The sequence below is a fragment of the Delphinus delphis genome, chromosome 18, assembly GCF_949987515.2.
Source record: "Delphinus delphis chromosome 18, mDelDel1.2, whole genome shotgun sequence".
NCBI classification, from domain to species: domain Eukaryota; kingdom Metazoa; phylum Chordata; class Mammalia; order Artiodactyla; family Delphinidae; genus Delphinus; species Delphinus delphis.
In genome coordinates this window covers 67845529-67916305 of record NC_082700.1, presented here as the reverse complement: position 1 = coordinate 67916305, position 70777 = coordinate 67845529, and the positions used below count along the sequence as shown (strand labels likewise).

General features: G+C 49.2%; 2 protein-coding genes and 1 long non-coding RNA gene across 3 annotated transcripts; 1 reads left to right on the top strand and 2 right to left on the bottom strand.

Annotated features, from left to right (window-relative positions):
- Positions 1-16834: 16834 nt before the first annotated feature.
- On the bottom strand, positions 16835-21575 carry ZIC2 (Zic family member 2). Its single transcript, XM_059995479.1, has 3 exons — positions 20373-21575; positions 18437-18600; positions 16835-18264 (listed from the first exon to the last, which is right to left on the bottom strand). Exons 1-3 carry the CDS (start codon positions 21445-21447, stop codon positions 17902-17904), a joined length of 1602 nt encoding a protein of 533 aa, XP_059851462.1. The 5' UTR covers positions 21448-21575; the 3' UTR covers positions 16835-17901.
- Positions 21576-31887: 10312 nt separating this feature from the next.
- ZIC5 (Zic family member 5) lies at positions 31888-38461 on the top strand. The gene is made up of 2 exons (XM_059995478.1): positions 31888-33349; positions 38019-38461. The coding sequence occupies exons 1-2, from the start codon at positions 31903-31905 to the stop codon at positions 38459-38461; spliced, it is 1890 nt and encodes a 629-aa protein (XP_059851461.1). The 5' UTR covers positions 31888-31902.
- Positions 38462-65010: 26549 nt separating this feature from the next.
- Positions 65011-67651, bottom strand: LOC132413485 (uncharacterized). Its single transcript, XR_009516745.1, has 3 exons — positions 67612-67651; positions 66222-66352; positions 65011-65441 (listed from the first exon to the last, which is right to left on the bottom strand). It is a non-coding gene; the product is annotated as an uncharacterized lncRNA (long non-coding RNA).
- Positions 67652-70777: the final 3126 nt, after the last annotated feature.

The following is a 70777-nucleotide window of genomic DNA, read 5'->3' as shown; positions in this document are numbered from 1 at the left end:
CCTTACCTGTGCCCTCTTTACCTCCACAGAGATAACCACTATCTTTTTTTTTTTTTTTGGAGTATAGTTGATTTAAGATGTTGTGCTAGTTTCTGCTGTACCGCAAAGAGAATCAGTTATACATATACATATATCCACTCTTTTTAAAATTCTTTCCCCATATAGGTCATTTCAGAATATTGAGAAGAGTCCCCTGTGCTATACAGTAGGTCCTTATTAGTTACATATTTTATATATAATAGTGTATACATGTCAATCCCAATCCCCCCGGTAACCATAAGTTTGATAACCACTATCTTAAGGTTAGTGTGTATTCTTCTCATGCTTGTTTTTTGCTTTTACATGTTCACTACTGTTTTATGTTTTAGAAATTTATATAAAAAATACACTGCATGTATCATTCTGAAACCTACTTTTTTCATATATATGTCTGAGATCCATGTAGATCATATAGATGCAGTTCATTCATTTTAAATGCTGTATAGTGGCCCACTGTATGAATAAACCACAATTTATATCCTCATTTTCCTGTTGAGTGACAGATTATTTCCTGTATTTGCTATTATTGATATAAATAGTGATGCACTGAAATCCTTGAATATGTCTCCTTGCATAGATATGTAAAAATTTCTTTAGAGCAGACATTTTTGTACCAGAACTTAGCTAGAACTTAGTCACATGGCCACACCTACCTGCAAGAGAGGATGAGAAATGCAGTCCATGGACCCAACTAAAAATTAGGGTTTCTATTTCTAAGAAGAAGGGAAAAACAGATAATGGCATTGTGGTAAGCAACTAGCAACCAGCAGCTGCTGCTATTTTAAGTATTTCCAAATGTCTTTGAAAACTTCAGAGGTTATTCCAATTCATATTCCCATCAACGATGAGTAAGAGGTCCAATTTCCCCATATGTTCTCCAATAACTTGCTATCAAATATATTAATTTACCAATTATATCTCTTCATGATGAACATGAAATATTAGTATCTCCCTGTTGTTTTAATTTGCATTTCCCTGATTACTACCAAGCATAAACATCATTAACCATTCTAGTTTCCTATTCTTTTCCTGTTCTTTCCTATTCTTTTCCTGCACCACCAGGGAAGTCCCTGAGAAATTGCTAATTTTAATGTAGCTATTGCAGAGATTGCTAGCTGTCTACCAGATTCCATTCTCTCTCTCCCACAATAATGGTGGGACCTAGATATGTCTACTCAGCTAAGCTATATTTCCCAGCCTCCCTTGCAGCTTGGTGATTAAGTTGCCAACACTGGAATGTACGTGTAAGTAATGTGTGCTGCTTCTGGGTATAAGCCTTAAAATAATGGACGTGTGTTTGATCACTGTCTCTTCACCTTCCTTCACACTGTCATGTTAAAGTTAAAATCCAGAGCAACTTCAGAATCCGCCTGCCAATGCAGGGGACACGGGTTCAAACCCTGGTTCTGGAAGATCCCACATGCTGCGGAGCAACTAAGCCCGTGCACCACAACTACTGAGCCTGCGCTCTGGAGCCCGCGAGCCACAACTACTGAAGCCCGTGCGCCTAGAGCCCATGCTCCGCAACAAGAGAAGGCACCGCGATGAGAAGCCCGTGCACCACAACGAAGAGTAGCCCCACTTGCCCCAACTAGAGAAAGCCCGCACGCAGCGGCGAAGACCCAACGCAGCCATAAATTTATTTATTTATTTATTTATTTTAAAAATCCAGAGCAACCTTGCAAGCTATATGTTGAGGATGACAAAGCTACCCAACTAGTCTGGGTCTCTGTGAGGGTTTCATGGAGCAAAGCCTATCTACGTACTCTGAACTATTACATCAAAGAGAAATTAATTTCTGTCTTATTAGCTGCTGCATTGGGGTATTTTTTTTTTTTACAGACACTTGGCCAAATATGCCAAATATGTTTAAGAAGGATTTCTTAGATGACAAACAAACAGTAATTATTTTAGGCTGATTTTTCTTTGTGTCTAGTATAAAAAGTCCCTCTTAAGATCATAAAAATTTTTGGAAAAAAATACAGGAGAATATTTTTAAGTTTTGCTTTTCAAATACAGGCTTTAATACTGAAATGTGGTTTGTGTATAGGTGAGATAAAGATTTATATTTTTATATGAGGCTCAGCGGCCATGGCTGACGGGCCCAGCTGCTCTGCGGCATGTGGGATCCTCCCGGACCGGGGCACAAACTCGTGTACCCTGCATCGGCAGGCGGACTCCCAACCACTGCGCCACCAGGGAAGCCCCATCATTATTTTACGTATACAATACTTGTTTCAATATTCCCACATATTGATGATCCTCTTCTCTAGGTACCGTTTCTTCTTGCTGTCTACTCTTCTAGGTTTAACAGACTTCTTTCTCCTGTACCTCCTATAACTTTTATTATGATCATCAAAGATGAGTGGTAAATTCCCACACTTTTTTGTCTGAAAATGTTTTTATTTAGTCCTCACTTTTAAATAATAGCTTAGCTGGGTATGCCATTCTGAGTTATAGTTATTTTCTCTCAGCCCTTTCAAAATATTATTCCTTTATCTTCAGATATCTCTTGTTAATGTTGAGAAGTATGCTACTAGCTTAAATGTTGTTTCCTTGTATATAATCTTTTACAGTTTCTGATGTTACCTCGTTCATCTTTGAACACCCTAAAACAATTTATTGGCATTTCTTCTAAGGTACATGCTATACTTTATATTATTTAGTCAATCGCATACTTTAGTATTACTTACCTCATATTATTTAGTCATTTTATATAATTGCCTTAACTTCCCCATTATAGAACAAGCTACCTGATGCTGTAAAAAATGCTATACGTCTCTTCCTATAAAGAAGCACCATGGGACTTCCCTGGTGGTACAGTGGTTAAGAATCCACCTGCCAATGCAGGGGACACAGGTTTGAGCCCTGGTCCGGGAAGATCCCGCATGCCGCAGAGCAACTAAGCCCACGTGCCACAACTACTGAGCCTGCACTCTAAAACCCACGAGCCACAACTACTGAAGCCCACAAGCCACAACTACTGAAGCCCGCGCGCCTAGAGCCCGTGCTCTGCAACAAGAGACGCCACCACAGTGAGAAGCCCGCACACCACAACGAAGAGTAGCCCCGCTCACCGCAACTAGGGAAAGCCCGTGGACAGCAACCAAGACCCAACGCAGCCAAAAATAAATAAATTAATTAATTTAAAAATATATATTAAAAAAAAAGAAGCACCATGCTCTCTTATGGAATGGGGAGTGGCACATTAAAAAAAAAAAAGATCAAAATGCCCTATCTGAGTTTAGCAACAAAGGCTTGTCAACAAAGATATCAATCTGTTGACAATTGGCTGATGTTTAAGTACAAACAGCAAATGAGTAAATTACCTATGCACTGACTATTCTGTGCACAATTTATTGTTTGGCTTTCAACAGATGGTTAGCATTCTTATTAAAAATTGTTTAAACATCAAAAATGTATTCATTAAGCTCAGCAAAGATTCCGTCTGCCAATATAGTAATTTATAGTGTGTACATAGATCTGACTCTGAGTGAATTTATTGTGAAGGGCAATAGTCCCAACTATTTCTAAATATACAAGCTAAGCTGTTTCCATCACTGGGGTTCAAACATATCTGAGCAATTTTGAAAACACAGGAAAACAACCACCTGAAATCTATTTACATGAAAGACTGCGAAGCCTCCTGGGACTAAACTTATTACCTTAAGCAAAGAGAAGATTAGGTAGCTTGATCTTGAAACAAAGTCTTGGTGCCTAGAGGAGACATTAATTGTGAACGTACCATAGTTCCTGAGATTAGGCATTATCCCTAGTTCAGACCACTGTGGGTTCAAATCTAGGTTCTAAGGAAGCAGAGGGCTATAAATAAAAATGAAAATACCTTTTTCTATTAAAACCACTGACAGAATACATTGTAGACCATTTTGGAACTCTCTTACAGAGTATATCACAGATAATCAACAATTGCAGAGCTTTGGCATCTCCATATTACCAGTACATTCATCACCAGATGTATCCAAAAGAAGCAGCTACAATGCACACAGAAGGGATGCCTGACAAGACGGACAACACCCAGCAAAACTAGCAACCAAAAGGCATGAAAAAACCCACAGAAGAAGGTAAATCTTTGGAGAATGGATTAAAAACATAAAATACTATTAAGTACTACATCTGGCAGCTTACCAGACTTGTTACTGAAAATACCTACAATATCTCTTGAGCACCCTAGAAAAATTTGGATGGAATTTTACCAGATGCATACAGCGCAAGGAGCAGGGTTATTTTAACAATACAGTCAAGGTATGAGAGAGAGGCATGCAGCCTCAAATTGAGAATGTCGGGGGACTACTATTTGGGAAGGTAAATTTGTAACCTATTCCTCAAATCTGCAATGCAGTTGATTTTTGTTAATCACACTCCCTATGATATGATATTTTAAAATTAAGATACTTCTGACTTTATGAAAACATTTGAGTATTTTAATAACTGAAAATTCTTACTTTTTCCTATAGTTTACACATTTTTTTTTTTTTTTTTTTTGGTTGTGCCGCACAGCATGCATTGTCTTAGTTCCCCCACCAGGGATGGAACCCGTGCCCCCTGCAGTGGAAGCAGGGAGTCTTAACCACTGGACCACCAGGGAAGTTCCAGTTTACACTTGCTCACAGCTAGAAATAGAATGTTCACAGAAATCTTTCACAGAACGACAACCAAGATGAAAAATGTCACCCAAGGAACTAAAGTATGGGGGTGGGGGGGGTAACTCTAAAGTGTAATCCAAAAAAATAAATAAATAGAGGGTAATCCAATTTCAAAACAATATATGTCATTTTACTATCAAATAGTCTTTGGACTCACCTTCCTCAGAGGTTCTCAGATCGTGTTAGGGCAACATCTTTTCCCAGCTTTTCTAGGTAAGAGAATGAATACAAAAACTTAAATGATTTACTAGCCCAGATCCCACGTTAAAGCCCAGACCTCATCTCTCCTACTGTCTTTTTTGCCAGAAGCAGTACTAACCCTCTTTCCAACAAAGAGGGTGGAAGATGTCATACCAATGTCACAGCAGCAGCAGAAACTTTGAATATGAGGAGGCTGAGAAGAAACGACAGAAAGGTGACTCCCAAATACTGAGTTGAGTATTAACCCTGTATTATACACACTCTGTAGACCAGCTGAACTTCTTTCGTGGGCTGGACAAAGGCATTTCTAGACAGGGCTAAGTGCAGACTCAAAGTGAGTAAGCTAAGAAAGGGAAAGGGCTCCAGGAGGTGCCCAATAATCTCAGAGCAGTTTCCTTTCTACAACTCCGCGGCCAAAAATAACCCAACAGTGAAAGGGAGCTACACCAAGTACTTCAAGTATCAGTTAAATTTCCTCCTCTTCTTTATGAATTTGTATTACTTATTAGACACTTGACACATGTTTAAACACTTACATAGCTCCTCCGTTTCAGGAAATATGGCTTGTTCAGCTGAGGGGGAAAAAGAAGCATATAATGAGGGAGTTAACAAGGGCTGCTATTTTTTTACAACATTCTTTAAAAACTGAAAAACCTCTTTAAACACCAGGAGCACCTTAAATAATTCACTCTAGGCCTGCGGCGCCCATGATGTGGAGGCTTCCCTCTCGGTTCCCTGTCCGGCCACGTGCTCCCCGGATTTCGGCCCAGACGGTGGGCCTGACAGGCGGCCCGTGCAACCACGGGGGGCCCCGAGGCCTCCTCGCCACCGTCCACAGTGTTAGGGGCCCACGTTGGGTCGGAGCGCCCCGGGGAGGTCGGACCCCGGAAGGAGGGCCAGCGCCCTTTGACCTCGGACGCGCAGGACGCCGGGAGCAGGCAGAAGTGGGCCCCAAGCCCGTCGTGGCCCTTCGCAGCCTGGAGGCAGCGTCTCTGAGGCTGCCGGGCGGGCCTGGTGGGCGGCTGGGGGAGTCAAACGGTGCCCGAGGTGTTCTGTCGCCGGCCCTACCCCGGGGACTTGTCCGACAGCTGTGGAGGATCCGGGAGGCCACAGCCTCGGGCCCCCAGACCCTTCTCCCTTGGCGGGCGGGAAACGGCGCCCTACGAAGAAAGGGTCCACGCGGAGGCCCTGGGGGCTCCCGTCGGCCGGCTCGGCTGACCTCTGGCCTTCGTGGCCGCTGTGGTGCGAGGGGAAGGTGAACGCGAGCTGCGTTCTCTCAAGTCCCGCGCACTCTCGTGGGCGGGGGAGGAGCGGGGCGGCAATTGGGTAGCGGGGACTGAGGGCCCAGCCGGGAGCAAGGAGTGCGAAACACGGCCACCGAGTGCGGCCGGGACTGCGCCGGCTGCGGGGCTGCGGGGGCGAAGGGACGCACCTGCCTCCGCCCACCTGGGCCCCGAGGCCGCCGCCGCTGCAGAGCCATCCTCGCGGAGGTCGCCGGGGGCCGGTACCCGGAACCTCGCGGCCCTCGAGTGCTCCCCTCCCTGGGGGCGACCCGAGTACCCTTGATCGAGCCCCGCTCCCCAGGGCTGAGAGAGTTCGACGCTCCCAAGGAAGGAGTCTCAATGCAGGAATTCCTCCTGCTTTGCTTCCAGAATTGAAAGGCCGGAGGCCGTCGGTTCTGCAAAGAGGAGCAGTCGGGCGCGCAAGCAGCTGATGAAAATAATTGTCCTCGCACACAACCCTGCGGCCAGGGGCGCGTGCGCGCGCGGGGGCGCGCGCGCGCGCGCACACACACACACACACACGCACACACACGCACACACATATACACAACTTGCCTCATCTAGCTGCCCAACCTTAGTATTCCGGGCATGCGGTTTTCAACAACTTGCTTGACACAATAACAAAGACATTTAAATACCAGGACGCAGACTTCACTTTTTAACGTGCTGAGAGGAGCTACTTTCAAAGCTTCCCCACCGCGAATAAACTGACAAAAAATATGGGGTGCACTTATAAATTAAACACCTTACTCTGAAAGCAACGTGCTTTAATCAGGTTTCTAAGGCAATAGCCATCTCTGTCTTTTCTTATTCACCCAAATAATGCCCCAAGAAGGAGCCCCTTTACCCAAGAGAGAGCTGGGGAAAAAAAAAAAAAGAATTATACCCACTGCTAGTAAAAATCATCTTAAATCAATAGAGCACCACTTGAACTTGAGTTTCCATTGTTTCACTGAATCATCAATGTTTTTAATTAAACAGCTACCCTTTCTGTTAAAACATTACATAAAAGGGTTAGGTTTCTACTTTTGTTGAGGCAGCTGGCGTTTGTTGGCTGTTGTGTTTGAGCAACAGACTGTTCAATAGAAGCGAGAAATAGCTCAACGCGCTCTTAATAGACCTGTTTCAACAATGTACCTTGAAAAGGAATACATTGTGTTATTGTGTTAGTTTGCTACAAACCTATTAAAAGAAAAATAGCATCCATCAGGTCTAACAAAACGCATTTGTATTATATGCACTTATCTGCTTCAAATACACTTCTTGGCACAATATCTAGAATTCAACTAGATCACCAAGAGCTGGATGGAAGAACACATACCAGTTAGGTAATGATACACGGGCTAAAAATAATAATAAAGGAAGGTCTAAACAGACGGTAATTGCCACTTTTTGTTTGTTTATCATGAGAAATGCAGGCACCCCTACTTCAATTGAAAATATCTTGCAAAAGCATGGACTCCTATGACAAAAACAATTTAAAAAACATTTCCAGCGTGGGAATATTGATTCAGATCCCATATTTGGAACGAATCTGATACACTTTCGATAGTAATTTGTTTCAGAGAAGGATTCAGGGCAGAAGCGATGCATTTTAAAAGCAGAATTAAATAGCGCAAAGAGCTGGGTTCTTTAGGGAAATGCGTGAAACAAACAAATCGAAAGCAAGGGTTTCAGCCAAGAGGTTGGGGAGCAACGCTGTCTGGCAGTAAGAAAGGAGGTGCTTCTCGAAAGTGCTCTCTTTAAAATGATTTTTAACTTATTTTATTGTGTTTTAAACACAGAACGAAACTTGAAGCAAAGAAACAGGCAGCTTTGCCACTGTGAGACAGAAACTAACTATGGTATGTTTCAGGGAGGGCTGACACTTGGACCACAAATCTTCGGAAACAGAGCCGCAAATGATGAAGCTAATTTAGCTCTGACATCCGCTTAGAGGAAAATACACCCAAAGTAGCATCTGTCAGAGGGAGACGTCTTTTGCTCCCACAAAAGACAATCGATTTAGTTTCCAACCTCAGAGTGCCCAACATTCACTTTCAAGGGCAAAAATGTTGGGGGCACGAGAGAATAGTATACTGTCTACAATTGAACTCAATTGTCCATAAAAGAGAACTTACATAGATTACAATAGCACGCTTTGAGAGATGTCTATGTTAACAAGTAGATGAAGCAATATTCTGCCCAATGAAGTCAATTGTTTTACATTTCTGAATTAGTTAATTATCAGGTGAAGATTTAGAAAAATGTCACGCTGGAACTTTAGATGACAGTTTTGCCATATTGTGAAATAGCTATATTAGACTTTTCTAGAAGGCATTTGAAGTCAAATAACTGATATGACTGCTCTCTCCACAGTTAAGATAATTTTTTCCTCAAGAAGGGTGTGTGTATGCATGTGCTGGGAGGTAGCTGAGATGTGTTTGATTTATACTTTACGACTTTTCACTGATAATGTATCCTCTCTAGACCAAATCAATTTTTGAATTAATTCCCTTGAATTTAAAAAATGGAAATGAAGTCATAAACCCCAAATTGCATGTTATGAAATTAGTTTCTCATAAGATTGACAGAAGAGTTGACACATTCAAGGTGAGATTTTTTGATGTATCAAATAATCTACCAAAGATGAAAGAAGTTCACAATAAATTGGTTTGGCCATGATATGATATATTGTTACTAAGTCTTTCTAAAAAGTCTTTAATTTTTCATTTATAACTTTTAGAAATGTTTGTGTGACAGAAGTTAAGCTATCTAGGGGAAATATTCAATGATTTTAATTTGAAGAGATTGTTCAAACAAACAAAGAATCACCAAAGAGATCACTTGAAAACCCAGCAGAGGAAGAAATGTATTTTAGAGGAAGACTGTAATTTGATTCCTTGTTTTATTGTTGGTCTTGAAAATCCTTGATTTTCCACTCTTGCAAAGAATTTTCAGTAATATATGAATGCTAAATATTTTATTTCTTTAAGTAAAAAAAAATCCAAATAGTATGTACTATAATTTGCCTCCCCTTGAAGAATAGGAAGACCATATGTAGATTATTTTTTATATGCCCCCCCCAAAATCTCCCTCGAAAGAGACCTTTAGACTATTAATTTATTGTCACTCATATCTAGAAAAGTTTTAACCAGTCAAATCTTTTTTAAAAATCTTTACTGCCATTCATCCTAAGCAGCATCTAATTTGAAAGATTCTGTAAAGTATAAGTTTCAAAGGATCTTCTCTTTTCAGTTTCTCGGTCTGCCTTAGGTAGGTAAATGAATATCATTTCAGATTTCCTTTTAGTTTCTCTTGCCCTTTAGCTCAGAAGTGTGGGAAGTAAGAGAGGTTAATATTTTTAAAACATTTCTGCCACACGGAATTATTTCAATGCCATTCTCTGGTGTTGTGTCTGAAAAACGGGTGGCCGAGCCCGCTGCCTGCAGCGCCAGACATTCAGCCGGATCCACCCCTGGGCACAGTCGTCAGAGGGAAAAGATTCAGCTTCCAAACTTGATTAAAAACAGCCTAACAGTCTCTGCCCCGCTAAAGAACTGTGAGGCTTGAGAAGCTGAGTAAACTGCCTAGGAGCAGAGGTGGCTGAGGTCTAGATCCCTTTCAGATGGTTATTGAGAGAAGCTCAAAAAAAAAAAAAAAAGCAGTAGATAGTGGGCTGCAGAAGGACAACTTGTCCTCCCAGATCCGAAGTTGAAATCGACTTTACACAATTTAGGTGCTGACAAAGAGTGATTCTACCTTGTAATGTTTCACCTTAATTTGAAGGGAGAAAGGAAACACATGCACATACCAAAGACCTACTGAGATGCTGGGGAAATGCTAACCTGTTTCTGAGCTTTTTTTTTTTTTTTTGGCTTCCTTTTGGCAAATACTTCAAAATATTCTTCTCCCCCTGAAGATATATTCTGGGAGATACAATTAAAAGAAAAATAACAAGATGGAAAACTGAAAGAGAAATGAGGAGTGCATAGGTTGGTGAATAAAATAGATGTCTGTCAGCATCTTCTTAAGAATATGTTGTCCTCATTGTTTTTGCATGTGACATTTTTACAGTGAAAAACTAAAGACATCCAAACAGGAGTCCAAATATCAAGAGAAGTGGGAGGTTTCCTTATGTGTTTCAATAGTAAAATGAAAATTGTGTCTGTGTGTGCCTACGTGTTCTCCTTCAATTTGAAATTTTATTCCAGAACGTGGTGCAATTTGTTACTTTTGTGTGTGTGTGTGTGTGTGTGTGGGCACAGGAGGAGGAAAATATGATACATTTGGGGATTTTTCAGTAGTGCTGTGTTTAGTTTTAATTTTCCTGTATTTTAAAATAAACACTTTGACCAAAGCATGTTTGATCTCTGCAAGAAGGAAATATACATTGTGAAGGAATGTGCAGCGGTTGGGTATGAAAATGGGGTTGTGACTCACAGCTGCAGGCAGAAAAAAAAGGCGTCATGGTGTCAGCCAGAGGTGTTCAGTCTAATAATTCAAGCTGTAAACTGTATCCCCTAAAATTACCTACATAATAAATCATTGTGTGAAGAAAAAAAAGTTTGGACTGAAAAGTGTAAGTGAAACAGAATCCTCAGGAGACTTCAATGCTGGGACCTACTGGCAATGATGTGAAATATGGGTTTATTTTGTCCAAAACTTTAAGAATCAGAACAATACTGGAAATTATTCTAGTAGAGCTGATTTTTTTTCTTTTTGCCTTGGGTTTCAACACATTTTTACATAGTCTGTTACAGAAATGGGTTGCACTTTTTCTCCTCTCCTGATCACGCAGCCGAAGCTGCTTTATGGGATTTCCAGTCAATTTATACAGCTTCAAGGGTAAACTCAATTCAAGAATGGCTTTATTTTCAGAAAAATAGTATTACTAAGTTATCAAATACATATCAAGAATGGAGGCAGAAATCTTTCTGGAAATTACCTTAGGTTCCTGTCTCAGATTTCACTGTTGCTTATAGGTAGCAAAGAAAATATCACTTTTATGTAATCTGGTCAATTCACTTGCCTAGGAATTCACTGCAAATTGAAACATTTAGGCACTGTGGTTGGGAAAGCCAGTGTCAAATTCTGGAGACTTGAGAAATGGGAAACTTTGGGATGGAATGCACCCGTTTGGAGTAAAAAGGAGCTCAGTGCCTGGAGAAAAGATGCAATTGTCAAGAGGAAGTTTAAAGGCCAAGGACAGACGAAGTCTTTAAAACAATGAGGGTGAGGAAGTCAAGAAGCAGACTCACCAAAACCACATTGAAACTATTTTATAGTCTCCCCTACATTTCCAGAATTAGTGAGCAGAGAAGCGCCGCACTGGGAACGTGAGCTGTGAGCTCTAGCGTGCACACCGGCCCTGCGACAGGGAGAAAGTCAAGCTGACACGGGTCTCTTTCGCCTGGGCATTTCAAATGAAAATATAAGGAGGAGGGCGGAGAGAGAAGGAAACAAAACGAAGCTCGAAAATACTGACTCCGAAGTCTGCAATAAAGATTAACTGGAAAAAAGGAAGTCCATAGCAATTAAAACTCCTACCCCGGCTCATTAGTATTCATGACCTTATGTCCAGCTTTTCTGTTTATCTTTCTCCCAGGATCAATATCGAAGCAGCGTGGGCCTGGGAGGAGCCCAAGCCGAGCCCCGCGTGCGCCCGACCTTTCGCGCCCTCCCTACAGGTCAGAGCATCTTCAGAACCGCCCGGCCAACGCCCGCGCCCATGCTCATTAAAGCCGCCATTCATCTGCCAGCGGGGAGAGGGAGGGGGAACAGGCCCGGCGCGGTGGAGGGGTGGGGGGAATGGGCAAACAGACCCGACTGACTCCAAAGAGTTTCGAGAAACTCGCACGCGGCCGCACCAACCACCGTGGGCCCAGTGGGCCAGGAGTAAGAAAAGAAAAAGGATGAGCCGCGTCTGCAGCAAGAGTCCCAGCGCGGCTTCTGGCCAGGCCCTTGCTGGCTCGGCCTGGTTCCAGACCCCAGATTTTGTTAGGGGGAGGCAACATATAAGAGCCACCTTCATGCCCCCCCAAAGAGAACCCCATGCCCTTCCCAGCCCAACGTGGTCTGGAGCCTCCCCAGGCTTCCGCAGACGTCTGAGAAGCCACCCAGTGTCAGAGCCTTAACTACAACTGCTATCTTTGAAATTATTATTATTTCTAACCCCCACCTTCTCTAGGGGCGCTGCGCTCCGTTCCGTTCCGCAGGACCACCGGCTTGGCCTCAGGGACAGAAAATAAAACTGGCTTCGGAGGTTAGGCAAGGAAGAGGCTGAGGCAGGGGTTGGAGAGGTGCGGTGTGTGCGTGTCGGGGGACAGTCAGCTCCTCCTGGTTTAACTGAGAGATGCGGCGCGACCTCCACCCACCCACACCCGGGGGTCAGAAGGTGCGCGGGCAGGCCGGATGGTCTGGCCCATCACGTTCCCAGGGAAGTGGGCCTGAGGGACCCCCGACTGTGGGTAGCTCCCACCCAACTTCGTTTCACGCTGGTGGCCACCTGCCCCAAATCTGTGCGGCTCAGGTCCACCCCACCCACGGGAGCCCGTGGCTGGGGGATGCCGGAGGAGGTGAGCATGTGTGAGTGCATGTGTGTGTGACTCGGTCTGTGTGTGTGCACGCACGCGAGGGAAGAGGCGCCCCCAGCTCCCGCCTGGCGGCTGCGCTGAACCTCATCCTGAATAAGGGGCAGGAGAGATGCCAGATGCGGGGCGAGGGCGGGACGCAGGGCTGGAGACGAAGCGAAGTGTCACCTCTTCAAAAGCTCGTCGGCCCCTGGGAACAAAAGGGAAACTTGGGAGGGCGAAGAGGGAGCCCCAGCACGGACCTTTCCCCGACAGAGCCCGGGGGTGGGGGTGGGGGTGGGGCGGGAGTGGGAGGACCCGAGCCCCACGTACCCCGCCCGAGATCTGGGTTGTGGCCGCGCAGGGGCGGGGCGGGGCGTGGACGCTGCGGCCCCAGTCGCCCCACAGCCTTGACCGTGAACTCGAATCCTTGGGCTGCCCTGGTTATGGTTTACAGGAGCTCTCATTGGTAACACCCCGTTCAGATTGCCAGCGCTGCCTTTTCGTTCTCAGGCGCCCAGCTGGTCGGGCCTGAGGGTTTATGCTAGATCACCCGATTCGGTCTGGAAGGATCTAGATTCTTCCCTAAAATAAAAACCTAGCAGCAATCTGTTGGAGGCCCGCGGTGGGGTTGGGGGTAGAGAAGAGGGCGACATTTCTCAGGCCCTGTTCTGAGCTGCCAGTTAAAAATAGAACCCATTCATTGCATTCTACTGGGGGTAGCAGTGGACCGAGGCGCTGCAAGTTTCTGTGGAACAAGAGCGATATCAGACTGTAATCAATCAACCCACAAGTCTTTCTTTATTGAACGCCTACTTTGGATCCCGAGGGTCGCTTTCCGTGTCCGTTTAAGTGAAAACGCATCCAGTGGTTCAGCCCAGTCTTGGTGGGATGTTATTGAGGCTTTTATTTCTTAGCTCTTGGTCGCAGGCCTAGCGCTCCCTCTGGGTTATTTCGGTGACATGATGTGGGGGAAGGTAGGACCCGAGTCCCTAGTGAGTACTCGGTGGGTCCCCTCGAGTCCCGCCATGCCACCGGTGCGCTCACCAGGGACCTACCAGAATCCCCTGCCCACCCCACTCCTGCCGACCTGGGTGGGCAACAGGTCACCTGGAAAGCCCAGGCCTTCCTAGCCAACCCCAGGTTGCAAAAGATCAGTGGGGAGCACAGGGAAATCCGAACCTCCGGTCCAGCCTATGATCTGCCCTTGATCTCAGAGTTTTGTGCGGAAAATACACCACTCGAGACTGAAAACATCCGTCTGAAAAAGAGACAAAGGGACCAGGGGGTGGGGAGGAGGAGGAAGAGAGAAGGTGCCAGCAGAAAGGAAAGGGGCTGGACAGCGTGGGACGGGGAGTGCTGGGCCTGTGACCTGTTTCCTTTCTGCGCGTCCCGACGGGCCTCTGCCCTAGCAGCCTCCCTTGCTCGCGCCCAGAGCAGAACCGAGCCTCTGCTCCCGGAGTGACCTTCTCCCCCGCCCGCCCGGGGCTTCAGGGGACATCACTGAACCGGGAGATACTGATACCGATGCCAGTTATCATTGTGGTCATTAATAATGCAGTGAGGATCACGATAATTAATAATAATAATAATGATGGGCCTCCCGAGGGGGCTCCAGCTGCCTCCAGATAAAGCGATTCTCGCGTTCAGGGAGTTACTCGGTGGTGGATAGAGCGGAGCGGAAAAGAGGCGAGCTTGCGAGTTCTGAAGTTCAAGTTGACAGCGTTGACCTGCAGGAACAGTGCCCCGGCCCGGCAGTCGGCCTCCCTGCGGGCAGCGAACCACAGCGCAGCTCTGGATCCCCTGAGGGAGGCGGAAACTGGCCTCAGTTTGGTGGTTCTGGAGGCAAGGCAGGGGCAGGTTAGATTCGGGTCCCTATAGGCGGGGGAGGGGAGACGCCTGCACCGCCCACTCCCAGGCCCAGGTACCTCGAGGCCGCGCGGGACCTTGGGCCGCCTGCTCCCCGCGCGCGCGTCTAAGTTGAGGCGTCCTGACATCTCTGATGCTCTCACACCTTCGCCATCTCCCTCTCCCCCATCCTGTCTCCGGGAACGCGTAGGGCCGAAGTGAAAGGGGGAGACCGGGCCACACCGTCAGGTCTGTGACTTGTTTGGACAAAGCGGCGGGACGCAAGGGCTGCAGAACGGAGAGAGATTTCGCTGCAAAGCTGCTCCCACCCGCCCCCTCACACCCTAGGGTGGACTTAAGAGGCCGCTCCCGGGCTGTCGTCCTCCTCACGCCAGGCCCCTTCCCAGTTTTATTTCCTGCTCACAACCAGGATCAGCGCCCCCGGACCTAAAAGGCCCCCGGCAGCTCTCCGACGTTCAGATCTGGAAAGCGATCCCGCCGACGCAAGGCTGTGACAGTGTCCTCTTCTTGCAGCCTTCCTTCTTCCCCCAAATGAGAAGAAAAGCCCCCAGGCCTTGAGTTGATACTAAAATCACCCCCCCTCCCTTTCTGATCTTCTCCTTGGGCTCGGGAGGTTGTCTCAAAGCCAATAATTTCCACCAAAAAAAAAAAAAAAAAGTTTAAAACATTTAGAATAGACCATCTCATTCTTGCACAGGTTATGACAAACATTTAATCAGATTCCTGCGCCCTCTCCCCAGGGGGCGGGGGACGTTGGAAAACTGTACACGTTTTCCTCACAGCTTATAATGTGTTCAATGAAATCTCCCAAGGATCAAGTAACATATGCCACTTATTTGAATAATTTTCCTTAATATTATTAGGGGTTATAAATTTGATTTTAATAAGGGATTGATTGCTTCAGGAGCTGGCGCTTAGGCATTTCGCTGGACCGTTGGGGAGGGCTGGCCCTGAGGCGACTGTCACCCTCTGGGACACACACACAGCCCCCAAGCTACAGTCTTTCCCTCCCCATTGAATGGGTAGCGTGGCCTCCGGAAGGTCAGGGTTGCCCTTCTCCCCAAGCAGCCCTCCAGCCTACCCTGCTGGTCCCTGCGGCTCAGTCCAGGACCAGAGGGGAAGGAGAGAAGCGCCGGCCGCTGCTGCCAGCCGCGCCATCAGCCTCCGCCAGGAGAGCCCTGAGCGCCGCTAGGCAGTCCTATGGGGGTGTCGCCACTGATGTCCAAACCTTTTCACCGCTGGGGGGTGACTCCGGGACTGCCAGGGCCTCTCTGAGCAACACTGGTACTCAGGAAGTTCTAGAAATGTCTTGATGGCTCAGGGCTTTAAAAACAAATACCCTCATTCCTACCCTTTGATTATTAAAATTATTTTTCCCTTCTTCCTTAGATCATCTTGTTTGAAAACTCTGTTAAACTCTTGCAGGGTAGGCGAGTGAGGCTGCAAACCTTGGAGAAAGCTGGTGGTCCGTCCTTTGCCTCACTCACTTCCACCTGGCCATTTTCGTCTTTGTAGCTTATTCTATTTGATTTCACAGAATTCTTGAAGAGGTTCTCTTTTCATTTGGGGCCGATGGTTTGTTGCTTTCCTAAATCAAAATGTAGTCTATTTGTCACCTTCCTCCCTTGAACATCGTGCTTATTGGTGAGCAGCGGCTGGGCAGATAAGCAGGATTTCTTGAGCAAGCTCTCTGTTTAAAATTTCAAGAAAAAAACTTTTAGTAGAAAGGGGCCCTTAAACTATAATCATTGAGCCAAGTTCAAAAACAGAGTACTCAGCTCAGTTTTAAACATGCAATTAAAAATAACTGTACCTCAGCTTTTCAGAGGGAGGGAAAGGAAAGGGGGCAGGGAAGAGGGAAAACAAAGAATAAGGAAATGTTTAGTGCTCTTAAATCCAGTCCAAATAGCTGAAAGAAAGGCATTCCCTCAGATAATGGAGCCATTAGAAACCCTGAAGGTTCCTGCCGCCATTCCTTACAGGGGATTTCCAAAAATTTAATTCACTCTCAGCTACCACACAAAGGACAGAGAAAATAATTTTGAGACTTTCTGCCAAAGGGGTAGTTTGGCCCAGTTTCTAGCATACACCTTCCTCCCCAGAATGCGAGGTGGTGCCTCCCATTCAATCAGGCAGCTGATCCAGACCCATGTCAGCCCTCAGCTGCCTCCCCCCCATTTCCTTGAATAAGTTTGCTAGAAAAAAATAGTATGTTCATGCAGTTTCAACACATTTTATTATATTTCTGTATGCATTACTCTCAAAACATATCACAAGAAATGATCAAACCACTTAAAACCTTCAAATAAAAAATCTGAAACAGTTTATGCCCACAATTGTACATATTTATAGTTAAGAAACATTCTTTATAAATATTGTTTCCTCTGTAGCAAGTTAATACCATAATTTAATTACAAATGGATAAATATGGTAACGGGTATTTACAGAAGGAAGGGTGTTATTACGGAAAAAACTAACGGCACGACGTTTATTCCCCCCCCCCCACCAAAATCTTTCATACAGGAACTAACAAATTGAACTTGCAAACGCACTAAAACATCACATGTAAACCCAGCTAACAGAAAAATACATTCACAAGCGTTGGTGGTGGTGATGTGTGAGTGCTGTGGATCAGCATGTTGAAGAAACAGAAGGGAGACTTTGGCACGGCTTGTTTTTTCCAGTCTATAGTTGCATGAAGTTTACAATCAAGTTGCCTCATAAAAAGGAACACAATATTCAATACCACAATACAAAATAAACCATTTTCTTCCACATTACTTAAAAAGAAACCGGGGAAACTAAAAAGAGAAAAGAAAAAGCCCATCACTTGGGGAAGGGAAGGGAAGAAAGGCAGGAGGAACGCAATCCAGAGAATTACAAATGGACAAACTTCTATACACCAAGAAGCCATTAAAACCACGTCGGAGAAGGAAGGAGGAGTCCGCTATGTACAGTTTGTCAGAAGCCTGGGAAAGGGGCGGGAAGGAAAGCGCGCATGGGGGAAGGCATGGAGGGTTTGGTTCAATTTTTTTATGGGTTTTTTAATTTCTTATTTTATATTTTTAGCTTCAGAGACTCCGGAAGGGATCTTTTTGCTTTTCATGCCTAGATTAGATTTAGAAAAAAAAAAAAAAACTTTAAAAAATCCTTCTGCTGGTAAAATCGTTTCCATCATCATAAAAATCAGATTCGTAATTTTAACAACACGGTCACAGGGTGCCCTGGGCGATCGCCACCGGAGGGCTGCCGCGCCAGGGTGGGGACCGGGAGAGAGAGAGAGGCCCCGGCCTCTCACACGTACCATTCATTGAAGTTGGAGGAGAGGCCGCTGTGGCCTCCGGCCGTCCCGCTGCCCCCGCCAGAGCCGCCGCCGCCGCCGCCCCCGCCCGCCCCGCCGCCTCCCCCGCCGCCGCCGCCGCCTCCACTGGAGCCTCCGCCCGCGCCGCCGCCGCCCGAGCCTCCGCCCCGATGCACCGCGGACACCGCCGCCGCCGCCGCCGCCGCCGCTGCCGCCGCCGCCGCCGCCGCCGGGGAGAGGTTGGAGCTGCTCTGGGGCTCGGCGCTGGGGGACACCAGCCCCGGGGGCGTGGACGATTCGTAGCCGGAGCTGGCGGCAGGGGAGGACTCGGAGCCCTGCGGGGAGGACTCATGGACCTTCAAGACAAAAGCCGGGAGGGGAGACCAAAGGGGACTGGGTGTGAGTGCAGCTGCTGTGGGGCCGGGCCCCCGGGAGGAGCACCCCCAGAAATGCCCCCTCGCGGCCCCAGGGAACCCTCGCCTTCCCGGGCCGGCCACCTCGCCCTCCTCCCGGCCTCCCCGGTGGTACCTTCATGTGTTTCCGCAGCGAGCTGGGGTGCGTGTAGGACTTGTCGCACATCTTGCACAGATAGGGCTTATCGGAGGTGTGGACGTGCATGTGCTTCTTCCTGTCGCTGCTGTTGGCGAAGCGCCGGTCGCAGCCCTCGAACTCACACTGGAAAGGCTTCTCCCCTGTGGACACGAACATGGGCGCTTGCTGCCGACGCCCAGAGCCCCCCGGGACCCGCACCCACCCCGGAGGGGGCCAGGCCTCCGGGAGGAGGAAAGAGGGGCGATAAGGGCCTGGCTTCCTTAAACAAGGCGGATCCCTTCTGTGGCAGAACCAAGACGAAATTAACTGCCTTGCCACCTGACAGTCGTGCTCATTAATTTCGTATTTTACTTTTCTTCCAGGCTGACCCGCATTTCCTCAAATTTATGACGAATGTGGGGTAGCACCCCACTCCTGCCTGCCTTTCTATAGTGCTTCTTGGATTCGCAGCTTCTAACGAGTTGGTCTCACCCTGGAGAAGCTGTTATTATGACAAAATATTTGGGGCATTATCAGAATCACACAGGCTGCTGGGCTGCGGTCGGTTTCTCTCTGGGGCCAGTAGGCAATTACGTTTGGAGTTGTTGTGTGTTGTTTGGGGACTGTGCTGTGGATAGTGACTTAGCCAGTATTTTTCGTCCAAAATTCTGCAAATTGATAATCCTAGGCTCACTTCCAGTCTTTTCAAAGAGAAGTTGGGAAAGAGATAAATATCAGAGGTAAGGCAGCACCTGGCGATTGCAGAGAGGCACAGGCTGGGCAGTGGGTGTGGGGGGATCAGCAAAGGCTTTCAGAATCTCCCTGTTTAATTTTCTGGCGGTCCCTGCATCCTGTTGCCAGAATTCCAAATGCTTGGAGTCATTTAGAGGTGTGAGAACTCAAACATTGTTCCACTTGGAAAGGGGACCATTTAACGTTAAATTCCATTAGCACCTAAATTGTTTTTTAAAGACATCCGCTCAGACGCAGGACTCGAAAGCGAGCATTTCATGCAAATAGATTTCTCAAATTTTAAACCTTGTTAAAAGCTTGTCTCGCACCTCGGCTCCCTCCCTTCCCGGAAGAGAACAATAGGCCGCTGGCGCATCCCCACTTCGGAGTAAATATTGACGGGGGAAGTTGCTAAAACATTTGGCTTTCTTTTAGGAAATCGTCTGGCACGATTTCGGCTGGGACCTGGTCATAGATGAATAATCTATGAGGCGAGAGGCGCGTTCTTTCTCGGCTCTCTCTTCTCACGCGATTGCCCCGCGGAGCCTCGCTGCCCCGGGCTCTTGCTGACCCGGTTGTCGGTCCAAGTTTGGAATCGCAAACCCTCTGGTGCCCATTAGAGAATTTCACAAACTGCTGCGAACCCACCGTAAAGCCCCGCGACCCACCTCGAGACGGGCTTTAAAAACGAGAAACGCTTTACAGCTTCGGCTCACACCAGACTCATTTTTAATGGGAAACAGTCCGGGTAAGGACGTTTGGACCCCGAGTAAAAGAAGTGGGAAAACACACAAGCCACTCAAACGCACACACCCGGAGCAGAAAAGCACATTCAGACAAGCTGGCAGAATCCTCTCTAGGCTCGATTCCCGGGCACCAAGTTGGAGAGCAGTTTTATTTTGTGCGTTCTATTTAGTACGGAAATTATTAACCGGGGCTGAGCAGACCAAGCAACTGCCATCACCCAAAGCATACCTTTGACGTTACCGTGATCATTTAAAACTCAATTTCCGCACATGGAAAAACCCAACCCAATAATATTCTTTCATGCTCCAACAAAAGCAAGCTGCTGGCTCTCTCGCACACACAAAAACATCTCCCATCCCAGGGCAGGGGCTGGCGGTCGGCGCGTTTCTCCCAGCCAACCAACCACGGCCTCTCTTCCCCTCTACGCCCCGTCCCTGTCCCGACCCGCGGTTACCTGTGTGGGTCCTTTTGTGGATCTTGAGGTTCTCGGAGCGCGCGAAGACCTTGCCGCAGCCCGGGAAGGGGCAGGGGAAGGGCTTCTCGCCGGTGTGTACGCGGATGTGGTTGACCAGTTTGTATTTGGCCTTGAAGGGCTTGCCCTCGCGCGGACACTCTTCCCAGAAGCAGACGTGGTTGCTCTGCTCCGGGCCGCCGACGTGCTCCACGGAGACGTGGGTCACCAGCTCGTGCATGGTGCTGAAAGTTTTGTTGCAGCTCTTCTTGGGGTTGCTCAGCTGCTCCGGGTCGATCCACTTGCAGATGAGCTCCTGCTTGATGCACTGCTGCCGCATGTAGCGGAAAAAGGCACCAGGGTGGTGGTGGTGGTGATGATGGTGGGCGGCGGCCGCTGCCATGTTCATACCCATGTTCATATTCATGGGGCCGTATTGGTTGTGGAGCTGCGCCGCCGAGTAGGGGTCGGTCCGCGGGCTGGCCACCTGGCGGTACTGATCCGAGCGCCCGAACACCTCGCCGGGCAGCCCGAGGCGCATCTGCCCGTTGAGCACATTCTGCGAGCCGTGCGGCCCGTGCTGCTCCGGGAGGCCAGGAAAGAGGAGGTGGCCCTGTGCGTCCGAGTGTGCGTGGTGCAGGCCACCAGCTCCCGGCCCGAACAGCCCATGCTGCCCGCCGCCCGGCGCCGAGTCGCCGAAGCCGCGGCTGCGAAACAGGAAGTCCCGGGTGGAGTTGAAGGGCGGCCCAGAGTAGGAGCCGACATGCGCGGCATGGGGCCCGAGCGCGGCGGCGGCCGCGGCGGCCGCGGCGGAGCCGGGGTAGGTGCCGGGGCCCTGCGACGTGAACGCCGAGCTCTGGCCGGGGGACAACTCGTGCGCGCCCGGGTTGAGCTTGAAGGCGCCCATGTGCGCGGCCGCCGAGTCCACGAAGCCGTTCTGCGCCGCCGCCAGGCTCAGTTCGCGGTCCTGCATCTCCGCGGCCGCCGCCGCCGCCGCCGCGGCGGCCGAGTGGTGATGGTGGCGCGCGAAGCTGCCCACCCCGATGGCCGGGAACTGCGGCCCCGCGTCCAGGAGCATGGCCAGCGCGTCTGCCCTCCCCGCCGACCCCGGCGAGCCCCGCGCCTCCTCGGCTCCAACTCCCGCCCCGCGCGCGGTACGTTCAGCGGCCGCCCGGCTCCGAGCGCAGGCGGCGGAGGTGGTGGCGGCTTCAGGCCCGGGAGCCGCGCTCCTGCGCCCGCCGCCTCCGCCGCCGCCTGGATCTGCCTCGGGCGGCCAGGCGCGGAGCGAAAGCGCGGAGAGGAAGAGGAGGAGGCGGCGGCGGAGGAGGCGCGGGAGGAGGAGGAGGAGGTGGTGGAGAAGAGTCCAAAGCCAGGCGGAGAACCAAAGTGTATTAAAGGAGCTGCGGCGGGGGCGGGCAGGGCAGGGGAGGCGGGCGGGAGGAGGGAGCGGGAGGAGGTGTGGGGAACTGAGCGGAGAGGGGGGTCGACGGGGGGCGAGCGCAGCGGCCCCCACCCCTGCGCGCACTCGCGCGCGCACGCACTCGCTCGTACGCCCGGCGGCCCCGGGGCCCGGCAGCGCCAAGCCGCGCCTGCAGAATGAAATCACAGCAGCCGCGGGGCCAAGGTGCCGGACCGCGGCGGCCGGGCACGGACTAAGCAGGCTGGCGAGGCGAGGTCCGAGGCGACCTCCGCGCTCGGCGCCCCGGCCCGGCGCGCCCGCGGCTCCACCTGACCGCGGCGGGGGAGCTGGGGCGGCGGACGGAGGCCGGGCGCCCTCTCCGCGGCGCGCTCTGTCGGCTGCTCCCTCCCCCGCGGCCCTAGCCGCGCCGCCCTGCGCGCGGCGGTATTGTTCGGCTTCGCGGCCGCGGTATTTAGCCCTCCTCGTCCTCCGTGCTTGGCATTGGCTGCGCCTCGTGTAGTAAACTGGCAGCGGCTACGAATTCCCCCAGATGAAGGAAGCTGCCGCGCCGCTCCCTCTTTCTTTAAGTTGTGCGGGAGGAGGAGGAGGCGGGGGAGGAGGGGGAGGGGGCTGTGGGAGGGGAGAAGGCAAGTGGGGGGGGCGGGAGGAGGGGAGGCTGGGCTGGAAAACAATAACAACAATAAAAAAGTGTTCTCTAGCTCGCTCCCTCCCTCTCGCCGGTCGGCCCGGGACACTGGATCCGGAGCGGGCGGCCGCACCCGCGAGGACCCAGCGGAGTGCGCAGCCCGAGCAAACGCGAAGAGGCCGAAGTAGGTTTCCCGCTTTCGGCTGCGGTGGACTCCGTTCGCCACCGCCTCCGCTTATTTCAGTGGGCGCCAAAGCCGCAGGCTTTTATTTTTTATTTTTTGTCCCCTCCTTTTCCTCTCCCCTCCCCCCTCGGCCCCGCGCCTCCCGCCCAGGTCTCCCTCCTTCCCTCGGGCTTCAGGCCGGGCCTCCCGCTCACACCGCCCCTTTAACGGCGGCTCCCGCCCCGCCCGCCCTCCCGGCGCCGCCATTGGCCGCTGAGGCCCCGTCAATCCGGCGCCCCCGCCCCGCGACCGGTCCGCCCCTCCTCCCCAGCGCCCCTCCAGCTCCCCGCCTCCCCGACTGCTGCTGTTGGTGGCAGCCCGCCGGGTCTGCCAGCCTCCCGCTCTTCGCCCGCGCTCCTGGCGCTGCGGCTCCTCGTCCGGCCGGCCGCGGCGCTCCCCGGAGCCGGGCGGCCCGCATCGCGCGGGGCTGGGCCGCGGGGTCACAGCGCCCTTGGCTGGGCCGGAAAGGGACGCCACCCTGCTCTCGCGCCCTTCTGTAGAGGCCACCGATTCCCCGGGGACCCGAACCGCTCCTGGCGGGCACCTAAAGCGGGCACCCCTGGTTGCCCGAGAACCTGGCTAGCAACCAGGCCGCGGGGCGGGAGGTTCTGCGTGCCGGGACGCTGCAGACCCGGGCCTCCCCCTTCCACCGCCCCTGGAGGGCGCCGCGGGGAGCGGCCCGGGGGCCGGTCTCCTGCCCGGTTGGCACGCTCCTTGTCCGCGCCCATCACCCCAACACACACTTTGTCAACTTGTTCTGTGGTGTTGAAAACACAGGTGCGGGATGGAGGGCCTAGAGAAAGCCAGGCGTGCCCCTTCCTCCCACCCTCCGGACACTCACCCAGACGCCGCCCCCTCCCCGGCCGCGGCCCCCAGCCGGAGCTCAGCGCGCTCCGCTCCCCCCGCCGCTCGCGTCCTCCTGTGATTACGGCTGTAAACACTGGGCAGCGGCCCCCGCGAGGGAGGTGGTTGTTTGGAAGTGGTTTAAAGATGGTGTCACCCTCGGGGTGGATGCCCAGAAGCCCGGGCCTCTGCCACGGTAGGGTGGGAGGTGTGGGGACGCCCTAGGCGCGCGGCCAGGCAAGGCTCAGGCTGCAGTTTGGCCGAGGGTCAGGCTCAGAGCCTCCAGAGAAGAAATCTCCAGACCGGTAGGGCTTAAACCTTCTAGAAGACATGTATCAAGCCTTCTCCAGGAGCGGGGACCACCCCCTCGAGGCGGTGGCGGGCCCGAGGCTGCTCCCCGTGCTGCGCGGGGACTGCCTCGCGGCCCCGGGGCTCCGGTCATCCCCCAGGCCCCCGGTTGGCCGCTGCGGACATTTCCTGTCCTGCCGCTGAAAGCTGGCGCCCCGGAGGTAACCGGAGAGGGACCGGCGGGCCCGGAGGCTGCGGAGGTGTGAATGGAAGGCCTGAGGCCAGCGCCTTCGCCTAGCTAGAGTGGGGAACTGCTTTTTTATTTATTTTTTCCTTTAAACAAATCTCTGGGAGTTGAAATAAAATTCAAGTAAGAGAAAATAATCCACACGCATTTCAAAATTTCATGTTGAAATGCAATCAACAAAAACGCGGGAAGACAACTCTAGCCGGCGATCGCTGGCTGAACTGGGCTCTCCCGCGCCGGCACAGGCAGCCTCTCCCGGCCGGAGCGGGTCTCTCTCTGAAGGTCGGACCGGCCGCAGCCCCTCGCATAAGGGGCCCTATGCCCTCCCGCTGTCCCCCTTCCCTGCCTGGAGGGGGGTGGGAGAGAAGGAAGGAGGCCGGGGCATTTTGTCTGAAAGCCAGGGAGTTTGCCTGAAAGCTGGGGATTCTCGACTTCTCTGAAGGGAGGAAATGTTCCTCTTCTCCACACACCTCTCTCTATGTCGGGGGGAGGGGGAGGCAAATGCCAAACTGCCCTCCTAAGCGGAGAGGGACCTGAGAGACAGAGACGGAGACGGACTCCAGGCAGGAAGGCTGCCCTGCTACAGTGAATCTATAAAATTGCCCGGTGCACGGCCTTTCACACTTGCTTATTTTATTCATCAATATGTACGGCGGGGGAATTGGAAAAGCTTACTCCAAAAGTGTTTCCAAAAGAAAATATTCTCTTAGAGACTGGTCGTGAGAATAGCGATCCTGCACATCTCCAAACCTCACTTCCCTTCCTTCTCCCAAGCCATCAGACTTCTTCAAGTCCTCCTGCCTCCGCACTTTCTCGCCCCCGCTGCGCGCCTCTGCCCCTCTCCTCTCCGCCCCATTCTCTCCTTTCGCTTCCATTCCTCTTTGCAGCGCCCATTTCGGGCCGGCGCCGCTGGGCGCTCGCTGGCCCTGGGTCCGGGGGCCGCGCGGCCGGGTGGTGGGGCGGAAAGCTAATTCCCGCCGGAGACCCTGCGGGCTGGGCCCTCCTGGCTATTCTTTCCGGGCTCCAGTTCTCCTCCCTCTGCACGACACGGAGGAGCTGAGCCAAGTTCAAAGTCACGTCGCCGTCCCCTCTTAGAAGCGCTTTATTTCTCTACAAACTGCAAAACCCCTTTGCCTCAAGACACAGTTTTGTTTTGTTCTGTTTTTTAAAAAGGAAGGAAAGGGGAGAGAGAGAAAGAAAGCAAGAGAGAGAGAGAGAGAGAGGAAAAAAAAACCTGCAAAGGCTTTCAGAGTCATTGCCTCAAAAGTACATTTGCGCTCCTTGGCCGAAGGAAAAAAGCGGCGAAGCTGAGTTCCGCGCCCTGTGAGTGAATTCAGTTTTTCAACAGGTTTCTAGAACGGCCCGCCGTGTCGGGGTCAGACCCTCGGGACCCACAACTGTCCCCATCGGGCAAACATGTACCCTCTTTGTAAGTTTTCCAAAATTGTTCTTTGGAGATCTCACAGAGCCTGCGCCGGGCTAGGCCAGCGAGACTCCAGGCTTTGCTGCATGTGGATGGCCCTGTATGGCGGGCCCCTGGGTGCCAAGGCTGGCGTCCCTTTCCCGGCAAGTGGAGAGAATGACAGTGTAATAGATAATTCGGGCTGTCTTCAAAAAAACAGAAAATCCCATCAAATACTCATTCACTGAACACCTTGTTGCGGTTTGTGGGCTTCTGTAAAGGGTTGACTATGATGAGAATTTTGTGTACATATACATAAAAACAATGCAAATGCACACACCACATACTCACACACACACAGGTGTATCTCGTTGGCCAGGAGAAACCAAAAACAAACAAGCAAACAAAAGCGATCTTTGAATTGGAAAGCAGAAACACTCGGTGACCATACCACTCAAACTTTTAATTTTCCTCTTAAGGAAAGGGATGGAGATGGGGGAAGAGATGGGAGGGAAAAAAATGTGGAATCAGCTGTCTATATACACTGGACAAAAAAAAAAAAAAAAAAGGATTTCACAGGATTTCAGCACTATCCTCTGTATCACAGACTCATAAATTCAACAAGATCATCAACAGGATATTAAGTTGCAGGTCACCTTTGATTCAGCCTCTCAGCCACTCCTGGGCTGGGCGACCCCTGACCCATGAAGGACCACATGTGTGGTGGGGGACCCCCCTCCCCCGTAAAACTCACCTAGAACAAAAGATCTTTGTCCGAGGTTTAAAGAAGTATAATGTAAAAGAAGGGGAAATCTGTAATGTAAAAGAAAGGGAAATCGTGAAAATCTCAGCCAATGTTGTAACTTTTAAATACCATTTTTAAGAAGGGGGAGATTTAGTGGAGGTGGGGAGAATCATAGGATAAGGGCCTCTCTAGTCTGCTAAAAGAACTTCTTTCTACAGTTAAAATTTACTGTTCTGTAACTGGGCCTATAAAAAGTGTCTATATAAAATAAATCCTCACCAGCAGTTTAGTGTTAGGGATGCAAATGTTTGTGTATTTGTCATTAGGGACTCAGAAAAAAATAGAAGCCAACATTTCTAGGTGACAGTGGTTGGTTGTGCTTTTGCAAAAGTAAGAGGACTAATTGTTCTTACTTTGTCTCCTTTCCTGATGGGAGAGTTTCTACTGCTGTAAAACAAAGCAAAAACAAAAACAACCCCCAAAACAGAAGGCATTAGCTTACTTCAATGTGTTTAATTATTTTGAGGGCCGTTACCCTTTGGGCTCCCAGGAAAACTACATCCAGGGAGGCTGAATACCGGTGACAGGCGAGCAGCTTTCCAATAAACTGCAGTATTATTGCAATAGACTTTGTAATACAATTTATGCTGTCATTCATAAATAACAATGCCATATGTCAACCATATTGCTTACACAAGTAAATCCGTCAACGTGTCACTATTTGATTTATCTCAACAGCTTCTTCAAATATTGAAGTATAGATATTGGAAGGGGTATAGAATGGGGAGAAACTACCCACAAAATTTGAGATTAAAAATAAAAGCACAACCTCTCCTCCTCCTTTATCCCCCATCCAAAAACATTCTAAAGGATAAAGCATGAAGGGGAGGAGAAGCACATCTTGGAGCCAACATAAAGAAATATTGGGCGTTTATACGAACTGTGCACATAAGGGGGTTTCTGCTTCCTGTGTGGACCTTCTAAGCATTTAAAAAAAGACAACAGTTAGACATTTCCCAAGAAATTACCAATCTTAATTGTCGAACGTGCGTCAGAGGCCATTCTCCAACAACCCCCATCCCTGAGGGTAAAAATGATTGATAACCAAATGATAATATTTAATGACAGGTCAATTTTACTCAACTTATATTTTCGTAGTGGGGAAGTGAAGAGAGCCGTAATTTTTCAAGGGCTTTTAAGCACTAAGGTCAGGTGGAAATGGGATGAGTCCAATTCTTGAGTGTCCAAAACAAACGAACAAACAAACCCCAACGTTTCAATTATGGTCACATAACCCAAGCTTCTGGGGTTTTATCTTTGGCTTTGTTTTTAATCCTCATTAAGTCCATGTTCATGGGACAGGGATCAAAAACTTTATCAAGAAGCACATTTTTGGTTACTCTTAGCCTCACACATAGCCGTGGAGTCTGAGGATTCAGCTCGGGCTCAGAAGGGCGGGAAACAGAGGCAACCCTCCGAGAAGCTCTCAGACAGCTGAGAATTGCGCGGTGCTTCCCGGCACCCAAGGCCCCAGGGCTGGGTCGCAGGTCCCACGAGGTCAGGTCACCAGTGGTGAGGGCTAGATGGTGGGGATCTGGTCCCTGCCGAGTGCAAGCCGGGCAGGTGGCCGGGTACCTCATTGCCTAGTCGCCACCTGGCGAGCTTGACTTGGGAAAAAGCCCTTGAACCCAAAGTCCTCATCACTTCCGGCCATGTCAAAGCTCAACTAAAATGCAGTTTTTGTGGGCCCCTTTGCTCACCTAGCCCCGGCTTTAGAGAGGACTCCTCACTCCCTCTTTCATTGTCAGCTGATAACCCTCCTCCTCCCAGTTGAGCACCCACTGGAGCCCTCGGGCTGGGCTACAAAAGTCCTCTGAGCCCTCAAATGACTCGGGTCACCCTCTCCGCCCTTGAACCTGCCTCTGGAGCAGCCCAGATGGCACAAGGCTCTCCAAACCCGCCGGGCACCCTCTGCAAGGAGGCCGCCCTTGCGGAAACCACGCGGGACGGGCGAGCCGTAAAGCAATTGCAAAGGCAATAAAAGGCAACTCGGTGGGTCCCCCAGCTCCTTTCTTGTCCACCTCACTGTCCCCAGCGTACCCCCTCCCCTCGCCTGCCGAAACAATCAAACAAAGGCTCAAAAGCCAGGAAATGTCCAATTCACTTCCCTTAGAGTTTATTAATTGCCCACAGCCATCGCAAGGAAACTTGGCTATGTTCAGGGACGAACGGAGGGCACCGGGGAGCCACAGACCCCCCTTGGCGCAGCGGGAAGCCGTGAGCGCCCGCCCGGGCATCCCCAGAGACCGGGCTCTGCCGCCTCCTGGCAGCGGAGCGCGGCGTGGCCGCCGGGTTCGGGCCGGCTCGGCGTTTACTGTCCCTCTCCACCCTCTTCCCGCCTTTGTTTGGGGCCGGGAGCCGGTTGAGGTTCGGGGTGCAGCAGAGAAGGCTGGAAATCGATGTTCCCCCAGGAGCACCTGTCGACCCCACAAAGGGCGTTTCCACGGATCGTCACGTTGCTGCCCCACATAAGCACCTCCGCTGCAGAAGTGCAGACAAGGGCATGGGTTTTGAGGATCCACCCTGACGACCAGCACCACCGCGGAAATACGGGGCCAAATCCACAGAACTGGCATAACTTCTACAGCCCCCTGCTTAAAAAAAAAAAAAAAAAAAAACCCACATTGCTGTTTATTATTTTCTTCAACGTCCTGGAAACTGTTGGTATTTACTTAGGAAGTGTGACACAGTTATTGGGTCCTTAGAAACTCGGGATGTTAAGGGGTTTTAATTTGGCTCCCAAATGGCTTGAAAAAGAACCAGCGCACCTGGGGTCAGGCGGGTCATCACAATAACAAAAAGCGCGTCTACAAAATAAAAAGCTCTTTTATAAAGAAAGGCAATCCCGGAAATCCACTGCGAGCCTTCCTGATGACCATCTAGCTAGGCCTATTCTCAGGTTTAATTGGCAGGCGGTTTATTGGCGCCTTATTGGTGTTGATTGAAATTTTGCTCCCAGTTCTTTCTTTGAAGAATTAGCATCTCAAGTCGATTACCTGAGTCAATTATCTTTTTAGGGTCTGAGTTTGGTCATAAATTTGCAAATATTCATTAAACACACTTTGTAAATATCTCTTTCTAATCGCTACTCAAATCTCTAACATTTCCTTAAAAAGTCTTTCTGTTTTAAAGCTTCCATAAAAAGAAATTGATCAGGAAGCTATATTTGAATTAAGACATATTAAATAGATGACAGATACATATCACGCTGTGTTTAACAAGAGTTGTACAAGGAGGCGGGTTCCAGATTCCGCACGGCTCTGCTGCACCATTATTCACATTTTTACAGCCTTTCCTTCATGCCTTCACCCATTAAACCATTAAATTTCAGCAATTCAATAAAACAAAGCAGTTATAATTTTGAGGAAAAGCTATTTTGAAGGAGGTGGAGGTACCCATTTTATTGCACAATAAAAATGCTCAACAGTCTATATTAAAGGCTAAGTTGGGTTTATTTTCTTCTTTCTTTATTCATTCTTTCTGTTTTGTTTTGTTTTGAACTTATAACCTGCAGGATTGAACGCAAAGCTGCCATTATGGAAGTATTGACGAGTATTGCTAAAAAATTCAAATAAAGGAAATATTTGAAATGTTCTGAGAGGAAATGAAGATAGTGGTGACAATTCCACATATGATTCTTTCTCCATAAAGCATTCATAGAAATGACACTGTCCTCCCTCCACCTTGCCTAGGTGGCTGGAGACCCTTTAAGTCTTTGAAAATTGTGGAAGGACTCTTCCTCTCCAAATACAGATGTGGATTTTGTCACTGCTGTTTATTAAAAACTTTTCGTTGTATTTGCACTCATGCCTCTCTTATTTCCCCGTATTTGAGCTTCATGAAACTTAAAGAAAATGCCCATTTGAAATTTGATTGTACTATTTTCTTTGTTTGCTTGTCAGTTTTATAAGAGAAATGACATTCCCAAGGCTCACAGGGAAATTCCCTGTTAAACATTGTTAGCACCAATGTAAATGGGCTACCGAATCAGCTCTTTTGAAAATAATTCTTACCACTTCTCAGGACGATCTCGCAGATGATGGCTTTATGTAGTCTTTAAAAAAAAAAAAAAAAACTTGGACAGTAAACGAATTAAGCTGGTAACATGTTTGACTGTATCCCAAAAGGAAAAAAAAAAACACTTTTTAGTCATTATCCTCTTTTTTTTCAAATAATTTTATTTAGGGCAGGAAAATAAAAATTAAAAACCCTGAGCTTAATTTTTGAGCATCATGGAACATGGCAAAATTTTAAGGTGTTTTCTTGTTAAAGCTGAAGTGACACTCTGGGGCAGTAAGGACCCTAAAGTGTGAGGGATGTCACATTTCTCCGCCCCCCCCCAAAGTGATGCAAGGACCTATTTCACTTTTTAAAAAGATTTGATAGCAACTCGCTTGAAAGGGATGGGGCTCACTTTTTTTTTAGAGTCAGTTTTTATGGTTTTCAAGTAAAACATCTCTCCTGCTAGATGAGCTTATTAGAAAATAACAGGATAAAAGGTCATTCTATCAGCATATAAACCGCAAAGATACTGATCCAATAAAATGATTATTTTATTGGATCAATTCTAACTTGTGGTCCTTTCAAAGAAACTGAGGCACCCATGTGGAGTGCGTTCTGGACCGGAAGGAGAACTTCTGCTTAAAGGATATCGTTTATTTAGCCGCTTCCCTCTGGAGAGATGCTGTTTGGCCTGCCCTGCCACTGTTATCTCCGAGAAGCAAAAGTTAGAATCGCTGCCCGATGTTTTTTGCCCCCCGGTAGATCTAATTGGAAGTGGCAGATCTAGAACCGATGAGCAGTGAGATTACACTTCGAGCCAACTCCTTTGAACCATGTTGAAAAGGATCCCATGAGCTAAAAAGTCGAGGTAAAACGGTTCCTTTGGGGAAAGATTTTTTTTGACTTCACCTGGTGTTTTGCAACCAATAGGATTTTAATATCCTTCCTCATTCCATCTACTGTCTGTGCGCCCTCTGTGAGCGCTCGGTAGATTGAGTGTCCTTCCCAAATAAGAAGTTTCTAGTATCACCTCTACGAGTAGGATGACGGTCATACATCTGTTCACCCTCCTCCCCCAGTCAACAGCCCGGAGCTCTTCCAAAGGAAGGGATGCTGCATGCAGTGAGCGAAGGCTTTTGAATTTGGGGGCTCCCCCCGCCTTTTGCTCCCCGGGGGGTCCCCAGCTCAGAGCCTCCAGGCGCCCTTCGGCCGCGTGCCGGCGCACGTTCCCCGCAAGGCGCGTCATGGGAACGCGGGACGCTGCGCGCGCAGGCCCGGAGCAAACTTTCTGCAAGTGCAACTTGGGAATCCCTGGGGAGGCGGGGACGCAGGGCTCGGGGAGAGGAAGGGGCGCGAAGCGAAAGCGAAGGCGGCCAGGAGCAGAGGGGCGGATGCCCGCTGAGCCTGAAAGGGAGCCAATCGGTCAGCCGCGGCTGCTGCCAATCACGCGGCTCCCTCCAATCCCACCCTTGCTATTTCCAAAATCTCGGTCCCACTGCGCAGCTCAAATGTGGTGTTTGCTCTGCCAGTCGCTGGAAGACAGAGTGGGAACGGGAATAAGCAGAGTTCGGAGGCTAGGACAAAGAAGTTAAAGAGCGCCTAACATATACATGTTTTTGAAGGCGGGCAGAGGGAAAAAAGTCCCCCCAGTGAGGGCCTGTGAGTCTGTGTAGTTCTGATGGAGACCCCTTTGAGCAAGAGGAACCCGCCAGCGCTGAGATTAGCGGATTTGGCAACAGCTCAGGCCAGGCCACTTCAGAATATGACAGGCTTCCCGGCGCTGGCCAGCGCGGCCGCCCACTCCCAACTCCGCGCCGCAGCCGCGCACCTCCGCCCTCGGGACCTGGGCGCTGACCCCGGCGTGGCCATCACTCCGCTCGGACCCGAGCACATGGCCCAGGCGAGCGCGTTCGGCCTCAGCCCTCCCTCCCAGGCGCTCCCGGCACAGCCCGAGGCCCCAGCGGCCGCCGCCCGCGCTGCAGCCTCGGTCTCGCACCCGGGCGCCGGCACCTACCCTGGCGGCGGGGGCAGCGGTAGCGTGCAGTCCTCCGCGCCCGCGCCCCCGCCCCCAGCCCCTCCTCTTCCTCCCTCCCTTTCACCCCCTCCCCCTCCTCTTGGCCTCTCGGGCTACACCACCACCAACAGTGGCGGCGGCGGCAGCAGCGGCAAAGGCCACAGCAGGGACTTCGTCCTCCGGAGGGACCTTTCCGCCACGGCCCCCGCGGCGGCCATGCACGGGGCCCCGCTCGGAGGGGAGCAGCGGTCCGGCACCGGCTCCCCCCAGCACTCGGCCCCGCCTCCCCACTCGGCCGGCATGTTCATCTCGGCCAGCGGCACCTACGCTGGCCCGGACGGCAGCGGCGGCGGGGGCCCGGCGCTCTTTCCCTCGCTGCACGACACGCCGGGAGGCCCCGGCGGCCACCCGCACCCGCTCAACGGCCAGATGCGCCTGGGGCTGGCGGCAGCGGCGGCAGCCGCGGCGGCTGAACTGTACGGCCGCGGGGAGCCGCCCTTCGCGCCGCGCTCGGGGGATGCGCACTACGGTGCGGTGGCGGCCGCTGCAGCCGCCGCCCTGCATGGCTACGGAGCCGTGAACTTAAACCTGAACCTGGCGGCGGCGGCTGCTGCCGCGGCGGCCGGACCCGGGCCCCACCTGCAACACCACGCGCCGCCCCCGGCGCCGCCACCGCCGCCCGCGCCCGCGCAGCACCCGCACCAGCACCACCCCCACCTCCCAGGGGCGGCCGGGGCCTTCCTGCGCTACATGCGGCAGCCAATCAAGCAGGAGCTCATCTGCAAGTGGATCGACCCCGAGGAGCTGGCCGGGCCGCCGCCGCCCCCGCCCCCGGCCGGCGGCGCCAAGCCCTGCTCCAAAACTTTCGGCACCATGCACGAGCTAGTGAACCACGTCACGGTGGAGCACGTGGGCGGCCCCGAGCAAAGCAGCCACGTCTGCTTCTGGGAGGACTGTCCGCGCGAGGGCAAGCCCTTCAAGGCCAAATACAAGCTCATCAACCACATCCGCGTGCACACCGGCGAGAAGCCCTTTCCCTGCCCCTTCCCGGGCTGCGGCAAGGTCTTCGCGCGCTCCGAGAACCTCAAGATCCACAAGCGCACTCATACAGGTGGGTGTCTGTCCCCGGCCGCGCCGCCGCCGCCGCCTCCCGCGCCGCCGCCGCTTCTGCCGCTGCTTCTCTTCCTCCTCCTCCTGCTCGCCTTAATTTTTCCCTCCTTCTGCTGCTTCTCTTCGCATACGTATAACCCGGACATGTGACTTCTTTTTTTTCTCTCCCCCCTTTTTTTCTATGAATAAGTAATTCGATAGCACACACAGGCCCCGCGCTGGGTTCCCACACGGTGGAGTCTCCAGCGCTCCCGCAGCCCCTCCGCCGGGACCGGCAACGCGCTCCAGCCGCCGCCGCCGCCACCCCGGAGCAGAAGCAGCCACCGCCGGAGCAGGAAGGCGCCCAGGACGGTCGGCAGCCCCCTTCCGCCCGGCCCCGGGAACTTGGGGAGGGCGATGGGGAAGGAGGGCCGGAGCCGCCCCGGCGGCTCTTCCCTCCCCATCGGATGTCAGGTCCCGCGCGGTCGCCGTGCTCCAAAGAGCGGGCGTGCGAGGGGCGCGTGGGATTTGCTGCGGTATTGGGGCCGCGAGGCCCAGCTCGGTGTGGCCCCTCCTGGAGGGGAGAGGGGACCCTGTCCCTCCGGGGAGGGGTGCAAAATGCGAAAGTAATGCGCCCTCGGGCTTCCGGGGACCTTCCCCCTACGCACACACACTCGCCCACCGTTACACACTCCACAGTACACGTTCATGTGCACACACACATAACACGAACAACTTCACACACCCATATGCCCTCATACACCGCTCCCTCATTTCTGGAACGTCGTTGTGCCCTGATGACACAATCACACTTACTCATTTACACACCTTCATCTACACCTATACGCACACGCGCCGTCACACAGTTTATCACACATGCCCTAGAGGGTGCTGGAGAAATTGGGTTCTGGCCATTTAAAGGAAGGTTCTCCTTGGAGGAGGACAGGGCGAGCTGCAGAGTCTCCAGCGGTCGTTGGGGCCTACCCCCCCCCCCGTGGGACTTGGAAGGAGCCCCCGGCACTCTGGGGAACCCTCCCGTCCCCACCCCGAGCCCTGCCGTAGGGGGTGCCACGGCCGCGGCCTGGGGCGTGGGATGTCGCCAGTGGGCCGTGTGGCCCTTGGAACAGACGAGCGCGCTGGGCAGAAGCGCTGATGAGCGCGAGTGCAGTCGGGATTTATAGGGACAGACAATATTATCCCTCGGAGGACACTTAAGTAGAGTTTACATTCAGTAATTACTTGGCTGATTTATCGGCGCGGCGACGACGAGGAGGCAGCGCCGGGCTTGGGCCGCAACGCCTGGCCAGCGGCCGGGGCCGAGGCCACTGGCGGAGGGGTGAGGGGGATCTGCGTGAGAAGCCGGGTCCAGGGGCCCGAGGCTGGAGCCCCGGGCCTTGCTTCTGTCGCCGGTACCTGACAGGCCTCCTGCGGACTGGCTCGCTGACCGGCTGGGAGCGCGTTTTCCCCCGAGTTCCGTTTGCCAGCCCCTTTCTTCTCTAATCGGGATCAGTCCGACTTAATGATTTTGCCAAAAGGAAGCGTCCCGCAAGGCTCTCGTAAAAACTCCCTGGCCCGCTAAGCCAGCTGCTGGCCCCCGTGCCCAGCACTTGCCGACGGGACAGGGGCCTGGGGCTGTGAGCGGGACGCGCGGGGCGCGCGAAGTGAAGCCGCCCCCAAAGGGAACCCCTAAAAGCGGAGCCCGCGACCTCGGGCCCTTCCCGCCTTTCCAGGCCTCGGAGGGGAGTAGATCATCCCTTGGCGGGCAGGGGGCTGCCCGGAGGTGAGGGCCGTTTCCGCCCGGGTCAGGCAAGGAACTGGAAATTGACTGCGCGGCAGCTGACCGGGTGTCGGCTCTCCGGCCCCCGGGGACAGGCAGCCTCCCGCCCCCCTCGAGGGCGGGCCCCAAGGGGGCGTGCGCGCGTGCTGCCGGGGGCGGAGACCCGGGCGCCGAGGGAACCCGGGGCCGTTTTGTTTTCGGGTTCCTTGTGCGCAAGGTTGCATTCTCGCCTGGCTCGCGGCGGCTGCGTGGGCCTCGCCGGGTCCCTCGGGCAGGGATGAGAGCGCCCTCGCGTTGATGCTCAGACCCGCGCCGGGTGTTTTGGGCCGTCCCTGGGCCGCTAAGCCACTGAGCACTGTGTCCAGAGAAAGGCCAGGCCGGGCTCCCTGCCCCATCACAAGGCTCTCCCTTTTTGGGGGTTACCCGGGATCCCGGAACGGCTTGATCAAAGGGAATAATCCCCGGCCACTCCTGAAGGCCCATTTCCTGACCCACGTGTCCCCAATTCCATTTATAACCTTCCTCTGGGCTGGACTCGAGTTCTCACACGTAGCTTCCCTCACTCTCTAAAACTCTGTAAGTAGTTAAATTCTGACGTGACCCCTCTGTCAGAATCTGAAATGTAAACATTAGGGTCTCTCACCCTTTCTAGGCAGGGAGAATTTGCTAACTGCCCCCCTCCCCGTACGTAGGCCCCCCTGAATAAAAATAGGCAATTCTATCACCCTTTCTCTTTTTTGTACTTTCTTCCATCTCTCCTTTATCCCTGCTTTTCTACCTTTCTTTCCACTCCGTATCTGCCTTTTCTGGGTCTGATTCTCCCCCCCCCACCCCGCCCCGGTACGCGGGCCTCTCACTGTTGTGGCCTCTCCTGTTGCCGAGCACAGGCTCCGGACGCGCAGGCTCAGCGGCCATGGCTCACAGGCCCAGCCGCTCCGCGGCATGTGGGATCTTCCCGGACCGGGGCACGAACCCGTGTCCCCTGCATCGGCAGGTGGACTCTCAACCACTGTGCCACCCGGGAAGCCCCTGGGTCTGATTCTTAATGCTTCTCTTTCAACATGTGCAGTGGTGGAGCCAGCAATGTCCAAGCCGTTTATTCTGCACAATCCAAGATACTTGGCTTGTGCAGAAACATAAGAATTCTAAAAAGCAACATTGCACATTTGCATAGGGTGAATAAAATTACTTAAACCTCCATGATGAAGAAAAGCTGATTATAATTATTTTTGGAAGAATGCTATATTAAATTAGTATTAGCCAACTTAAAGTGGAATGTAGAAATCGGGACAAATAACCAGTGTTTTGATAAAACTCGGTTAACTGTTTTTGTTGCAGCCCCTCTACAGAGAATTTTTAAAGGTTACGATTATCATTGCATTATGTTGTGTTTTTCCCTCTCTTCATGACCCAAGGCAGGAGGTATATTAAATAATATAAATATATTATAAATATTAAATGATAATATTTAATTTTGCTTTAAAGCAGTATTTCCAGGTAGTATATGTTATATTCCAGGCATCTGAATACTTTTCAGATGTGCTAACGTACTCTGGCATTGAAGCAATTAGCATTGATGAAATTAAAAAAGAGAAAATTACACTGAAATATTTGTACAGGAAAGTCCACCACAGAAATTTATGTACACTAAGCTGTCTTAATAGTTGTTTGGCTTTTTAAAAAATAAATTGTCAGAAACCAAGGAAAAGACCATATCTTGTGTGTCACCAGAGTAGCTGCTGAAATGTAGAGAAATTCAACTCTATTTTTTAAATCATTTAAATATAAGGAATATATTTATTATACCACAATATGTATGAGATAACATGTTCAGTTATGGACTCAAATACATCAAGTTCATGGATACTAAGGGGAGGGGGAAAATTCATAGTTACCTGCTGTCTTCCTGTTTCTGCTTTTTAATACCAAAGTGTAGTGTGGCTGCATATCTGCTCGTCTTACTGAGCATTTCCACCACCTGGACCTTGGGCCTTGTGTTGAAAGGCCCTGTGCTCCTGGGGTGGGTAGGGCAGCTTAAAGGGGCAATGGGCCCAGAGACTCTGGTAAACAGTCGATCTTTTTTGGTTGTTAAACAGTGTTAGAATAAGAAGTCTGCTTATGCCATCAGGGGATGCCAGGTTCTGGCTAAGGCTTGTAGTCTTTATTAACGTTTGTTAAGGTTCTGTTCCTCTAGGGTCTCAACTGCCCAGCAAGTTGTGAGGAAAGCTGGTAGAACGAAGAGGGCAACAGCCTATTCTCTGCCCAGCTAGGCTTATAAAAAAATCTAGTGGTGGGATCATGTTTTTCACAGACGTCTTTATTTCTGGAGAGAACAGGATTTTGGTGTATTTCCTTTCCTTTCCCATCAGGGAAATCCTGGGGAACACTCTGAAACAAAATGCCATTATTATAATTTTACTGCATCACCCCCAGTTTACTTTTAATTGAGAATATGTGTTTGTCTTTTTTCTCTTTTTCTTATGGTCTTCACCCAAGCTGTGGCTTTGGAAGTATTTTATCAGCATTTATCTTGACAGGGGATGGGCTTGAATTTTTGTGTGTATAGACCCTGAGGGGAACAAGGATGCGGGAATCTGGGTCCTAGCTGGATTTCAGTGTTAGAGCCTGGACCATGCTCTAGCCATTCTCACCTCGACCCCTATGGTACTTCGGGGTTGACATCCAGCCTCTCGCAAGCCCAGGTCCAAGGAGAGCCTCCAGGCCAGGGGACACCAGGCCCATCCCCGCAGCATCCCTTCCCTGTTGAATCCTGGAACATGGGAATTAGGAGTTAGACTGGGAGTTGGTCTTCAGGAGGATGGGAAGATGCATCCTCATGTCTGCTCTAAGATTTCTCTCTCAGGTGAGAGGTCTCTGAAAAGCACTTGTTAACCTTTCCTATGTTTTATTGCAGGAGAAAAGCCTTTCAAATGTGAATTTGATGGCTGTGACAGGAAGTTTGCCAACAGCAGTGACCGAAAGAAGCATTCCCACGTCCACACCAGCGACAAGCCCTACTACTGCAAGATCCGAGGCTGTGACAAATCCTACACCCACCCGAGCTCGCTGAGGAAGCACATGAAGATTCACTGCAAGTCCCCACCACCCTCTCCAGGACCCCTGGGCTACTCATCGGTGGGGACTCCAGTGGGTGCCCCCTTGTCCCCTGTGCTGGACCCAACCAGGAGTCGCTCGAGCACTCTGTCCCCTCAGGTGACCAACCTCAATGAGTGGTACGTTTGCCAGCCCAGTGGGGTCCCCAGTCACCTCCACACCCCTTCCAGCAGTGGAACCACTTCTGAGTCTGACGACGAGGAGATGTACCGGAACTCTGAAGGCGTGCGGACCATACATTAGATTTTATTAGTAATAATAATAATAAGTACAACAATGAGTGGGAGCCCTTGGACCGTATCCTAACCTGAGACAATGCCGAGGCTGAGACAAACTCGTGACTCAGACTTGCCACGGGGTCTAATTAGCCCTATTTATTCAGTATGAAACCCTATGGTGTTTGTACATTTAATTAATTTAATTAAGATATTTGGGTTTTTTTTCCCCTTAGAAAACAAACAAACAAAAAAACCCAACCAAGCTGGACTTGTGTGTTGCAGGGGCACAGGACTGAGAGCAGGTTGTACCACATGGAAAATGAATGGAGAGATTAGTGAATCGAGACACACACTGCCAATGCCATATATATAGTTTTTACAAGGGTGAGAGAAAGAGCATTAAGTCAGAACTCAACACAGCACCAAGGCCCTTTGCATTTCCTGGAGTGCCTCACGAACGCCTTTGACACCATCATGGGCTTCTCTGGAGCCTCTCTGCCTCCTGCTTGGGCCCTAATTCTGCAAAGGCCTCTTGATTGTAAACCACACACGTGCTGCATTGCCAACAGATCTTGGACTGTACCTGTGTCCAAAAATATTTGTAAAAACCCTTTAAGTTCTAATACTTGTAATTTTTAATTTCCACTCTTTTATTACTGATCTCACCTAACACAGTATTTTTATACAGGATTACTTCTTCAGTACCCTGCTTGTATGGTTTTTTTTTAAAAAAAGATGCAGCAACCTAGTACATCTCCATATATTGTGCCACCGTGATTGTTCCAGCAACAGTGGAGAGAAGAAAAAGCTGCTGCGGTAGACAACTGTGAAACTGTGATATTTTATAAAATAGAAGAAATTCAAGTGCTTTCTTTTTCCTCTTTTTTTTTTCATCTGGAATCTCAGAGCCTGCCTCTTTACTCTGTCCAAACTTCTTGTGTAATAAAGAGATTATGTTTTAGATCATAAGTTCTTTGGGATGCCAAAATTAACAGGCAAGTGTAAGGAGGTGTGATGTTGGCAACATGCCTATTTTGGGGGGAAGGCTGTTGTTTTACAAACAGGGCAATCCCTCTTTTATACTGTTGTATCGACCTTTTAAAACATCTTTACTTTTCAGTGCTGGAAGTTGCATTTTAATGCATTTTCTTCCACCTGAGCACTCGGAACTCTCCCACTTGCAAATGACAATGTATGACCTACATTAAAAGAGGAGAGGGAGTTGCTATACATATTAAAAATTTTAAAACGTTTATAGTTACCACCAAACACTGATGAATGTGTGACCTTTGCCAGAGCTGTCAAGCTAGGACAAAAAAGGTCAAGGACCTAGGACAGTAACTCTTAGTTTATTTTCGGTTGGTACAACAAATCTCGTGTGCAAAACGTAGTCCATCATAAACATGATACAGATATACTAAAGAGCACTAATTTATCCTCAGAGACCCTGAAGACACCCCCTTCCCAGGGTTTGTAGAAATTTGTTTTGTGTGCTGTGAGTGGTTGATGTACTCTTGTTGTTAATAACGTGTATGTGAACACTATTTGTACAGTTGAATTAATTTATTTTCAGACATCATCCTTTTTTTTTCCTGGAAGAGTTCAAAGCACACCAAAGAATTATATTATACATTTTGGTGAAAGATTGTCATTTATGATCTACGATTTATTTTAAAAAAAAGAAAGAAAATGGGAAAATATATTTTTAAGCTTACTTGAATGAACAACGTAATGTGAAAACCAGGACTCTTCCTGCATGTCTCTTTTGCATTGTGTTGATGAGATTATATATAGTTTATAGATATATTCTATTACTAGTACAGTGCATGGTGCTGTCACTTTGAAAGCCTTTCAATGTTGTCTTCAGATTGTTACGGTGAATATGAAACATGCAGACCCTCCTTTATAAAGAAAAAGACCATAAAACTTGAATATAAAATAATTCTACATTTTTAAAGTTTATTTGATTTTCATATTCACTTTCAAAGCTCTTTCAAATAGACAAAATAAGATGAGGTATGAACTTCGGGGGGATAATTTATGTATCGTAAACTTATTCGAACAAAATATTCCTGATTTATAATTTGTTTTATTTATACAACTTTTTCAATGGTAGTTTGCACTATTCTTTATTATGCTACAGGTTTATTTATTATGAAACAAAGGAATATGTATTTTATGTATTTTGCCATGCATTGGTTAACTCTCTGCCACAGATTTATTGGTTCCTGATACACCTAAAATAAAAACATAAAATGTGTACCTCCAATAGAAAGCAAGAATAATTATGAAGTAAAAAATTTAATAAAGGTATTCTTCATATGTATTGCTTATGTTTTACGTGATGGCGCATAATGCCATTCTCTTCCAGACAGAACAGGTTGCTCATGTAGTAATCAGAAGGTTCTCCTCCCTTGATCTCTTTATTTCTTCACCCTCCCCAAGCAATGAAATACTTTAACAGCTTGGTCTAATTTACAGTCTAATCTAGAAAGTACAGTATATTTATGAAGACTAAGCCCTGCAGGTTGCACAGAATGGTAGCATAAATCTTAGGGGTTACTGCATTCATTTGTTAAGATTAGTAATGTCCTTAGTGATCCTAATCAGTGGAGAGCTGAAAAACAAATTTTAGTATTTCTTTGCTGCCCAGCCTCTAAAGAAAAAGGGTAAAAAAGAACGAGGAAAAGATAGAGAAAGGGACAGTGAGACGTTTCCAGACACAAAGAAGATGAAAGCAGAATCCAGAGCTAAGATGGGTATGGAGTTAAACACATCCTGAGTGAAGTTGCGTAGTGGGCATCAAACACCTCGTGTATCAGGTGATAGGATCAGAACCCAATTTTACTGTGGTTTATTTGGAAGTTGAGTGGAGATAAGTAACTTAGCATTTTGGGGCAGGTGTTAAGGAGAAATGAGCTTCATGGCAACAAAATGCCCAAGTGGCTTAAAGTAATGCGATTGGCTATCCACATAAACAAGGCTGAACACTTGCTTGTTTTTAGGTTGGCTGATACAAAGCTGATAAAAGGCAAGTAGTTAAAAACAACTGGTAGTGATGTCAATAAACAGCTCTCCAAAGGGTTACAGCGGTTTTTTAAAGTCAGGTTTGTTAAATGTAGTAAAGGTGAAACAGGTTGCAAAGGGTTGTTTGAAGCCAGGTGACAGTAACCAGCACACGAAGGAGAAAAACACTCGTAAACGAAGGCCCCAATCAATGGGAAGACTTGCAGCTCTCTAATGAAGATTCTCGTGAAAAGAAGGGTGACACAAAGCCACCAAGACATGAATCATTCATGGGAAATATAAAAGATAAAAGATATCTGACAATGAGCAGAACCTTGTATAGCGTGTATAAAACAAGTTTCCCCTTCTTATTTTCTGCTTTAAAACGCACAATCTCCCACTCCCAGCGTTCTCTGTCCAGAGTCTATAGAGTTAAAATTGACCACTGCTCGTCCTGCGCCACTTCAAAGTAATTTAGTCCAGAACGGAAGGCTTGGCGCTTGGACAATCTTCATGGTGTGTTAAGATTTCTATGGCAATTGGCAAGCAAGACGTTCCCATCTGAATATGTCTCAAAGAAAGCCACTTATTGACACTAAGTTGGCTATCATCAAAGACTTCATCTTCCTAGGCAAAACGTGGCCCTTGGGGTCCTTGCGAACATTGTTTAAATCATCTACCTTTGTTTTCCAGGCTAGGAGGATCTTCAAACACATGATTATTTGTAGTTTATGTATATTTTCCCCCATTCAGGATGTTCTTTGGTAAAACTAATGCTCCTAAAATCTAAAGTATTGAGAAAGAACTTGAGGGTGGGAATTATATTCTTTTAAGGAGTTGGAGATGGCCACACAAGAGGGATAGCCCTGGAGACAGGAAAAGAGGAGGCCCAAACTCCTTGAAAGCTAAGGCCCAATTATCTGTGACATTGCAATTTTGCCATTTATATCTTGTATTTTGTGGAAGCTTTTGGAAACCACAGTGGTTCTGTCTCTCTAACTGTGTATCTCTCTGTATCTGTCTGTCTGTCTATTATCTATCTATCAGTGTATCTGCCTATCTCTTCCTCTGTGAAAGGGGACAAGAGATGTTCACCTGAAGTATTTGTTATTCCAGTTTGGCTAGGAAGTACAAGTGGGGAGGGGGCTGCGGAGACAATCTGATTTCTCAAGTGACCACTTTAAGTCAGAGGAAAGGAAAGCTGAACACGGGAAACAAAACAATCCAGACACATCGTAATACTTTCAGCCTGTCACATCACACTGCCCGCTGGCCCAAACACCCACCCGTAGTCTACCAAAATAGACTCATGTCCAGGAAACCTACCCTTCCAGGGCTGTAGGGTTGGAGAAGGAGGCCCACGGTGAGACGGCCATGGGGTTGCCAGCACACTTGCCCTCCCGTGAACAAAAACTCACAGCAACTCATACTCTGTCATCCCCACTCCTACGCCCACGCACAAACACTCAGGAGCACACATTCACACACACCGCGAGTGCCTAATCAGGCACGGAGAAGTTCAAAGGCATGTTCTTTGAAATTCAAAGTACTGCTTTTATGGTACATCCACACGGAGCATAGGCATTGCTATGGCAATGGGCAGGGCCAGGGGAGTCTCTGGCAGAGGGTCCGCAGTGATTCGAGACACTCTATTAAGATACAGTTGCAGTGACCTTTCCTTTCACGCCAAGTTAGCTCAGTCGATTTTCACCTGATCAGAAATATATATTACATATCACATTACATAGATGTAATAGTATATGTATTACGTGAAATACATGTATATGTCCTTCCATCCACTTTTTGTTAAGATTCCCCCTCAGAACCTCCCAGCTTGAGAGAAAGGAGAAAGAATGACGAGAGGAGGAGAGAAAGGCGAGTGGGGATGGGGGTCAGTGATGTCAGAAGAGGGGGGAGAGGGGCAGGAGCGCCCCAGCCCCAGTTCCTCTTCCTTCTCTCCCCACCTAAGTACTTTTATTTGCAGAGCGATTGTTCTTTGTTTATTTAATACAAGTACTGTGTGAATGGTGAAAAATAAACACGATGAAAAATAACCAAACAGATGATTCCTCCGAGTGAAAAAGCCCGGACTTAATAAAAGTGCGAAGCAGTCACCGCTGAATGAGAAACCCTTTGAAGTGGAACTTATTATAGGAGGAATACTTCGGGGTTGCCTTAACGACGCCGCTGAATCGAACGCGCTCGCCTTTGTCAGCGATTTGTTCTCCTTTGCTGGGGTGCCCGGAGAAATTACTTACATGGGCTGCCTTAACATGCAGCCTGCAAATCAGTAACTTTGCAGCTCAGACTTGCAGACGCCACTAGGCAACGGACAAAAAGAAGTCAGGGGGAAACGCACCAAGCTTTCACGCCGAGTCTCCGGGGATGGGGGAGCACGGGCGTGTTGGGGACGGCAGATAAGAAGTTGTCTTACAACTGGACCCCCGCCCCTCACCGGGGCTCCCCACCCGCACGCCGACCCGCGAGCCTGGGCCGGGGCCTCGGCCGCCCGGCTTCTCTCGGAGGCAGGGGAGACTCCGGTCTCTCCAGTGAGAGGCGCTCTTCCGTGCGCTGGCCGGCCGCGGGACGTTCCCAGCAGCCCCGGCCATATTTAATAAGGGTCGTTTATCACCCAGGCGCTTTGAAGGGTCGCCTCCAGCCCTGTGCCCATTAGAAAGGCGGAGGTGACATTTAAACTCCGTTTTCAAGGATCGCGGGGGGATTTCCATGAAAAGGCAACTCGTTTGTCTTATGAGCCTGGAAACAACTCCCTTCTCGCTCCTTTTGACCACATGGCATAACTCAAAAACAATAGTTCAAAAGTGAAATGGCATCGTGGTGTTCACTCGGAGACAGGCCCCCATCTAGCACCAGAGAAAAGAGGTAGTCCGCAAGACAATGTGCTTTTTGTGTCCGACTCTGTCACAAGAACTGTGTTGTTTGCTTTGGGGGCTGCGCCTGTTATACTTGCCTGAAAGTGCTTGTGTTAAACAAGAGTTATAAGTCATCCAAAACAACAAACATTTTGATTTTCTTTGCCTAAAGGGCTTTCCCTGGCTATGGGCACCGTGAAAAAATAATGTCCTTGCTGAGAAAGGAACACCAGTAGTAGCGGGTGCATTAAATATTGAATGACACGGGGAAAAAGAGCTTGTCGAGGGGCACTCAGCCTTAAAGTCTTTCTTCAACTTTGTCTTCGGTGGCTGCTGGACTAGTTAAGATGGTATTAATTAAGGCAGCTTCGGATGCCGCCGAGCCCGCCGGCCCCTCGGCCGCGCTCGGTCAATGGGCCTGTGTCCCCGCTCTCTGCTCACGCGTTGGCTGAGCCGAGTGCAAATGTCACTTCTCATTTGGAGGCTGAAGAGAAGGGCCCATCCTACATTAAGGGCAGCAGGGATGCAGGCAGCAGCAGGCGTTAAAGAAATACCAGGGGCTGGGGTGAGGGGAGGGGAGGCGGGAACAAAATGGGAACATCTGCCCTGGGCCGGGGAGGAGAGCCCGCCGGCGTGCACTGCTTTCGGCACATTTTGGATAGTATTGTTTAGCAAACAAGGGCCACGCGGGACTCGCTGGGCTGGAACACCCACTCTGTCTCGTCTGCTCCTGCGTGGGGATGATTTAAACCCCAGCCCTGCAAAAATCTATTAGGTAGTCTGGCGGGGCGTTATTTTACAAAGGGAGTAGCTTCTACAAAGAAAGACAAAGGCTTGGCGCAAACCGGCTTCTTTCCTGGCTTCCTCCAACCCCCTCATGTCCCTTCACAGATCACAAATAAAGCCCAAAGGGCCTCAGCCAAGAACCTCCGATCCAATTTTACAGACGGTGAAACTGAGACCTCAGGCAAGACTCAGAGATTTTTGTCAGTTTCCCGGCAAAGAGTGGGAAGTTGAGACCTTCACTGAGACTGAAGACCCAGACAGGGGTGGAGCTCTGTTTAAGGGTGCCAACAACCACGCCAAAAGATCCCCTTCTCCCCAATTCCAAGCATTTGATTCAAAATCAAATGGAAGTTGGTTTCAGCAGCTGGAAATTCCTAGCATTAAAAAAAAAAAAAGGAATGAAGCTTACTGCCAACTAACTGTGGCATAAATGCAATGCATGCTTTAAGAAACTCTCTGCTAACTATCAATTCTTGATGAGGAGAGACAAGACTTGGCTGGATAGAAGGGTGCAGAATACGCTGGCTGATTGATTTCTGCAGCCAGAATCCCCCATGGAAGCCCCTGTCTCCTCGTGTGGAGTTCCAGATGGACATGGGCCTTCTCTTATCACAAGGTCCCTTGGAGGTGGGGAGAAACGCAGTCATATGCTGTTTCCTCTGTGTGTGTGTGTGTGTGTGTGTGTGTGTGTGTGAGAGAGAGAGAGAGAGAGAGAGAGAGAGAGAGAGAGAGAGAGAGAGAGAGAGAGGGAGAGAAAGAGAGAGAGAGAGAGACAGATTGATCTGGACCCTTGCTGCCCCTACAGGGGTTTAGCACCCTTAACTCTACATTCATTTGAATGTCTGATTCTCCTTCTGGGGATGTGTCCCCTCAAGGCTCCCTGGGCCTCCTGGATAAGGAGAGGTCACATTTCCCACCGAGAGCCATCCTGCAGAAGCAGTTCCGGCCGGGCGGGGCTCTGTTAAGACAGGGGTTGGGGGTGGGTAGCTCGAATCTGTCTGCCTAGAGACTCGGGCCTGATGCCTCCACCCTCCGCCCCATTGGGAGCTGGAGGTGTCGCTCTAGGGTGGGGAACCGCCTGGCGGGGTCTGGACGCTGGCCGAAGTGGGCGGTGGGGAGAAGAGAGGGCTGTGCCAGAACGACCCCCGCCCCCTCCCGCAGCAGGCCTGCAAAACCTAAGACTGGGGCTCACATGCTCAGCCGCTGACCTGGGTGATCTTTCTTGCCTCTCTTTCTTCGGTCCCCTTCTACCTGCCTCTACTATTTCTTTGCACGATCAGGCCCCAGGTCAGGGTAAGGGATGCAAAAACATGGCGTTTTGGCCCGGAACACACTGTCCAGCGCGCGCGCGCACACACACAGACACACTCACGTACAACTCACCCCCCCCCGCGCGCCCCCGCCCCAGCCCGTGCACTGGGCACACGCCCGGGCTCCAGGCACCTTGCCAAGAGCGCGCGAGCACCCTGCGTGGCACACTGGCTGAAGTTCCTGCACGAAGTGGCGGGGGTGGGGTGAGGAGGGGGGTGGGCGGCGGTGGACGCCGCCGACTGCTGGCGGGGCGCACAAGTTCAGTGCTCAACTTCCCGCTCTTAACGAGACCCGGGATCCCTTTGGAGAGGCCCTCGGGAGCTGGCGGCGGGGCTGGGAGTGGCGTGGGTAAGCTGGCCGGCGCGGGGCGCGGGCGGCGGGGCAAGAGGGCGCGACAGGAGGAGGGCGCGAGGGTGCCCGCGGCCGGCCGGGCGCTCCAAGAAGTCAGCGCGAGCAGCTGTGACTTCACCTATTAGCCCCGATGTCTTTCCGAGGAGCCTGGTGGAGTTAAACAGCCCACAATGGGCGCTCTGGGGCGCCTCCAGCCTGACCTCCACCCGGGTTTAATAGTTTCATAGGAACTTCATTAAATCAATTACTTAGTGAGCACATCATCATTTATTTGTAATTAGCAGCGAGGAGCGCGTTCTCTCCCCCAAGCCCGCGGCCCGGGTCCCAGCGGGGTTGGCGGAGTTGTGCAAGCACTTTTGTTTGCTCGAGTGTTGACTCCCGGCATTATTCGGCCCCGGTAATCTTTACGTCTTAATCTAGCATTCAGGGAGCGAAGGGAAAACAAACAGGGCGCAGGCCAGAGGCCAGCCCTGCGCTCCCAGCCGCGCGCGCAGCACGGCCCTCGCTCGGCCCGCAGGGCGCGTCTCCGCGGCCCCCTCTCCTCCGGGCAGAGAGGGCGAGGGGCACCACGAGGGCAGCGGCGCTGAAAGGGAATGAACCAGGCCAGGGGACTCAGGAGGAAAGTGGCGAAGGAAGAGGAAGTGAAGGAGCAAAAAGAGCGAACCCGGAGCAGGAAAGCATGTCTCGCAAAGCGCGCACAAAAAGAAAACGTCCAGGCTCGTGCGCGTGTGCCGGCGGCGTCGGAGGGGAAGCGCGTGTGTGCGTACGCAGGATGTGCGTGAAATCACATCCATTTCAGCTGCCAGGAGCTGGGCGGAGAGAGGGGAGCGCGAACAGGAGGTGCCGGCCTGGCGTGCGCGGAGGCAGCTCGATGGGTGTCCGGGCTGCAAAAGTGCTTTCATTTGGGGACTGCAGCCGCGGGCGCAGCTCCATCGCGGCCCACAAATTACGAGCGAGTGGTAAGCGAGCTGGGGGAGTTGCTGAAAGCCAGGCCAGAACCTGCGCGTGCGGAGCGACGCGAGTAATGGCCCCGCGAGGAGTCGTGATTCCTTTCGAGTGTAATCATCTTTCCCTACACGCCGCAGCGCCGGCCAAGAACCCGGTGGGTCGTAGGAGTCTCGGCTCCCGGGGCTGGAAACGTGGACTGCAAGTCCTTGCCCCAGCGCAGGGATTTCCGCTCCCAGTGGGAGAAGTCCCTCCGGCACAGGAAACGCTCAACTTCTGCGCGAGATCCCAGCGCAGGAAATGGGGGGCGGAGGAGGCGAGGGGTCACTGATGATCCGGCTCCGGTTCTCAGGAGCCGGCGAGTGTGCACAGCTGTGAGCTTAGGAACAGGCCCATGGGACCCCCTCTCCCCCCCCCCCACCCCAGGAGTGGGCTTCCAGAAGAAACAGTGATCCCAGAGGGTCCTTGAGGCTAGTCTCCTAGGTGGACTTCGTATCTGTGAACCTTTGAGGAGAGGGTCTTGAATTTCTCCACTGGTTTTTGTGGCCAGGCCTGTTTGATTCAGGATGATACTTGGAGGCTATGAATGTGTGAAGGTTACCTTCTTGATTCAGTGTTTGGAGTGTTCGTACTCTAATGGGCCCAGAGAGAGCTTGATGCATCAGTGGGTGGCAGCATGGTGACAGGATCTGTCCCGGGGTGGGAGTGGGGAGGGAAGGTTGAGGCGTGGCCCAGGGCCTGGCTGTACTTGTGCTCCTGGAAGTGGCAGCTTTGTTTGCCTGGGACCCTGAGGTGGGCTCTCCTGCGGCCTCCGGTTGGGTGAGCCTGTACCCATGACATTGCCTTGAGTTTCAGAGACCCCACTGAGACCCCCCAGCTGCTGCTGACCTACCCTGGATTGTCTGAGAACTTGGGTCAGCCTGAAAAACAGGAAGTGGATCCAGAGAAGGACCATCTACTGGCAGGGCAACCATCTGGGAGAAGCACCTTTAAAAATATAAAAGCACTTTGCAACTTTGCATACTTCTCCCCACCCCCAAAGTGATACATGCTGAAGTAGTTAAAATGGTCAGGCTTCCAGAAGAATTACCAGCAAAAGCAAGTATGTCTGCACAAAGCGAAACACAATTTCCTCAAATCTCTCTCCAAACACTGTAAACACCGGCACGCCTTAGAGTCTGTTGTACATGCTTCTGCTTTGACATAATGAATACCTATGCGTGTCACATGTATGTTTGATCGGCCAAGACTGTACATCCACACACAGTTACAGCATATTTAAATCCAACCTTGCAAATGATCGGGGAGGCCTACCCATCCTGGACCTCGCCAGATTTAGGGCAGCCTTGAAGGAAGCAGAACCGAGAAAGACTCCCTTTAAAATAACAGTAAAATGGAATTCACCCCTGACTTCTCTCTCCACTTCTCCCCCTCAACCTCGCGGCGACCCGCCCCCTCCCACAGCTTCAACAACGTTTAATAAAATAGCATCATAGGGAGAAAACAGGCAAGTCAGGCAAGCATTTTATGAACTGGCAGGGAGTTTTGTGAAACGGCTGATTTAGAAAATCTAGATGTTGGCTGCAAAATTTTCTTACAGATAAGCAGGTTCGGCATCTCCCTGCTCTGAGTCCTAACAGCTTTGAACCCATTAGCTGGCTGCCATCTCAGACTCTGTTCTGCTTCTGCCTTTGCTGGGCCGCATGTCCCCGGCACCCTGCCCTGCCCAAGGCCCTCCCTCCACAGTGGGAGCCCTGTGCTCTGCTCCCCACCTCCTTCCAGTGGGGCTTCCCCGGCAGGAGGTGTGGGACCCTTCTAGCCCACTCCCCTTACTTGTCTGGGGTCCTTGCCACTGGGCCCATCAGCCTGAAAACGAACAGGCATCTGCTCACATTTCTGTCCTGTCTCCGTGGAGGGTTCTGAACAGGCTTCTCCCTCACCAGCTGCAGGTTTCCTCTTCCGGACCTGCAGGGAGAAGCAGGCCGGGCATGACAGACTGTAGACACAAAGCTGACCAAAGCCTGTGTGATGGTCTGGGGTAATGACATATAAGGGAAATTTAAGGGAGGGCCAGGGGAGACTTGGAATGGGAGGAATTATGCCAACGTTTGTCTCCTTTTAGGGGCGAGGGCAAAGGTTTGACCACTCTGGCTTTCCTTAAATAAACTGACCCCAAAGTGCAAGCGTTAGAAAACCGGTGACCTAGGTCGAGCGTCTGCTGTGTTACTGAGAGAAACTTCTAGGTGGGCACGGGCACTCCTTTCTGCTTTCGGACCCAACCACACCGGTGGTTCCCTGCTTGTATCTGGGTGGTTCCCTGCTTGTATCCATGAGGGGCAAAATCATGAAGCGATTCCAGGCAAGTGCCTCTCAGGAGGGAGCAACGCCAGAAGACAAGAGAGGCAAGCGCAGGCAGACGCTGCAGTCCGGCCAGTGCCAGCCCTCCCCACCTTCTCCCCCTAACTTCGACTTTCTAGACCTTTCTGGTCATCCCATAAATCAGAGGGCTGGGGTGGTCCGGAGGCAGAAAAGTGCCTTGAAAGCACTGTGTCCTTGGCCACTGGCAAGGAGATTGGAGTGTTGGTTTAGATTCCTCCGATCTGAATAATGCCTGGTAGGAAGGAGCAGAGAAATGATATCATGAAAAATCTCCTTCTTGGTTCTTACATTCCTTTAATGGGAAGGTTTCCCTGGGCTGCATGCCTGTCTGGAGAATTGTAGACACAAAACTTCCCATTTCTTTAAGAGCAAAGGAAGCCCAGCTCGTGTCCTGGGGGAGCCAGGGGCAACCTCCCTCTGAGGCCCTGGGGAGGCTGCCCTGGGCCCTGTGCAGGGGACATGAGTAGGAGGTTGAGGGGGGGAGTCGTAGAGAACTCTGATGTCCATTATTCACATGCTTTTCTCTATTTAAAAAATTCTGAGGACTTCCCTGGTGTACCAGGGGTTAAGACTCCACATTTCCACTGCGGGTGGTGTGGGTTCGATCCCTGGTGGGGGAACTAAGATCCCACAAGCCACGCAGCCAAAAAAAAAAAAAGACCATAAAAAATTCTGGTAATTTTTTGTGGCCGTGCTGCGGGATCTTAGTTCCCCGATCAGGAATCGAATCCATGCCCCCTGCAGTGGAAGAGACGAGTCTCAACCACTGGACGCCAGGGACGTCCCTGAACCACTTCTAAGCACACAGTTTCGTGGTATTAAGCACATTCACATTTCTGTGCGGCTGTCACCACCATCCACTTCCAGAACTTTTTCATCTTCCCGAACAGACCCTGTACCCATTAAACACTAACTCCCCATCCCGCCTCCAGCCACGGCTAACCTCTATTTTACTCTGTCTCTATGAATTTGACTACTCTAGGTACCTCATATAAGTAATCATACAGTGTCTGTCTGTGTCTGGCTTATTTCACTGAGCATAATGTCCTCAGGGTTCAACCATGTTGTAGCATGCATTAGAACACCATTCCTTTTTATGGCTGAATAATATTCCAGTGCATGGCTATATATAACATTTTGGTTATCTGTCAGTGGACCTTTGGTGTGTTTCCACCTTTCAGCTACTGTGAATACTGCTGCTAGGAGCACGGGTGCCCACACATGCTTTTATATGTACCCATGTACCTATATATTTTTTTGTGAACCGATGTAAAACACTTTAAAGGGGGAGCTTCAGCCAAGAATTTAGAATATCCGATTTCTCACTTGGATCTGGCTCTCTGAGGCCAACGAAGTGCAGGTGGATTTCAAGGGAGAGCCAAAGCATTGTTTTCCAGTTCCATGGTATTCCCATCTGTATTTGCACATGTGTGTGTGTGTGTGTCCGGCCCTACCCAGTGCTGCTGCTTCAGAGGAACTATTAACACATTAATATTATCAATAGCAGGCAGTGCCTGAGCCATTAGGGATTTATGAAAACATCTGAAGCCAGTCGTTTCAAAGCGCTGATTTGTTTTATAGTCAGTATTACATTTTATGACAGGCTCTTTTGCCAGCAAAATGAGCGTATAAGCATCATACGCAGCTCAGTAGACGGAAACCGCTGCCCTGTGCTGCCCTGCAAATTTGTGCTCCAGATCCCTTGGGAAGCTTCTGCAGTTTGCAGACAAACACTGACCCTTTGCTGAAGGGTCAGCCCAGAACCAGATAGCGAGTGTGGGCCCCCCGCCCCGTACATTTTTAGCTGTAGAAAAACTATGGCTCCTTTTCCTTTCTGTCGTTTTCCTCACACCTAGAGCACAAGAAGCAAGCCAGTATCCAGCAGACCAAGGCCAAACATCTTCCTGGCCGCTTCTGCTTTTCTGTGGCGGTTGTTTTCCCTCCTGATTTGCCAGAGTTTCCCAAGGCAAGTTCTCTAGTTCTGGGGAAGTAGTCTCAGCCCCGCTTAGAACGGGGGTGACCAAGGAGGGGGGCAAGCAGGCCCCTTGGAGGAGACGGATGTGTGTTTCTCAGCTCCCCACTCAAACCTCCACCACCTGCAGCCCACCCCCAAGGGCAACCAAAGGAGACGGCGGTGTGTGGTCGAGGAGGGGGTGGGGTGCGGTAGAGCGGGGGAGGGGCAGCAGGGCCGCGCAGGGAGAGGGCACACCCACCCTCCCTCCGCCCCCGCCCCCAAGCTGGGACCTGGGGGGTCCCCTCGCGGCGGCCCCCCTCTGGGACAGGAGGGAGCACCAGGAAGTTCCTTCCCCACGCTCCCAGGGAGCGGGGTTTGTAAGATTTTACAGCAGCTGTTTAACATCTCCCTACCTAGTCATTAAACGCGGAAGGGAGAAAATTAAAATGGCAAAGTACGATGAAATAAAAGGCGTCTTTTCCTGTAAAGAGACAACACCTAATTAAGGAGTATTTGAATCCCACAGAAATGCAGACGCTCATGAGTGACGTAAAACTTATCCTTTTCAACCAGGAACAAAACCCAGAAAATTGGGGACCCGGCCCAGGAGGTAGGTAGCCCCTTAAAACGACAAGCTCCTTCCTCTTTTGCCTGGCTTCCCCCTGCCCTCCTCTTCCACAGCCCTGGGGGAGGAGGAGACAGACGACGCCTTGGAGTTAAAGTTTCTGGGGGCAGCGCCCAGCCCAGAGCCGGTTCCCTCCCCCAGGGCTCTCAGGCCTGACCCAATTCCGTCCCAGTTTCCCTCTTTTGTCCCCTCCCGACTCTGTCTCATTGTTTTGTTTTGTTTTGCAACTCTTTCTCTAGCTTCCCCATCTTTTCGGGGAGCCCGCTCCCATCTTCTGTTTCCCTCAGCCTCCCGGAGCTTCGAGAGTGGTACCTTCTGCCTTTTTCTCCTGGCTCTTATCTGGTTCTTGATTAGATAACGGAAGCTTTGCTCTCCTTCCGCGCGGTTCCACAGCTCAGCCCACTGGCTGTGGGCCCCTGATCCCACCGGAAGCCTGGCTCTGACCTTTGCTCTCCGCTGCCTGCTGCCAATGCTTAAGGACTCTCCTGACGCACCTGCCCCGAATCAAACTCAGTGAGCTTAAGGGGTGTTCAGCCGCAGGGATCTGGAAGGAGCTGCCTTAGCTCAGCCAGGAAACCTGCCTTCGGCCTCCGTTTTGCTCCCACGGGAGTTCCGGGAGGAGGCAAACGCAGGCAGCACCCACTGGCCAGGAAGGAGTTCTTCCCATCGTGGCTGCTCGGTTTCTCTGCTCTCCGGGTAGTTATTCTTCGAGGAGAGTGTCTTACTGTTTAGTCCTATGATTCAGGAGAAAGAAAAGACAGCTATGGGGAGGCTTAAGAAAATATGGATCGATGTGTCTTGAAATGTCTACAAGTTAAAGAAATTCTTAGTCACACCTCACCCCAAGTTTGCCTCTCTGGGATTATTTTAGGATTTTGGTAGTTTACGTTTTCCCCAACATCACAATGCATAGGACAGAGCCAGAGGTGCCCAGATTCCTGCTTATTAGACTAAACAGTAAAAGGAAGTCATTTTGGGGCTTCCCTGGTGGCGCAGTGGTTGGGAGTACGCCTGCCGATGCAGGGGGCACGGGTTCGTGCCCTGGTCCGGGAAGATCCCACATGCCGTGGAGCGGCTGGGCCCGTGAGCCATGGCCACTGAGCCTGCGCGTCCGGAGCCTGTGCTCCGCAACAGGAGAGGCCACAACGGTGAGAGGCCCGCGTACCGCAAAAAACAAAACAAAACAAAAAAAAAAAGGAAATCATTTTTTCCTTTCAAGAAGTAAGGAGGGGCTATTTTGTTGGCATTTCCCTTTGGGGATGGATCCTGTGTCTGGCTTTGCCTTTTCAAAGGGTAAACTCAGATCCCACCAAGGTGGAGTGTAATATGGATAGAAGCAGTGTCTGGTCCTCCCTGATCTGCTGCAGAAACTTTTGTGTGTCCGCCTTTGCTGGGGTCTGGAAATGCAGCCCTCTTAGCTGCCTTCGTCCTACCTTCTCTTTTCTTTCCTGAAACATGTAGGTACAAAGAGATTTTTTAAAGTTCTATAATTCTTTTCTTCTACATTAAAATGCATTGCATATACTATTTCTGAGTAAAACCTTGGGTGGTGTTTTTAGAAAAAGGATCATAGTAATAAAAATATTTTACATCAGTGTTATATCTACCTAACACTCTTTAAGCCTTGCACATGTTTTAATTGATTTGATTCACTTACTACTTCTCTAAAGTAGAGTGGGGAGGCTTTGTTATTCTCATTTCGGGGGTGAGTAAATTGACTCAGAAGGTTAAGCTCACACAGTAGTAAGTATAGAGCCAAAATGAGTTCAAGTCCATTTTTTTTTAACCAAAGCATAAGGGACAGAAATAAAAAAATAGAAAGTGATATGGTGATTTGGTGACCAGATCTCTCACAGTTTCTGATATAATAGGGTCAGTGGATGAGCATGGTTCCATCCATTGCTCTCCTTCAAAAAGGCATCCTTCTTTACACAGATGGGTGAACAGAAAAAAATGGATGTTTGCCCGACCTTATTCCTAAGCAACACTCTAGCCATGGTGCATCTCCTTTGATGTACAATATGATCTTTCCACTGAGAAGGCTCTCATCATCTTTTCCATTGAAATTCACATTATCTCAAAAGTCAGCCCTTCCATCATCCCTGTCTCTAGTCGTGTATGATCACTCCTTTCTTTGAATACTAGTAGCCAGACCTAGTGACCTCTGTAGCCATGTGCTTTACTTAATATAACTCATTTAAATCCACAGCAAGGCTATGAAGCAGACGCTTTCATTATCTGCATGTAACAGATGAGGAAACTGAAGCACAGAGAGAGTAAGAAGTGAGTTGAAAGTGACATGGCTGGAAACAGCTGAGCTGGGATTCACATCTCTCTAGTCTGGGCTCCAGTCCTTCCTGACTCTTACATGATGCCACCTTTCAGCCATTATACTGTTAGGCGTCGTGCACGCGTTATCTCACAAGGCAATGCGTGCACTTCACACATGATGCTGTACCATCTCCCTGTAGCGTGTGTCCTATTCTGCCTGAGGTGTGTAAAAGCACATTTTTCTCCTTCTTATACCACTGTAAGCTGCTTGAGTGGGATGACTGTGCTCATCAGTTTTAAATGTCCTGTAGCACCTATTGCTTATACAGTGTACATACTTGATACTCACACATATTTTTGGAAACAAGCTTAATCAACTGGAAAATGGTTTGTTCTCCAAGTATTCACCGAGTACCAACTATGCAAGAAGGCCTATCAGGCCCTGGTGAGCAAGTCAGAGAAGATTCTTCCTCTTAAGAAACTTAATTTTAGTGGGGGAAACAGATGATAAACAAACAGATAAAATAAGAAAACTATCAAGTAGTACATTTAGAAAATTAAAATGGGCTCTGATAGAGAGTGACAGGAGTAGAGGTACTACTTCAGGATGGGGGATCAGAAAGATCTCTGGGAAAATAAGATCTGAGGTGGGCTATGAATGCCAAGGAGTGAGCATGCAGAGAGCAGAGGAAGGGCATTCCGGGTGAAGGGAATAGCTTGTGCAAACGCCCTGAGGCAAGAAGGAGATTAGTGCCTACTTTCTTTGACAACTTGCAGGATTTCTCAACCTCAGCACTTGTCTTAGTCAGCTTGGGCTAGTATAGCAAAATAACAAATATTTATGGTGGCTTAAACAACAAATAGTTACTTCTCACAATTTGAAGGCTGAGAAGTCCAAGATCGAGGTGCTGGCAGATTTGGTATCTGTGGAAGGCCTCTTCTTGATTGTAGACTGCAGCCTTCTCCCTGTGTCTTCACATGGCAGAGAGAGTCTCCTCCTCTTCTTTATGGGAACTAATTTCATCATGGGGCCCCACCTTCATGACCTCATTTAAACCTAATTAAATCTCAAAGGCCCTACCCCCAAATATCATCACACTGGGGATTAGGGCTTCAACGTATGAATTTGGGGGCACACAAATATTCAATCCATAGCAGCACTATTGACATTTTGGGCCAGATAATTCTTTGGGGGCTTTCCTGTGTCTTGTGGGACGTTTAGGAGCATCCCGGTACCCCCCAGCCTGTACACGTTAGATGCCAGTAGTAATCTCCTTCTCTCTAAAATGTGGCAATCAAAATGTCTCCAGACATTGCCAAGTGTCCCCTGAGGCAAAATCACCCCTGGTTGAGAACCACTGAGTTAGAGGACCAGAAGGATGGCTAGAGTAGCTAGAACACAGTGACTGAGATGGAATATGGTTCGTGAGGCTGGAGAGATGCAGCCTGGACTCAGATCATGTAAGGAGTTTAGATGTTATTGGAGGTTCAGTGAAAGCCGTTGGAGGCTTTAAGCTGGAGCATGGAATGATGTAATTTATTTTGGGGGGAAGAGGGGGAGGCAAGAAGGAAGCCGAAGATCCTGGGATCAAGCTATCGCAGTGGTCCAGGTGATGGGGGAATGGAGATGGAGAAAAGTGGACAGATTCGGGGTATGTTTCAGATGAACAGTTGACAGCACTTGCTAAATCAACAGTGAGAGGTGAGGGAGAGAAGGATCAAGGAAATGACTAATGATTTGAGTCCAGTGACAGGGTGGGTAATGGTGCCATTTGAAAGGCCTTAGCTGGGCCTTGGGACAGAAGGTTTGGGACAGAAAGTCATTCATGTGGAGGTGCCTGCTAGGCAGGAGGGTGTAAAAATCTGGAGACCCAGGGAGGGGTTGGAGATGTGGGTATGGGAATTTGGGGCATGTTGGCATAAATAGGTATTTAAACCACATGACTGAATGAGATCACCTAGGGGTACTGTATGAGTGGACAAGAGAAGGACGGCCAGAACAGAGTCCTGGAGACATTTTAGCAGGCAGAGGAGGAACCAGAGAAAGATCCAGATGGAACTCTCTGTGAGGTAGGAAAGGACAGTGCCATGGAAGTCAGGAGTGTATCAAGAAGGCTGAGTGGTCGTTTGGATGACATAGAGCTCATCTGTGTCTTCTCTATGGACAGTCCCTGTGGATAGGGAAGGATGGATGGCTGATTGGGTGGGTGAGGTGAGGAGAGAGAGACCTAGAAACTTTCAAGGGGATGGCTGTGAAGGGAGCAGAGTATAGGCAGTAGCAGGTGAGGGACCAGGGTCACAGGCATTTTCTCAAGATAAGAGATGGCTGGACATGTTTGTGTGCTGGTACCAGTGGTCTGCGGGGGGGAGGGGTGGGCGTTGGTTAGGGGGAGATAGAGAAAGGCTGAAAAAGGCTGACAGCTTGGGAGCAAGAGAGAATCTTGCAGGAAGAAAGTCCTTGAGTGGGATCCGAGCCCAAGTAAAATGAAAAAAATTTTACTGTGGTAAAATAGTTATGATATTTGTCATTTTAGCTATTTTAAGTGTACACTTCAGTGATATTAATTATATTCACAACATTGTACAGCTAGATTGTACTATTTCCAAACGTTTTCGTCACCCCAAACCCAAACTCTAACCATTAAGCAATAATTCCCTAGTCCTTTCACCCCAGAGAGGAGTTTTTGATAAGAGCAGGACATTTCGTCCCCAATAACAGGAGAGAAGGTGCAGAATGTGGCTAGTGGTAGGGGTGCTGATGGGAAGATAAGAGGTTTCTATCAGATGGCTTGCATTTTCTCATTGAAGCTTGAGGGTGAGGAAAGGCATAAGAGTGTAGGAGGAGACAGAAGCAAGTGTGAAACAGTCATTTGGAGAGTGGGCAAGTGAAAAAGCCAGGGAAGTATTGGGTTGGCCAAAAGGTTCATTTGGCTTTTTTCCGTAAGATGACTCTAATAGTGCTTAGTTGTCCTTAATTTCTTTTGAAACAACTGTATTAGATTGTATTGTGACAGCTGTCATATCAGTGTGCATTTAAAAAAAGAACTTATCAAAATTGGTGAATTTTTGTGTAGCCATTTTAATATTGACGGTGGAAGAAAAAAAGCAACATTTTCAACATATTATGCTTTATTATTTCAACAAAGGTAAAAACGCAACTGAAATGCAAAAAAAGATTTGTGCAGTGTGCGGAGAAGGTGCTGTGACTGACTGAAGGTGTCAAAAGTGGTTTACAAAGTTTCATGCTGGAGATTTCTCGCTGGACGATGCTCCGTGGTCGGGTAGACCAGTTGAAGTTGATAGCTATCAAATCGAGACATTAATTGAGAAAAATCAACGTTATACCACGCGGGAGATAGCCAACATACTCAACATATCCAAATCAAGCGTTGAAAATCATTTGCACCATCTTGGTTATGTGAATCGCTTTGATGTTTGGGTTCCACATAAATTAAGCGAAAAAAACCTTCTTGACCATATTTCCACATGTGATTCTCTACTGAAACAGAACGAAAACGTTCCGTTTTTAAAACAAATTGTAACGGGCGATGGAAAGTGGATACTGTACAACAGTGTGGAATGGAAGAGATCGTGGGGCAAGCGAAACGAACCACCATCAACCACACCAAAGGCCGGTCTTCATCCAAAGAAGGTGATATTGTGTATACGGTGGGATTGGAAGGGAGGCCTCTATTATGAACTCATTCCAGAAAACCAAATGATTAATTCCAAACAAGTACTGCTCCCAATTAGACCAACTAAAAGCAGCACTGGACGAAAAGTGTACAGAATTAGTCAACAGAAAACGCATAATCTTCCATCAGGATAACCCAAGACCGCATGTTTCTTTGATGACCGGGCAAAAACTGTTACAGCTTGGCTGGGAAGTTTGGATTCATCCACCATATTTGCCAGACATTGCACCTCTGGATTTCCATTTATTTCGGTCTTTACAAAATTCTCTTAATGGAAAAAATTTCAATTCCCTGGAAGACTGTAAAAGGCACCTGGAACAGTTCTTTGCTCAAAAAGATAAAAAGTTTTGGGAAGATGGAATTGTGAAGTTGCAGAAGGTAGTGGAACAAAATAATGAATATGTTGTTCAATAAAGTTCTTGGTGAAAATGAAAAGTGTGTCTTTTACTTTTAGTTAAAACCCAAAGAAACTTTTTGGCCAACCCAATATATTAGGATTGATGGCCCGTGTCAGATGTCCTCTATTTGTGTACTTGAAATTGAAGTGACACCAGGCAACAACATTGAGTGTGTTTTTAACTCTTTATTGTGGTAAAATGTACATGACACAAAACTTACTGGTTTAACCATTTTCAAGTGCACAGTTCGGTGGCATTAAGTCCATTCAAATTGTTGTGCAGCCGTCACCACCATCCTTCTCCAGAACTTGTTCATTGTTCCAAATTGAAACTCTGCAACCATGAACTGGTAACTCCTGATGTCCCCTCCTCCCAGGCCCTGGGAACCACATGGGGAGTCTTTCTCCCCAGCAATGTTTGGGTGTAGACATGGAGGGGTGGACACAGGCTTGGTGAGGGAGAGGGGAGCAAGGGTGTTAGTGGTGCTTGTGAGGTAGGGGTTACAGTGGGGGACCGTGTAACTCAGGCTCCAGGAGCCAGTGGGATGGAGGGGGTCATGAAGAGTGACCGATGGTGTCTTTGGAGCCCCAAAGATGGTGCTATCTTCTTTCTCTTCCTTCCTCATGATGCTGCAGATGGCAGGAGTCAAACCTCATTTCAAATTTATTAACTAATATGGTTCCCTGTTGCTCTTCTCATCCTGAAGCATGTTCTACAAGAGAGCCCAAAATAGCCACTTGAGTCACCTGGCATGATCCCCTCCCCTTACATGCCACAGGTCCCTAGGATACACACACCCAATTAGGTAAGAGAAGAGGCATATGGTATTTATTTGGGGGAAAAGGTACATTTTCTATGAATAGCATAGCTATGTGAACAGACAGGCTGACAGACGATCCCACTTTATCCGATCACACAATATGGGCATCCACACCGTGTGAAAACCCCCAAAGCTTCAGGAACTTGCAAACGTCCTCCTTGTGTTCTGCATCTCAGCCCTTGCTCTTCCCTTCAAAACTGAAGTAGAGGTGGAAAGGCCCTTTCTCAAAGCCTGTGGGCTGTCTACTCAGAAATTTCCTCTGAGCTTGCCTCTTTCGTGCTCTTCATCTTTGGGGCTGGGCTATTTTCTGCATTGTCGATGAAATCGTCTCTTCTTCATAGCACGTTGATCATCCTTCTGGTGATTGTGTTTTCTGATTTTGTCCATACATTTTTTTGGGGGGGGTATAAATTCTATTCCTGAAAGAGACACTTGCACTGTGTATAAGGCTACACCTAAAGGCTACCCCTCCCACAGTACAGACATCCTGAGGAGAAGGCAGAAAGCCACAGGGGGTGGGTTTTTCCATAACAGAAAAAGCCGAGGCAGGTCACATCTTATGTGGTGACACTGGGTTAACTGTTTGCTAGATAAGCTTAATCTCATGTAGAGTTATGTTTCCAGTAATACTACCATGTTGGACAGTGGAGCCTGTAGTACATACCAACTTACTAATCAGTTACAAGCTTTTCAATTAATATAACATAATTTTAATTAGATTTACTCAGTATCCAAATGATTATGATTGTCTTTGGCTGTGAGTTATAGGAACCTGAATAACCAGGGCTACACAGGTGAAAGGTTTATGTTTCTCCCATACAGGAAGGGCAGTGGTAGGCAGTGGAGGACTGGAAATGGAGATGGGTAAAGAGCAAAGGGCAAACAAAAAGGTCTGCAAAGTCAAAATGGTACAACTCCCATGGCAGAGAAGTTGGCAAGATAGAGCACAATTATATATGTTATTACCCTTCAACCCAACAATCCCATGTCTAGGAATCTACCCCAAATGGGATCAGGCATAAATAGAAAATGACTCATGCATAAGATTATTCACTGTGGCATTACTGATGATTAAAAAAACTGGAAAAAACCCAAACGTCCACCAACAAGTCACTGCTTGGATAATTCATAATATAGCCACACAGTCAAACACTATGCAGTAAAAAAGAAATGAGGAAGCACTACACATACAGCTATGGAGTGATCTCCAAGATTCAAGAATATGAAATTAAAAAAAAGAACAAGGGGAACAACATAGATATAGATATATTGATATATATCCTATTATGTAAAAAATAAGGAAAGAAATACACAGACATTTGCTTATATTTGCAAGGGAAACAAACAAACACATCTACATCTAAAGGGGGAGGAAGGAACAGGTATGGGAGACAAAGATGAAGGTGAGACCACTGTGAATGTACCTTATTTCATACTCTTGACTTTCAAATCATGTAAACAGGTCTTCATATCCCAAAACTAAAATAAAAAACCATTTAAGAAAAGAAGCCTCACCTGGACATTTTCTCTTTCATTTCCTTGACTAGAATTGGGTCACATGGCCAAACCCAGCCGCCAGGGCATGTGGGAAGTGAATATTTTACTAGGCAGGTGACCATCCAAACCCAATCAGGATTTGGTAAGAGAGGAAGAAGGGGAGGGGACTAGACCTTGGGCAGCAACCATGCAGGGTTGGCCCTAGCTACTTCATGTGCCAGAGGATATTGCCCAGACTGGAAACATCTGTGACTGTGACTGCTTCAGGTCTGAGGAGGGCCAGCACTGACTGGACCTCCACCATGTGCAGCTGTACTGGTGGCTCCACATGGACGTTCTTGCCTCATTTCTTACTTTCAAGCCAGGTAGGGTGAGAATGTTCAGGTTTTGTTATTTTACATATAGCTGTCCAGCTTTCCCAGCACCACTTATTGAAGAGACTACTACCAAGAGACTACTACGAACAACTATATACCAATACAATGGACAACTTAGAAGAAAAGAGATACCATGTTCTTGGATTGGAGAATCAATATTGTTAAAATGACCACACTACCTAAGGCAATCTATAGATTCAGTGCAATCCCTATCAAAATACCAATGGCATTTTTCCCAGAACTAGAACAAAAAATTTTTAAATTTGTGTGGAAACACAGAAGACCCTGATTAGCCAAAGCAATCTTGAGAAAGAAGAACAGAGAGGGAGGAATCACACTCCCTGACTTCAGACTATACTACAAAACTACAGTAATTGAAACAGTTTGGTACTGGCACAAAAACAGACACATAGATCAATGGAACAGGATAGAAAGCCCAGAAATAAACCCACACACTTATGGTCAATTAATCTATGACAAAGGAGGCAAGAATATACAATGGAGAAAAGGCAGTCTCTTCAGTAAGTGGTGCTGGGAAAACTGGACAGCTACATGTAAAAGAATGAAATTAGAACATTCTCTAACATAATTTACAAAAATAAACTCAAAATGGATTAAAGACCTAAACGTAAGACCAGCTACTATAAAACCCCTAGAGTAAAATATAGGCAGAACACTCTCTGACATAAATTGCAGTGATATTTTTTTGGATCCATCTCCTAAAGTAAAGGAAATAAAAGCAAAAGTAAATAAATGGGACCTAATTAAATTTAAAAGGTTTTGCACAACAAAGGAAACCACTGACAAAATGAAAAGACAACCTACTGAATGGGAGAAAATATTTGCAAATGATATGACCAATAAGAGATTAATATCCAACATATGTAAACAGCTCATACAACTCAACATTGAAAAATCAAACAACCCAATTTAAAAATGGGCAGAAGAACTGAATAGACATTTATCCAAAGAGGAAAGGTAGATGGCCAACAGGCACACGAAAAGATGCTCAACATCACTAATCATCATGGAAATGCAAATCAAAACCACAATGAGGGGGCTTCCCTGGTGGCGCAGTGGTTGAGAGTCCGCCTGCCGATGCAGGGGACACGGGTTCGTATCCCGGTCCGGGAAGATCCCACATGCCGCGGAGCGGCTGGGCCCGTGAGCCATGGCCGCTGAGCCTGCGCGTCCAGAGCCTATGCTCCGCAACAGGAGAGGCCACAACAGTGAGAGGCCCGCGTACCGCAAAAAAAAAAAAAAAGAAACCGTAATGAGGTATCACCTCACACATGTCAGAACAGCTATCATCAAAAACAACACAAATAACGAATGTTGGTGAGGATGTGGAGAAATGGGAACCCTCGTACACTGTTGGTGGGAATGTAAATTGGTGCAGACACTGTGGAAAACAGTATGGAGGTTTCTCAAAAAACTAAAAATAGGACTGTCACATGACCCAGCAACCCAGCAATTCCACTCCTGGGTATATATCAAATAAACCCCTAAAACACTAATTTGAAAAGATATATACACCGCAATATTCATAGTAGCATTATTTACAATTGCCAAGATATGGAAGCAACCTAAGTGTCCATCAACAGAAAACTGGATAAACAAAATGAGATGTATCCATACAATGGGCTATTATTCAGCCTTAAAAAGGAAGGAAATTCTGACATATGTTACAACATGGATAAACCTTGAAGACATTATGCTCGGTGAAATAAGCCAGACACAAAAGGACAAATATTGTGGATTCCACTGAAATGAAGTACCTAGGGTAGTCAAATTCATAGGGACAGGAAGTAGAAGAGAGGTTATCAGGGCTGGGGGGAGAGTGGGATGGGGAGTTAGTGTTTAATGGGCACAGAGTTTCAGTTTGGGATGATGAAAAGGTTCTGGAAATGGATGGTGGTGATGGCACAGAAGACTGTGAGTGTACTTAATGCCACTGAAACAGACTCTTAAAAATGGTTAAAATGGTAAAATTTATAATGTGTATATTTTACCACAATTTAAAAAAATGTATTGTTGTGAGCAGGATAATGTCTATAACAGGATGAAAAATAATTTGTCCTCCAGGGACAATTGGCAATGCTTGAAAACATTTTTTCACCTAAAATAAAAAAAATTTAATAGACTTTATTTTTCAGAGAAGTTTTAGGCTCACAGCACAGTTGAGGGGAAAGTACTGAGGGTTCTCCTATTACCCTCTGCCCGCCCCCACTATCAACAGCCTACACGGGACTGGCTGGCGTATTTGTTATAACTAACGAACCAACACTGGCACATCATTATCACCCCAGTCCCCAGGGCAGGAGACTTACTTTAGGGCTCACTCTTGGTGTTGTACATTCTATGGATTTTGACAATTGTATAATGACACGTATCCACCATTATGGTATCATTCAGGATAGTTTCACTGCTCTAGAAATCCTCTGTGCTCTACCTTTTCGTCCCTCTCTCCTCCCCTAAACCTTTTCACTGACTTCTGGTGATATTTTTGGTTGTCACGACTAGGGGTGGAGATGCTGCCGGTATCTTGTGTGTAGAGGCCAGGGATGCTGCTAAACATCCTACCAGGCATGGAACAGCCTCATGACAAAGAATTATCTGGCTCAAAATGGCAACAGTACCAAGGTTGAGAAATCCTAATACAGAAGCTAAGCAAGAATCTCTTTAATCCATGACTATGTGGGGTACATAGTAGATACTCAGTAAATACTAAATAAATAAATGAAGTGTTTGAACAACCCAGAGAGAGCTACTCCTGAGTATACATAACATCCAGAAGAACAAAGGGAAACATCACCTGTTAAATTCAGGTCCTGTGGTTGTTAGTTTGGTGCAGGGGGCTGGCAAGGAGAGGGCATTTTGACAAGGAGAACATGCTGTTTTCTTTCACGGCCACACCTGGAGATTCCATGTGCTGTGTGTGATAGAGTTTGTGCAGATACGCTTGGTAGTCTGTCGGCATTAGGTATGAGTCCTATGACTATTGGGAAACAGCTGGGTCTGTACTGTTTTCTCTGTAAGACAGAGGAATCCTGTGTACGTATTTATCACAGAAGCAGCACTTTTCTCCTTTGTTTATGAAGCATCCAAGAGATTCAGAAATGAAGAAAGGCAAGGGGTGGCAAGTTTCTAAACACCACTTAAAAGTGCATTTTTTTGGTCCCCGGAGAGTTTTTAATACAGTATATTGAAGAACTGTCAGGGAGATAACAGAAGCGAGAGACTTTTGATATTTAGTTTGAAACAAAGCATACAGACATGAGATTCAAATCTAACCAAGGGAGGGATTTCAAACGAGAAACTGGGCCGCATTTCCTGGTTTTCACTCTCATATATCAAGCGAAGCCTACCCTAAGTAACTGCTGGCAGCCTGGCACCTCCTGTACCAGGGGACCGGGTACTTTAAGGCCACAAGTCCTTCCTTCGGAGGCCCCGTTACCTCTGTTGCGTTTAATGCCATCCTCAGGGGACATGAGCCTCACTTGGACACGGTCAAGGGTATTTCCTGGATTCCGAAGTTGGTCTGCGTGCTGCATCCCACACTTGCCTTGACAATACGGAGTCCCTCTCAGCCTCGTCTTCTGAACGTGTGATGTAGATGTGGCTGCAGGACAGGAGCAGGGCGGGTTGCTCAAGTCCATGCCAAGAAGAGGAAGATTCCATCTGAGTGCTGGGAGCTCACAGCTCAGCAAGGGAGACCTGTATGCAGATGAACTGTGTGAACCACATGAAAACATGCTGATCTTTCTACTAGAGTATTTTCAAAGTGCTCTGGGAATACTGACGGTGGGGCAACCTGCCTGGGCATCAGAGGATGCTTCAGAGAGGAGGGGACTTCTTTTAGTCTGGGTCTTAAAGGTTGAATAAGAATGGAAACAGGGGAGAGCAGGGGAACATTCCAGGAAGAAGGAGCACAGATGAAAATCCAAGGGGTTGTAAATGGGACCGTTGTGTTTGAGGGTAAGATGGTCCCTGGGATGGGGGTTGGGGAGCTAGTGGCAGATAATGAAGCAGGGGAGTAAGCTGGAGCTTGACTGTGGAAGACGGTCATTAAAATGCAAAGCTAATGGTCAGGGATGCACAGTTGCACAACTCCAGGGGGTGCTATTCACACTACGGCCTGAGTGAATGGTGCCCTGGAGTTGGGGCACACAGAGCGCGTGTGGCTGTACCCATCGGCTCAGCGAATTGTTGCTGAGTGATTACTTCTAGATGGTATGCTGACAGCTCTGTATATTTTATCTTATTTGATTCTCACTACACCATGAGGAAAGTGCTATTTCCATTCCCAGTTTACAGATGGGAGCCTGAGGCACACACAGGTAAGCTTGTGCGGCTATGAAGCGGTAGAATTGGGATTTTAATCCAGGCAGTTTGCTTCTAAATCCAAGGCAGAATGCTTCCCACGTTTTGTCACTTACGGCATTCACAGGAAGTGATGTTTTATGACACAAGCGGGTAAATGACAAAGCTGCTCACCATCTGAAGTGCACTCCTGTGTCCCAGGCTGCATCCTGACTGACCTGACGACGGCTGAGGACATGCCCAGGGTCGTGGCACACCAGTGACCCATTTCCGCAGTACCCCTGCGCAGCAGGTGGATCTCAGATCTAGGGAGTACACATGAGGTCACTTTTCCAGCCCGATTCTAGTTATATTATAATTAAGCTCTCAAATGGGGCACAGAAAAAAAAAACAAAACACTTTGCTTCAGGGTTCTAGATGGTTGGCTCTTGGTTTTGTAGTTGTAGAGATCAAGGGCAAAATGGTTGTGGAAAAAGCCTGGGCTCTGGAAACAGACAAATCAGGTCTTTATTACATGACCCTGGACAAGGTATTTGCTCTCTCTGAGCCTCAGTTTCTCTTGATGAAAAGGCTATAGTAAATAGGCACTTCACTGACTTGTATTAAATGCAGTAGCTTCTGTAAAGCAGCTGGCACCAGTCTTCTGTAAATGGCAGCCCCCTTCTCTCCTTCCTCTCCTCCCTCCAACCCCGATATTTCTGACTGGGAACTACAGTGAAGCCATGCTGGAGGGCAGTGGTTTGGGGAGAGCCAGGCAGTAGCCATCTATCAGCAAAACCACTTGTCATGATTGATGGGGACTTTGCTGGTGACATCACCCTTCAGAACTCCTTTCTTGTGAAAGTACTCCTGAGTTTTGCTGGTAGAAGTTCATAGCTGTCAAAACTGTCCATGAAAACAAATGAGAAAACTGTCCCACTCTTGTTTCCACTTTTTCCACACTTGCTGTGGTCATCTTGATAATTGTTTAAATATCTGCATTTATTTTATTGTGATTAAAAAACATATAACATGAAATCTACCATCTTGATCCCTTTATTTATTTATTTATTTATTTATTTGCGGTACGCGGGCCTCTCACTGTTGTGGCCTCTCCCATTGCGGAGCACAGGCTCCGGACGCGCAGGCTCAGCGGCCATGGCTCACGGGCCCAGCTGCTCCGCGACATGTGGGATCTTCCCGGACCGGGGCACGAACCTGTGTCCCCTGCATCGGCAGGCGGACTCTCAACCACTGCGCCACCAGGGAAGCCCTGGGTCTTTTTTTTAATTAGTATTCAGAGGAGATTGAGGATCAGTGATACTACTTGAAGACACATATATCTCACATAACAACCAAATCGTTTTTATTCCCTCATAGTTGATTTATTCCACATTCATCCAATTGTCTGAAAGTATCCTAGGTTTTACAAGTTCCCTAAAAGGCCTGTTTACTGAGTTTGAGTTATAGATCAGGCAAAGTGTGAGTAAAGGTTGAGTTAGTAGAAAACCACAAGCACGTGGACTGTTTTCTGCCTTTGAGAAAAACAATCCCCCCTCACCCCCCAGCACAGTGTGGAACTTACCTGTGAAATCCTTGCGGAATGAAAACAACATGGTACCTCTTGTTGGATTTAGTCCCTTGCCCTAAGAAGGGGCTCATGCGATGCCTGTGCTAATCAATAAAAGATAGAAGACTCTGGGTGAGCAGAAAGGAAGTACTGAGGACCGACAGTCAAGGGGTGTTTTTCAGATTCTGCAAAATCAGATTTGTAAAGTCATTATTGTCTATCTGGTTCCGGCCAGTTCACAGAATATCAACAATGAAAGGCCCCTTTTCCCAAGTAAATTGCACCAGGAAGTAGAAATCAGCCCACAACAAATGAGTTCTCTGGAAGAGGCCTGGTACATCTGGTTGGGGCACGTCTGCCTTATTTGGGTGTGATCAGGCAGCAGGCTAACACTTTTATTTTCTTGTGTGTGCGTTTGTGCGCACGTGCACCTATTTCTCATCCCACGTCTTGTTTCCTCCATGGATGGGGGTTCGGAGATGCTCAGCTGGCAGTAACGATGCTCCCTTCCTTTGGGACATGTTTCTGAGCTGGTGTGTCGCTGGGCCCTTGCCCGAAGATAAGAATCTACTTTCCTTGGCCATTCAGGCCTCTGTTTCTTGGACCAGAAGCAGTATTTGTCTTTCTGCTGGTGGGCATTTATTCATGTTAACCGGTGGGATTTTTCTGGATCCCACACCCTGACAGTAGACTTTGGCTTCGCTCCCAAAGCAAGCCTCCACCTCCCTCCTCTGCCAGCTGCCTCAGTTGCCTGGTCTCTGCTCCCACTACTCAGCAAGCTGTACCCCACACCTCCTTCCTACACCCCCTTCCTCTTCACCTGGAGTCTAATCTCTATAACTTGTGTTTCCTCATTTTGGTTCCCCTGTTCATGGCAGAAATTCAGGATCTGGGCAGACACTTGAAAGTGTTTCAGTGACCACAAGTCATGCAGCCTTCCTCTGCTTGGTACTTTCTGTGCTTACCCAAGGGACAATTAATAATAAATCAATGAAATGTGTTTCAATAATTCTCTTGCCTTAAATCCTCAAAGACGGCTCTCAGGGAGGTATAAGGAAGCGGCAGCCTTCAGAATTTCTTCTGTCCTGCATCTTCAAACAGTTGGCGTTGATTAGTGGCTGTAAAGAGTCAAGGGGGTTAGAACTATGGAAGGGGGAAGGCTAAAATGAAACCTGGAGCTGCTAGGTTCAGTTCAGTAGATTCTGTGCTGGTTCGGCACAAGACTCGAATGCTCCCCAGGTACACAGCTGCCAGAGCAAATAAGGAGTGTCAGTGGTGGAGAAGGAGGAGGAAACAAGGAGGCCCATAAGGGAGCAAGCACTGGGTGTCTGCTGGGTCACGATGGGAGAGAGAGGACCATTGAACCACATCAGTTTTCATACTTTTGTCATTAAGAAAATATATGAGCTTCAACTAAAATATGGCAGGGAAAGCAAGATGCCTCTTTAGTGATGAACTTTGAAGGAAGAACCAAAGCAACCCTGATGCCCCGACAACAGGCCCGAGGCAGGACCAGGAAAGGATGAGCAGAGTCAGCTAGAGCTGGCGGTTAGGGAGCTGGGGGAAGCTGTGGACACAGCCCGCCCTGGCGTGGCCGCAGGAGGAGGTCATGGGAGAAGGCCCTCCTGGAAGCAAGCGGAATTCTTCCAAAGCTTTCCACTTTCATCCTTTTGCATAATCAGATTTATGTTTCTCTTCCTGTCATATTCTCTCCAGCCTATTTCTAGATGTTAATCATGGGTAATTCCCGTTTTCATTGCATCCGAGTTGGTTATAAAGTGCCCTGTCCATGACCTCCCTGGCCGGCTTCCTGGGGTAGACAGCTGGGGTGAACAAGACATACTCCCCTGTTCTGCTGGCTCGAGATGGGGGCTCTGGTGGGTTCTGACTGGTGGACTTACGATGTCCAAAAGGAACATCATCAGCAGGCGCACTCCACGAGTGGAGGTTATGGTAACTGCTGTTGCAGGGGAGTAAAATCCTGTGCACTTGATGTAGCATGGAGGGAACCTGGAGTACTCTATTTGTATGGTACCTGTTAATAACATCCAGTCCAGTAGGTTCCGTGGGCTGAAACATCCCCAAAGCCATGGGTGAAGATCCATGCATATTGCTGCCCTATAGTTTATGGCAGTGACGTGGGGACATGTTCTTAACAATGATCCACATTAGGCAGGAGAGCGTTTGCTGAGGTCTGATTCAGAACACCAAGCCTGGTGGCGCCCTAGATGGTTCTCCAACTCACCTCATGATCCAGGTTCTGCAGAAGGTGGCGGTGGTGGGGTCCTGATGAGGAAGTGTGTTTTGAAGCAGTAAGCGTCGAGCTTCCTTTGGATTCCACGCTGCTTCAGGAGCTATATCAGTTAGTGCAAGGTGAATCCTGTTACCTGTCTGCATGTGTGGACAAACACAAAGTTCATTGTCCTCTCACTGAAATGTACTATTATGATTACTACCTACGGTTAATTAAGTGCTTATTGTACATCAGGCTTTATACACACACATACCGTACTGAATGCTTTATCCGATGGTCTCACTCATTCCTGAAAGAGCTCCATTAGCTAGGAATGCCATTATCATACCCCATTTTACAAGCGAGGAAACAGAGGCTTAGGGGTTTCACGGCTCATCATGAGATAAGTGGCAGAACCAGGATTTGAACCCCAGTTCTGTCTGATTCCAAAGCCCACATTCCAAACTACAAAGTGAGACTGCCTCTCACTTTAAGCCTTTGGGTTTGAGTGATTTATTTTCTTCATGTCCAGCGTGGTCTCCAATAACCATCTCTTTAGGCCTCTCGTTCCTGTTGCTGAAACACCGGCCGGGCTCCTCTTCTGCTCAGAATTAATGATGGTAGGTGGCTGGGGTGACATCCGGGTGGCCTCCCATGGTGAGTCCCCCCATCCAAGCCAAATGGCAAGATCAAGCCCTTTGGGGGTGTCATTTCCTCACCCCTCTAAAAGTAATTCAGTTGTTTCTGCTTGTCAAACGCTTCTGTTTCCTCGCTAAGCCCGTGTTAGTCATTGGGATATGTCAGTATGAATGGATTTACTGTGTTCCAACAGCTGTCGAGGCCCAGGCACATGCCCCACACATGGCAGCCACAGGAGCGGGTGGGGGGCCAGCCGACAACCAGGATCCCCGAAACTGCATGCAGGCCCTGAGGCTGGAGACAGGATGC

Coding starts and splice junctions, on each gene's coding strand:
- ZIC5 (XM_059995478.1), top strand. CDS start 31,903: ATGGAGACCCCTTTGAGCAAGAGGAACCCGCCAGCGCTGAGATTAGCG. Junction 33,350..38,018: donor CCACAAGCGCACTCATACAG/GTGGGTGTCTGT, acceptor GTTTTATTGCAG/GAGAAAAGCCTTTCAAATGT.
- ZIC2 (XM_059995479.1), bottom strand. CDS start 21,447: ATGCTCCTGGACGCGGGGCCGCAGTTCCCGGCCATCGGGGTGGGCAGC. Junction 18,601..20,372: donor CCACAAAAGGACCCACACAG/GTAACCGCGGGT, acceptor TCGTGTCCACAG/GGGAGAAGCCTTTCCAGTGT. Junction 18,265..18,436: donor CGCTGCGGAAACACATGAAG/GTACCACCGGGG, acceptor TTTGTCTTGAAG/GTCCATGAGTCCTCCCCGCA.